The sequence below is a fragment of the Nicotiana attenuata genome, unplaced genomic scaffold, assembly GCF_001879085.1.
Source record: "Nicotiana attenuata strain UT unplaced genomic scaffold, NIATTr2, whole genome shotgun sequence".
In the NCBI taxonomy this organism is placed as follows: Eukaryota; Viridiplantae; Streptophyta; class Magnoliopsida; order Solanales; family Solanaceae; genus Nicotiana; species Nicotiana attenuata.
This window is the reverse complement of record NW_017670277.1, coordinates 275643-347731: the sequence shown is the minus strand read 5'-3', so window position 1 is coordinate 347731 and position 72089 is coordinate 275643. Positions and strand designations below refer to the sequence as shown.

The following is a 72089-nucleotide window of genomic DNA, read 5'->3' as shown; positions in this document are numbered from 1 at the left end:
TGTCCCGAATATGCACTTTTTACAACCAATCATATGTTTATTTACAATTATCATAAATAAAGAAAAAAAAGCACATTTTATCCATATGTGTAGCAGAAAGAAAAAGATTAACATATTTATGCGTACCTCCACAGATTAATGTAGCTGACACAATTACTTTTACACTAGCATTGAGATAGTGCGGAGCTATCTTGAGAAGGTTCAAAACTGAATGAAAAAGAATGTTGATCTGAATTGTTGCTTGTGGAATATCAAGTTGGGAACAAGGTAAGTGAAGATTCCAAAACAATACTTATTTGAGAGGACTCTCCTCGTTTGTTGCAAAAAACATTAGACCTTTGTCTCAGGAGGTAATGTCTCAGGATCCAGGGTGCAGATGAAGAGGATCCAGGGTGCAGATGAAACATGGATTGAATCTCAGGAGGTAATGTCAAATGCTGCAGTGGAATTCTTTCAGAAGCAATTTACTAAAGAGGGTGATCCTACAAGTTTTGAACTACTGAACAATGTTTCTACAATGGTGACAAGGGAGCAAAATTTGGAGCTGTGTAGACTACCTACTAGAGAAGAAGTAAAGGCAGCAGTGTTTGCATTGAGCAGTGAAAGTGCAAGTGGCCCGGATGGTTTTTCAGGTTTGTTTTTTCAATCATGCTGGAATATAGTAGGGGAGGATATACACAAAATGCTGATCTTATTCTTTGAGGGCAGTCCATTGCCAAAATCAGTCACTCATACAAATCTTGTGTTACTGCCCAAAAAACCAAGAGTTCAAACTTTCTCAGATCTGAGACCTATAAGCTTGAGTAACTTTATTAATAAAGTTTTCTCAAGAGTGGTGCATGATAGGCTGGAAAAGGTACTACCTTCTTTAATCTCTCCAAACCAATCAGGTTTTGTCAAGGGCAGGAGTATTTTTGAAAATATTTTGTTAACTCAAGAGATTGTTACTGACATAAGGCTGAGGGGGAAACCTGCTAATGTGGTGATTAAGCTAGACATGGCAAAGGCCTATGATAGGGTCTCATGGAAGTTTTTGTTGCATGTATTAAGGAGGATGAGATTTGCAGAATGTTTTATTAATATGGTTTGGAATTTGATCTCTAATAACTGGTATTCAGTCATGGTTAATGGACAGGCATTAGGGTTTTTTCACTCAACTAGGGGGGTAAAGCAAGGAGATCCTCTTTCGCCAGCCTTATTTATCCTATCAGCTGAAGTTTTGTCAAGATCTTTGAATAAACTGTTTGAAGATAGACAATTCAGGGGTTTTGGAATGCCTAAATGGACTGATCCTTTGAATCATCTAGCCTATGTTGATGATACCATCATATTTGCTTCTACAGATCCTCATTCATTACAGAGAATAGTGGATGTTTTGGTACAGTATGAGCAGGTTTCTGGGCAATTGATTAACAAGGCAAAGAGTTCATACTATATGCATGCCAAGGTGTATGATATATTGACAAATGCTGTAGGTAACATCACAGGTTTCTCAAAAGGGGAGTTTCCTTTTACCTATCTGGGGTGCCCAATATTCTATACAAGAAGGAGAAAGGATTACTACAATGATATAAGTCAGAAAGTGAAGGCCAAACTACACTCTTGGAAAGGAAAATTGTTATCATATGGAGGGAAAGCAACATTAATTTCCAGTGTGCTACAAAGTATGCCAACACATATACTCTCAGTATTGGATCCACCTAAAAATGTGTTAGAACATTTGCATAAAACATTTGCAAGGTTCTTCTGGAGCAATAAGGCAGAGGGAAGGAGCAGACATTGGACAAGGTGGCAAAACTTATGTCTCCCTAAAGAAGAAGGAGGGGTAGGTTTTAGATCTCTGATAGATGTATCAAAGGTCCTATTTGCTAAATTGTGGTGGAGGTTTAGAACTACCAAAACTCTTTGGTCCAACTTTATGTGGAATAAGTACTGCAAGAAAGAAATCCCAACAGTAGTACAATTCAGAAAAGGATCACATGTCTGGAGGAAAATGTTAGAAGCAAGGGAGGAAGTAGAACATGAGATTTTATGGGAGATGAAAAGGGGATCTACAAATGTGTGGCATGAGAACTGGACAGGAGTAGGAGCATTATATCATGTTGTACCACCAGAATTTCCCATTAATGAAGAGTTACAAGAAGTAACTGAGTTGAGAGATGAGGAGCAATGGAATGATCAACTTTTGGACCAGAATTTCCCTCAAGACATAGCAGAGCATATTAGAGGAGAGGTGCACTTTGATGATACAACAAATTGTTGGGACATACCAAGATGGATGCCTACAACTACTGGTAAGTTCACTGTTAGTAGTGCTTGGAGAATCCTAAGGCACAGGGAACAAATCAATCCAAAATTTGCTAAAATATGGACTAAAGGGTTGCCTTTCAAAATTTCTTTCTTCGTGTGGAGGGTTTGGAAAGGAAAAGTACCTACTGATGACTTATGGAGGAGAGGTGGTCATATGGTAGTGTCTAGACGTTGGTGTTGTATAGCACCGCAGGAAGACTCTTTTCAACACTTATTTTTGACAAGTGAAACAGCAACTAAGGTGTGGAGGATATTCATGCAAGCTGCAGGTTTGGGGATAAACTTGGTTCAAGATTATCAGGTAGTTAGGGCATGGTGGGATGGAAAATGTTGTCCTAAATTAAAACCTTTGTTTCAGGCAGCCCCAGCAGTAATTCTATGGGAACTTTGGAAGAGGAGGAATACAATGAAGTATGGGGGAACAGTTTCTTGTAGTAGAGTGATTCATGAGGTGAATAAAACATTATATTATCTTGCAAGAGTTAGATATCCTTGGTTGCATAGAATCCCTCTATTGTGGCCACAAATGATAAGATTTTTTGAGGGATATAGGCCATATATTGTTACAAAGAAAGTTACATGGCAGCTTCCTTATGAGGGATGGTACAAGTGTAATACTGATGGTGCTTCTAGGGGAAATTCGGGTCCCAGTTCCTATGGATTTCGTGTGAGAAACCACGAAGGAGACTTGGTGTTTGCTAAGGCTAAGGAGATAGGGGAGATAAATAATATTGTAGCAGAAGCAAAGGCAATTGTAGAAGGATTGGTTTATTGTGTGGAAAGGCAGCTTCACCCATATTATGGAGACTGATTCTCTTGTGATGAAGAAGATTATTGATGGTGAATGGGGGACTCCATGGTGTATAGGGGCAGAAGTGAGAAGGATCAAGGACATAAAGAGTACATACAATGTACTCTTTCAGCATGTGTTAAGAGAGGGCAACACAGTTGCAAACTATTTAGCTAACCTTGTTTTCTCTTTTGCAGGTACAATTACATTTCAGTCGTTTCAAGAACTACCATCTAAAGGAAAAGCTTTGATCAATATGGATAAAGCTCAAATTCCAAACCTTAGGATTAGAGTGGCAAAGAAGAAAGATCCAGACTGATGAACATTCTTATCATAGCACTGCCTAAAGCTCATGACATATGTTACTGGATATTGTTAAACAATCTACCAGTGGTATTAGCATGGCATCATGTTCATTCTGGGGATTGTTTAGCTTTGATCAGAGTGTGTATCTTACAGGGCAAGGTAGTTAAGAAATTAAACTCACATAGGAGAAGTTTACATTCTGTCTCAAGTAAGAAAATTCTTGGTTTGTGTACAAGTTTGATGTTGTGTAGATGCTGTTGTATAGTTATAGGGTATTACTCAGTAGTATTAGTGTGTTTTCATGCTCATTCTGAGGAGACTCTATGGCTATATGGTAGAAAATCACAAGGAACATTGCAGATGGTAGCAGATAAGTACAAAGAGAAACATCTGATGAACAGTAGGGCTAAATTCACAGCCTTATTTTGTAATCTTTTGTTTGAGTTGTTGTGCATGTTAAATCGTTGGAAAGAGATTTTAAAGCAGTTTTTTGAGTCTAAAGGAGATCATCAAGGTCCAAGACACATACAGGAGGTGTTATACATGACTGGAGCAGTGCAGTCTATGCATTGCAATTACAAATTCATGATCTTGTTTCTGTTAGCATTGTGCAGGTTTTCTTATTTGTTCAAGCTAAGGATTCAAGTCTGGTCCGCATTGATATCAACTGGACAAGGCCTATACACTCATGATGCTGTAGATTCACGATTGAGGCTTCACACAAGTTTACTACATCTCTCCCTTCATCAAAATGTTTCATTATTTAGTGTACTATATGATCATTATCCAGTGGTATTAGAGCGTTTACACTCTCATTCTGGAGGTGATAGTACAGTGCACAGGATATGCTGGATTAGGAGGCAATTGAGAATTTTGATATTCACTGTTGAATCTTGGAACACTATAGCAGTTTGGAGTCCTGAAGTCTTGTGGTGTATTGGTTTGGAATTCAATTTGGTCTTTGGAATGCATACTTTGGCGCCTGGTGAGAGTTTTTTAGGTGCTACTTGGTATTTGCCATTGTCATTTGAATTCACATACACATACAGGAGATGGATTCAAACTGCAAGATATGGTGTAATAGCTAGCTTAGTTGATTGTTATTTTAGATCATTAGTAGTAGCTAGTAGTTTTATGCACTTTATAGATTATTTGGACATCTTGTATGTACTGGACCCTATTTTGGGATTTTATTTATATAGTAGCCACTAGGCAGCATGCCTAGTGGAATATTTGCTTAAAAATAATATGTTGAGAAAGTAGTGTACTGTGTTAATATCACTTCTTGGTGGAAGATTTATCATATTTTTCATTTTAGTTTGCCTAAAACTTTCTATGAAGACAAGTATGACCTCTCAAGAAGCCAACTCACTAAACCAACATCGAGAAAACATGTCAGTCGAAAACGAGTGATAGAAGTTATGCTTGATGGCCAAAGACCATTAGAAATTCTTAATGAAATAGAGAGAATATGTTTATCTTGCTGTACCTTTGACTCAATGCTTATCTCTCTATTTCCATGATGATGAAATAGAGAGAATATGTTCAAAGGAGAAAACATAAGAAGAAAGTGAAGCCTCAATGCTTTGAAGAACCCCATGGATGACTATCTTGCAAGAAAAGTGTCAAGTACGTTGCTAAATTGGCGTGGAAGAATGTCATAGATTGCTTTTGAGATATGTCTATGACCCCTTAGTCACGTCGCTAGGTGCCTTGACAAGCCTCCCAACGCCTAATGTTGTGAACGATCACGTGGTCTTGGTGGCGTATGTGTAACGATCCGATCGGTTGTTTTGAGCGTTTGCACTTCCCTCGATAGTTGCAAGGCATGAGTAGCTTTGTATGATATTTTGTGACTTATGTGAATCGTTGGTTTTTGTTTTTAGGTTATTTGGAATCGATTTGGAAGAATGAAATTCAAGATTTAAGCTTTAAGTTAAAAGAGTTGACCAAGTTTGACTTTTCAGCATTTGACCTCAGATTGGAGTTTCAATGGTTTCGTTAGGTCCGGATGGTTATTTTGGACTCGGTCGTATGCCGGGATTTCCGTTTGGATATTTCTAGAAGGTTTCGGCATAAATTGGCGAAGGTTGGAAATTTGAAGGTATGGAAAGTTTATAAGTTTGACCGGGAGTTGACTTTGAGGATATCGGATTCGATTTTATTTCTAGGAATTGGAATAGCTTTGTTATGTCATTTGGGACTTGTGTGCAAAATTTAGGTTCATTCCGGTTTGATTTGATATGTTTCGACGCGAGTGTTGGAAGTTGAAAGTTCAAAGTTTATTCACGTTCGAATTGAGGTGTGATTCGTCATTTAGATGTTGTTAGGTGTCATTTAAGGCCTCGAGTAGGTACGTGTTATGTTATGGGACTTGTTGGTATACTTGAACGAGGTCCCCAGAGGCTCGGGCATATTTTGGATTGATTTCGGGCCATTTTTCTTCATGTTCTCACTGCTGGTTGCTGCTATTTGCTGGTGTTTCAAACCTTCTTCGCGATCGCGAAGACTGGGTCCCAACCGCGTAGTGTATTAAAGGAGCCGGTCATTTTCCTTCATCGTGTTCGTGACAGTAGAACCGCATTCGCGTACGTTTGTGAGGCCTGGGCATCGCGTTCGCGTCCTTATGCTTGCGTTCGCGTAGTGTAGTGATGAGAAGCTGGGGACTGAGGTGAATGCCTTAGCGTTCGCGAAGTGGATGATGCGATCACGTAAGGTTGGAATTATTATGAATAACGTTCGCGAGGGCTATGCCGCGAATGTGTAGAGTATTTTGGTGGCATATTATTTTGTTCATCGCAAACGCGATGAGTTTTTCGCATTCACGTAAGAGGAATGCCTGGGCAGAATTATAAGTACTCTATTTCGGGGGTTTCAGCCATTTTATCATATTAGAAGCTATGGAGCTCGGATTGAAGAAATTTTTGAGGTAAACTTCACCATGTGGATTGGGGTAAGTGTTCTCTACTCATTTTTTATTTTTTATCATGAATCTATCTTCATTTTTGGCATTTGATAGAGGGTTTCATAAGATAAATTGGGGGTTTTTGTCTAAAGTTTCACAGGGTGAATTTTCGAGTTTTGAACATCGATTCGGAGTTGGATTTGAGTGAAACTGGTATGGTTGGACTTGTAATTGAAAGGATTGTCGGATTTTGTGAATTTCGACGGGTTCCAAGGCGCGGGCCCGGGTTTGACTTTTTGCTCGATTTTGGGCCTTTGATTAAAGATTCACTCTTTATCATTTGGAAATGTTCCTTAGGCATTATTTGATGTCCTTGAGTTGCTTTTGACTAGTTTTTAGCCGTTCAAAGGCCGGTACGCGCGGGATGGCATTTTTGAAGGATCATTTGGCTTGCTTGGTATTGGATTTGGCTCATTCGAGGTAAGTAACACTTCTAAACTTGGTGCTGAGGGTATGAACCCCGAATATACGTAAAATGTATTTGGTGTTGAGGTGATGCACATGCTAGGTGATGGGCGTGTGGGCGTGCACCGTGTGAATTGTGGCTCGGTTATTTCCGTGGTACTATGTGTATCCATGAAATCTCTACGTGATAGAGTAATTGAGCTATGATCCATGTTAGAAACCATGTCTAGGCTATATGCTTATCCTGTTGGGACCCACTGGGGTCATTTCTGCTGTTGAGTTATCTATTTATATTGAAATTACATACTCAGTCATACACATTCATCTGCATTTCATATCTCAGTCTCTGTTACCATTTATCGATACATCACATTATTATTGATGGGCTGATCTTTCATGTCATTGTGAGCTCGAGAGACTGGAGAGATTGATAACTGAGTGAGGCTGAGGCCTGATTGTGAGGATATTGCTGGGATCGGGCTGCACGCCGCAACAATTATTATTGATTCATGTCATGATTCTCTTATTATAGCGCTTGGGTTGAAGGAGCCCCTCCGGAGTCTGCACACCCACAGTTAGCGCATGTACCTACTGAGTACGAGTGCGAGTGCCGAGAGCGAGTGCTTAGTGACTGTGAGGACTGAGTGATTGGGAGGACTGAGTGACTAGGAGGGATGAGTGGATTGATACTCTGAGAGTATGCATATGGTTGTTCACTATGTTGTATCGCATTCGATATGCACACTTAACATACATGCATACAGACGTATTTTCCTCATGTTGTACGGTATCACATCATTCATGACTTCTCATACATATTGACATGTAGGCATAGAGATGTATTTTCCTCATGCCATTTGATAATGAAACATTTACCTGTGGAAAAGTTTTGGAAATAAAAATCACACTTTTTACACTTACTTATATTTTTGGTGATTTCGGCAAAAGATTTGAGTTTTATTGTAATACTTGAAAAGCAAATGACCATCTTTTCGAAAATGTGATCGAGATGAGTATTTTTATTGTAGAGTTATTACTTGTGTTATTTTCATTAGATTGTTATGAACTGTTACTAGTTATTGGCGTCGGACTCCGACCTTTGTCCCAGCTCGTTACTACTTTCAACCTAAGGTTAGGTTTGTTACTTATTGAGTACATGTGGTCGGTGTACTCATACTACACTTTTGCACCTTGCGTGTAGATTTTGGAAGCTGATGGTGCTTTGTATGACAGAAGCTAGCATTGAAGATGTACTTGCGTTCCCGTTACAGCTACCTCTTGTTCATGGTAGCCCTAGTCTTATGAAAATTTGCTTATGTACATTTGGACAGATGATGTATTTATTGCATACTAGCTTTGTAAACTCTAAATCTTAGAAGCTCATGATTTGTACTACCATTCATTGGGAATTCTTTGCATAATAGTTCAGTTGTATTATCATTTCTTCTCTTAATAAATATCGTTTGAACTGGTTTGTTGTTAACTGGTTTACCTAGCGGGTTGGGTTAGGTTCCACCACGACTAGTTGGATTTCGTGTCATGACAAGTTGGTATCAGATCCAAGGTTTGTAGGTTCTACAGTCATTAGCAAGTGTCTAGTAGAGTCTTGTGGATCGGTATGTTGACGTCCATACCTATCTTCGAGAGGTTACAGGGCATTTAGGATAATTTCCCATCTTTCTTTCCTTATCGTACGGAATTGATTCAGCTCAAAACATAACTCTTTGAATTGCTTCCACGCATTCGTATGTGCATGTGAGCGCTCAACATCAGTTGTGCATCGACAGCTTGTGATTTCATGGATGAGGTGCGAGATGTGATTTTCGTGCGCTGATGATGGGCTAGTCTAGAGGACTTGAGGCCGGGTTTTGACTGCCGCTTGAGCACAGAGATTTCATCTGTGTGAGCACGTACTTTTGGACTTATAAGTCCGATAGTGTCCCTATTAGTGAAATTTGTGGCTCGATGAGTGGTTGGATGACGATATGATGAGTATGATGGACTGTGGGATGTGTTCAGATGGTTTGAAGGTGACGGGAAGAGTTTGCTTGAGATGTGAGAAGGACTATTGGGTGCTTGATTTTTGTCTTGATGTGACGTACAATCTTGAGTTATAAGTGTGTTGAAAGATCTTTCATGATGTATAATTGTGGAACGAAGTGGATTTTCATATCTTGTTGTGAGTTCAGATTTAGGAAGATTAAGTGATGGCGTAGTAGTTGTGGTTGTGAAAGGTTTTAGAGAGATGTCGGTTTGAAAATAAGTAGGTGGATTATCACCTGCGGGGTAATCTATGGATGTGTGATCCTTATGATATTGTGTGGAGGTTTCCTTTTCTACCAATGGGTTATAGTTGTGCGATTTGAGTTTGGATCAGTTGTAATAGTTGACATGACTGTCACGAGGGTGAATGCGAGAATTGCATGTGATTTGAGGTATTATATGGATTGTGTTACATGGGTTTATGAAGGATTTAGTTGAACCTTACAGTGGTATTATGGCAGTAATGGGGTATGGTTATTGTAAGTTATCATATGTTTTATTCTATGGCCTTGAGCCAAGTAGGGGAGTCTGTTATCGCCGATTTGATTGTACGGTTATGTGTTGTGTTGGTTTTAGTTTGAGGCATACTTGTGAATTAGTTGTGATTTGCGGAGGTTGAGATCGAGGATGACTCGAGTAAAAGAATTTCTGGTATACGAGTTATGTTAGACTTTATGGGTATATGGAAATTATGGAATGATTTGAGTTATTATTCTGGACGGATGTAGTGCGCACGATGTAGGAATTTGCTCGATTGCGTTAAGGTGGGGTTACTTCCTTGGGTGTTGTTGTGCTAATGGGGACCAGATTGTTCGGCATGTTTGGGTGGTGCAATTGAGATTTGAGAAGGGTGGATGACTCTCGAGAAAGTTCTAATGGATTCAAGATATACATATGGCAATTGAGAATTTTTCGAACTTGTATATGGCTAGAATCTGAGATTTGCATCGGATGGTGTCGGGACTTGCGGTATTTCTATATCATTATGGATTCTAAATTTCAGTATCAAACGACTTTATATTCACATAAGGTATCTTCAGAGTGGATATCTTGGTTGTGGTTCGTTTGGGGTGCTTAAGAGGGGATAAATCGGCTTATAGGCCTTAGGGCGGTGTGGTTTTATGCTAGGATCTCTTGGGGTGAGTTTTGGCTAAGGATCATGGTGTTCTGGCAAGGGAACTGTTCATTTGAGGGTAATTCGGAAGGGACTCAGAGAAATATGACAACTTGGTAATAGCTTGGATCAGCACGGTAATGGATATGATCGGTTCTTTGGGTACTTATGATGTGGTGAGTCTCTACAGGTGTTTCGTGAAAATGCTCTTGGGTTTTGGCGACCTGTGTGGCTTGGTTTAGTTAGAGGACTCAGTTTTGATAGTTGGGTTATGTGCAAATGGATTTCAAAGTGTTACTCACTGGTTTCTACCACGGTTCGAGGTGTATATTTTCTGTTGGCGTGAGGAGCATGTTGCATGTTGTGATTTTACCCTGATGAGATCAAATGGAAGGTTCCTGGCTAATTGAGTATGTAGTTTGCTTGTGCCTCAGAGTTGATTATGAGATTCTCGTACTTTTTATATTCACAATAGATGCGGTATGTTGTGTGGGATTAAGATTTGCGTGTGCAAGGTCACAGTTTAGTTTTGAAGGGAAGGGCATGGATTCTTAGACAACATGAGGAGTTTTAGATGACTAGATGAATGATCTTACTACTTGGTATTGCCTGAGGAGAGCGTACATTTCAGAAGGTGCACTGAGTGTTGACTTACATATGCTTTATTGGTATTGCGGTACTCACCTGGTTGATCGACTGTTGATATTTAGATTTTGCTATGTGGCACAAAAGAATTATAGAAGTTTTCCATGGGGATGATTGTGTATGAGATATGTGTTAGACATTCGGGCGGTAGAGTTGGGATCGGATATCGTGACTCATGTGTTATATGGATTTGGAGACCGGGATTGTATCGTGGTTGTGGACTGTGAAGATGTGGCCAAAGCTAGCCAGATAATAGTATGCGTTATGGTTCAATCATTATGGACTTTCAGAGGGTTATGTATCTAGTTGTGGATGACCTGAATTAACCCGGGGGCCATTGGTAGGCCTAATGAGGATGTGTATTCTACACCGGGTCGGATTGGTTGACTCCGTACTGCTATTGTTGAGGGATGTGTCATTCGATTAGAGTTGAGCTTATTCGTGTTCTGATATGATCTATGTGTTACTCTTCTTTGCTACGAGAGATTGTGATTTGTTGGTTATATGCACGCATGTTGCGGTTCTATTTGGGCCTTATAGCGGAATTTGAGCGAGATGTGTATTAGGGTGTTGAGTGATTGATTGCGCACTTAGCTATGTTCTTTCCGGACTGTGGTATTGTGTTATTTGTCCCTCCGTGGCTATGGTCATACACCTTGGGTACTTGATGTCGAATTGCACGCGGTTGTGGATTTTGGGCATAATGGCTTGAGGTATTTCATATGGACCAGTGTTGGATGGGGTCACGCATTGCAACAGAGTTATGTTGAGATATGATCCTTTGTGTTGGATTCGTGTGTCTTGGTTCTACTATGTAGGTTTGTAGAATTGCAGTCGTGGTGGTAGTGCTTGTTGAGCTTGCGGGACGGTATTCTCGGTTGTGTTATTTTCCATTTTTGCGTGCATTGAGTTATTGTGTATTAGTGCACGGATTGCATGGTTTGTGACTCTAGGTTATATTGGTATTGCATGTCAATAAAATGGTTGTGTTTGACGAGGTGAGGTCGTTAGACCTAGAATGAGTGCTATCGGATATGATTGTAGTATATTTGGAAGGATAATATCGGAAGTCGGCTTAGAAATTGACTATAGTTCTTGTCGAAGGGGGGAGAGTTCCATGAATTGTTGATTTGATAAGTGGTTACGAGTTTCTGCGTGTTTCTTTCATCATCTGCATTGTATAAAGTCTTTAGAACAAGGTTTTGTTTGATATGAGGTTTATTACCGGTATTGGGTTGTTTTAAGCAGCTACTATGATCGAAAATTTTGCTACGAGTATGCGAGTCATGTGGTATGTCATATGATTATGGTTGTGGTTTGATATAGCTTGTTCAGACTTATACAGTGTGTAGATGCAAGGTTCGGGTCTTGTAAGAAATTTCAGACATTGGAAATGAGATGCGGTGGTTTATGGGCTAAGGTTGAAGTAATGATCTTCAGTTATGTTGTGTTGTCGGGCCTATATGGAATAGGGTGACGTGGGATCACCCCCGGATCTGAGCATGATAAGGTTACACGACGATTTGAGGCTTTGGAACGACTTTTGGCACGTTCGAGGACGAACGTATGTTTAAGTGGGGGAGAATGTAAAGATCTGACCGGTCGTTTTGAGCGTTTGCACTTTGCTCAGTAGTTGGAGGCTATGAGTAGCTCCGTATGATGTATTGTGACTTATGTGAATCGTCGATTTTGGTTTTCGGGTTATTCGGAATCGATTTGGAAGAATGAATTTCATGATTTAAGCTTTAAAGTCGAAAGAGTTGACCAAGTTTGACTTTTTAGCATTTGACCTTGGATTGGAGTTTCGATGGTTCCGTTAGGCCCCGAATGGTGATTATCGACTCGGGCATATGCCCAGATTTGCGTTTGGATGTTTATAGAAGGTTTCGGCAAAATTGGCGAAAGTTGAAAATCGAAGGTTTGGAAAGTTTATAAGTTTGACCGCGAGTTGACTTTGAGGATATCGGATTCGGATTTTATTTCCGAGAATTGGAATAACTTCTTTATGTCATTTGAGACTTGTGTGCAAAATTTAGGTTTATTCCGAGTTGATTTGTTATGTTTCGGCGCGAGTTTTGGAAGTTGAAAGTTCAAAGTTCATTCAAGTTCAAATTGAGGTGTGATTCATTGTTTCGATGTTGTTAGGTGTTATTTAAGGCCACGAGTAGGTCCGTGTTATGTTATGGGACTTGTTGGTATACTTGGACGGGGTTCCGAGAGGCTCGGGCGTGTTTCGAATTTATTTCGAGCCATTTTTCTTCATGTTCTCACTGTTGTTTGCTGGTGTTTCAAACCTTCTTTGCGATCGCGTAGTGTATTAGAGGAGCCAGTCATTTTCCTTTATCGCATTCGCGACAGTGCAACCGCGTTCGCGTACCTTTGTGAGGCCTGGGCATTGCGTTTGTGTCCTTATGCTTGTGTTCGCGTAGTGTAGAGATGAGAAGCTGGGGACTGGGGTGAATGCCTTCGCGTTCGCGAAGTGGATGATGTGGTCGCGTATGGTTGGAGCTGTTGTGAATCGCGTTTGTGAGGGCTATGCTGCGAATGCATAAAGTATTTTGGTGGCAGATTATTTGTTCATTGCGAACGCGGTGAGTTTTCCGCGTTCGCGTAAGATTAATGCCTGGGTTGAATTATAAGTACTCTACTTCAGGGGTTTCGGCCATTTTATCACATTTGGAGCTATGAAGCTCGGATTGAAGCGATTTTTGAGGCAATTTTCACCATGTGGATTGGAGTAAGTGTTCTTTACTCATTTTTTATTTTATATCATGAATCTATCTTCATTTTTGGCATTTGATTGAGGGTTTCAAGAGAGAAATTGGGGGGGTGGGGGTTGGTTTGTCTAAAGTTTTATAGAGTGAATTTTCGAGTTTTGAACATTGGTTTGGAGCCGGATTTGAGTGAAACTAGAATAGTTGGACTCGTAATTGAATGGGTTGTCGGATTTTATGAGTTTCTTCGGGTTCTTAGGTGCGGGCCTGGGGTTTGACTTTTTGGTCGATTTTGGGCCTTTGATTAATGATTCGCTCTTTATCATTTGGAATTATTCCTCAGGCATTATTACATGTTCTTGAGTTGCTTTTGGCTAGTTTCGAACCGTTTGGAGGCTGGTATGCGAGGGATGGCATTTTTGAAGGATAGTTGGCTTACTCGGTATTGGATTTGGCTCCGTTCGAGGTAAGTAACACTTCTAAACTTGGTGCTGAGTGTATGAACCCTAAATATATGTGATATGTGTTTGGTGTTGAGGTGACGCACATGCTAGGTGACGGGTGTGTGAGCGTGCACCATGTGAATTGTGACTCGACTATTTCTGTGGTACTGTGTCACATAATCTTAATTGTATCCATAAAATCTGTACGTGCTAGAGTAGTTGGGTTGTGATCCATGTTAGAAACCATTCTAGGCTATATGCTTATCCTATTGGGACCCACTGGGGTCATTTCTGCTATTGAGTTATCTGTGTATATTGAAATTACATATTCAGTCATACGCATTCATCTACATTTCATATCTCAATCTCTGTTACCATTTATCGATACATCACATTATTATTGTTGGGCTGATATTTCATGGCATTGTGAGCCAGAAAGACTGGAGAGATTGATGACTGAGTGAGGCCGAGGGCCTGACTGTGAGGATATTACTGGGGTCGGGCTGCACACTTCGACAATTATTATTGATTCATGACATGATTGGCTTATTATAGCGCTTAGGCTGAAGGAGTCTCTCCGGAGTTTGCACACCCACAATAAGCGCAGGTACCTACTGAGTGCGAGTGCGAGTGCCGAGAGCGAGTGCTGAGTGACTGTGAGGACTAAGTGACCGTGATGACTGAGTGATTGGGAGGACTGAGTGACTGGGAGGAATGAGTGGATTGATACTCTAAGAGTATGCATATGGTTGTTCACTATGTTGTATCGCATTCGACATGCGCACTTGACATACATGCATAGAGACGCATTTTCCTCATGTTGTACGGTATCACGTCTTTCATGACTTCTCATACACATTGATATGTAGGCATAGAGATGTATTGACCTCATTCCATTTGATAATGAAACATTTACCTATGGAAAAGTTTTGGAAAGAAAAATTACAGTTTTCAGACTTACTCATATTTTTGGTGATTTCGGCAAAAGATTTGAGTTTTATTGTAATACTTGAAAAGCAAATGAGTATTTTTCCGGAATTGTGAACGAGATGAGCATTTTTATCGTAGAGTTATTACTTGTGTTATTTTCATTAGATTGTTATGAACTATTACTGGTTATTGATTTCGACCTCCGACCTTTGTCTCAGCTCGTCACTACTTTCAACCTAAGGTTAAGTTTGTTACTTATTGAGTACATGTGATCGGTTGTACTCATACTACACTTCTGCACCTTGCATGTAGATTTTGGATGCTGATGTTGCTATGTATGACGGAAGCTAGCATTGAAGACGTACCTGTGTTCCCGTTACAACTACCTCTTGTTCATGGTAGCCCTAGACTTATGAAAATCTGTTTATGTACATTCAGATAGATGATGTATTTATTCCAAACTAGCTTTATAAACTCTAAATCTTAGAAGCTCATGATTTGTACTACCAGTCCTTGGGAATTCTTTGTATAATAGTTCAGTTATATTAACATTTTTTCTCTTAATAAAAATGACTTGAACTAGTTTGTTGTTAACTGGCTTACTTAGCGGGTTGGGTTAGGTGTCATCACGGCTAGTTAGACTTCGGGTCGTGATAGTACGTGGCCATGTCGTCCTATCGATAGCCCGCACCCATCAGAAGGTAATTTAAACATCTCCCTTCTGCAGTGTAACACCCCGTAAATTCAGCTTAGGTATGTATGTGTTAAATGAGTAATAATGTTATATTTTGGACATGTGATGTTCTATTGGTATGAGTATGGGTAGAAATAGTTATTTTAGAATCAAGACTAAGAGTGAGGTGTATAAGATTTGATAAAATCAACTAAATTTACAAAAGATCTGTCTTGCAGAAGGATTTAGTGAAAATGCGTAAGGAATTTGGGAAAACTCAAAACGCTAAAGTTGTAGTCCTTTGAAATATCTTTCCAACTATATATTGTGGAGCCCGAATAGATCTCTTCGCAAAAAGTTGTGTGCATTTTATAGATCAGTGCGCAATATGCGCACCCAGGTGCGCGCCCGAAGTGTCACGTGTGCGGCCGCGCACTTGTCGAAGTGCTACTGCCATTTTGCGCGGTTAGGTGCGCGGTCAGGCCTTCAGGTGGGCGAGGGGGGGGGGGGCACCTGGGGGGTCATTTTAAAGCCCTACTTCGTCCCCCACACCCCCAAAACACAAAAACTTGCTCTAGAAAAGGAAGCTCTCAAGAACCTAACTCCTTAAAGGTCCATCCACCATCCAAGGTAAGTTCTAATGGTGATTCTAAGTTAATTTCAATTTCTCAACCTCTTATTGACATGGGTAAACCCTCCATTTCATCAGATATTAGATTGGGACATCATTGTTGAGAGAAGGAACCCTAGAACTCGAATTCAAGGGGATTGAACTTCAAAAAGGTAATGTCTTCACCCTCTAATTGATTCTAGCATTGGATTAATGGTTATAGACTCTAGTTCATGAAATATGAGTTGATGGGTTTGATAAAAAATCATGAATGGTTATAGGTTTGGGTTGTTGATTGTTGATTATTGGTTAAGGGTGTTGTTTACCTTTATGGGTGATGAAGTATGATGTTGATTATAACCATTTGAGACAATAGAATTTATCTAGGGGCAAGAGAATGGGTTATTGGGTGTAGAAACAACATTAATAAGGACTATGAAGCTTTATTCTCACCAAGTGTTTGAGAAAATGCCGAAGTGACCAAAATATGAGTATTATTGCTAATATGAAATCTCTTTGACTTGTATTGAAATAGATTATGTTGTATTACGCTCAAGAGCAGAAATTTAAGGTATGTGAGACTAACTCTTTACGTTTTGGGAATGCCTATGATTCTCCCTATGTCCTATTCATTATGACTATTACTAGTTTCCTCATAAAGTGATTATGCCTTAGTTCCACGAATAGTCATAGAACTTCTATCTCTAGATGGTATAGTTTCATAATCATTCAATATTCTATGAGATTCAGTTATGACAAGTCAACTTATTATGAATACACACCTCAGTCTAGTCCTATTCAGTATTCCAGTATCATGTAACTCAGTATGGTTTAGTATTTCAGTATCAAGTATTGCAGTATGATTCTCAGTACCTGATTCTAAATTCCTGAGTGTTGAACACCTGTATTTGGGCCTGAGGCTACAGTTTATGCTTTATGCATTTTTGGCCCTGAGGCCGCAGTTATGTATACGTATACTTGGGTCCGAGGCCGCAGTTTGTGCACATTTATATATATTGGGCCTGAGGCTGCAGTCTATTTATTCAGATAAACAGTTGGTTCATCATTAAGAAGAGGGAGTATTCATAACCTTACTTCCTATGTTTAGTTCAATTATCAGTTTCACTTTCAGTATTTACAGTTCTTTCCTTCAGTTGTTTTACGTACCAGTGCAATTCAAATGTACTGACGTCCCTTTTTTCCCGAGGCCTGCATCTTGCGATGCAGGTAACGATTTGCAGGTTGACGATTCTGCTTGCTAGGACATCTCGTATCAGCTATTGATGAGCTCCAATCTTTCGGGGCATTATCCCTCCCTTTTTCAGTCATTATAGTATTTCAGTTAATAAGGTATACCGGGGACCTTGTCTCGGTAAACAATTAGCATTTCATTTTCCTTTAGAGGCTTGGTAGACTACTCCCTAGTCAGTCAGATATTAGCAGGCTTTTATGTGTTAGCCTTGTCGGCTACTCGTTTATACTTGCAGACTTTTCAGTACTTTCCATATTTATGATATGTCAGTTAGACTCTTTAGTAGATCAACATGTTGAATGGGCTACTCGTTTATACTTGCAGACTTTTCAGTACTTTCCATATTTATGATATGTCAGTCAGACTCTTTAGTAGATCAACATGTTGAATGTTTATATTCAACTTACAGTGATACCACATGTTGATCCAGCCACCCAGTTGGTTCGCTCGATCATATATAGTTAGGCTTAGGCACAAAGTATCATGTTATGCCCAGGCATTGTTCGGGGCATGACAAGCAGGAATCGCTCCTTTGCAGCCAACGACTACAAGCAGATACCCAGTAACTAGCACCCTCGCGGAGCGTGCACCATCTAAAGCTGAAAACACGGACGCGTCCCCTCCCAGTGCAGTCCACTCGACAAACTTTTCTTTTGTAGAATTTTTGGTCATTTTTCATGTATAATAAATTAGCTTTACTTCGTTATTTGCATCATAATTTTCTAGCTTATTTAAGTCATCTCTTGTAACTTTGGTGTATAGTAGTCGAAGTTTTAAATAAGCATTCAAATTTCTATATCGGTGTCTCCTCTCGCGGTACCACATTGACTTCTTGTAATCTTTGTTCTCTTTAATACAAATAAAACTTTCATTCAATTCTCTCTTTGCATATTATGATCATGATGTTGGCCTTTTCATATAACACTAACAGTCTAGTCTACCATATATAAGGGGGCTGTCGATTAGCGAAAAGTGATCACAAGAAAGTTAGTTACTTTGCCTTACATTGTCCTTCCAAAATATCCCAGGAAAGCGCAGCGTGCCCGTACAAATGTGACCCAGTATAAATATTTAAGTATGGTAACTTTTTCCATTTTTCTCAAATGTTTTTAGACAGAATAGCCAATAGAAAATGTATGGAAAGTGTATATATCTGATGGAATAAATAGAGTTTGTACGAACTTGTTTGAATACCATTGTCATCGGAAAAAAGAAAAAATTCAATATGTCCTAATTTATGTGGTGATGTTTGACTAAGTTGTCATGCCCCGAACCTGGGGGCGAGGCCGGTACCCGGTGCCTCACCTATTATTGCGTACCAACTTGCGACTAAGGGACTCTGAACATATAATGTCATACTTTGGCCATGGGCCACATTGCAAGACAATTTGCGAAGCAAAATATAAAACTAAACGGAAGCTAATGCTGACTAAACATCAATATAAAGCTGGGCCGACAAGGCCATCATAACTACTACAATTGACAAATCAACAAAATATACATACAAGGCCTATAAGCCCAATATACTGCACTAACTGACAAGGGTCTACAAGCCTCTACTGTGATCGGAACACTGCCCCGACCTACCCATAACCTATATACATATATACACAAGATGTACACAAAACTCTAGACCCGACTACTCCAAAGGTTGTGGAGCTTACCGATAAAGCTGAACACGGGCAACACCTACTGAGGAGGTCTACCCGTCTGTCTGTCTGAACCTGCACGCATGAAATGCAGCGTCCCCAGAAAGAGGGATGTCAGTACGAAATAATGTACCGAGTATGCAAGGAAATAAAATAACCGAAAGCTGAAACTGAACTGATAATATAATAATTGAAAGTAACTAGGAGTCAAAGATGATCTGGAGATATACTTACCTGCTGATACTGACTCAACTCTCTCAATATAGTAAATAAAATAGATGTCCGGCCCTATACGGCTCGGAACGTGTAACTGGTCCGCCGTAGTAGGCCCGCTCATAGGCGCTCGGCCATACTAGGCTCTGTATCTCGGCCATGCTGGGCTCGCTCATAGGCGCTCGGCCACAGTAGGCTCGGTATATAACTTACCATCTGATCTGAGGTTGCCCAATAAGGGTCTGCCCACCGATTATAGCTTGATGGTGGTGAAAATACTGTAATACTGTATGTATATATAACCTCTTCTCTCTTACTGGAAGAAGACAATACTCAATTGAATATAAAGTCCCGATAAGGGAGAATACTATAACTTAAGAGACTAGGATAATGTATATAAATTCGGGAGTATGAACTTCTCTTTATGCCTCGTTATCAAACACATGTAGTTACGAGATCATGCCAAAATAGGGCTTAACCTTAACGTACCTGGAGTAAGAAAAAATCCGTATGATATTCTTGGCAAAGATTGCACCGTACTCCCTTAGAATCGCAATCCCCACGTTGCTATAATATTAGTAGTCTTCATATGAAATGGTCGAAGCAATAACGTTGCTTATTGCAAAATCATCTTTGATGAAACTCTTTCTTAAGAGATGTAACGTTGCTATGCAAAGAAATATTTACTGAAACTCTTTCCTTAGCAATTGATTTTGAACTTAGGAATGTTACCTTTATCCTTTAGGTGGGCACCGTATTTCAAGCTTGGTGTCACATAACCTTTTCAAGTGTGCCACCTTTAAATCTCTTTTAAGAGTCATAAAATAGGAAAGGGGGGCGCTGCCACATTGAGGAGGGGTTAAGTCTTATCCCAATTCTTTAATTAATTACCCAACAATTCCTTAATTAACTAGGTAATCTCCAATTATCCAATAATTAATCAATTACCCACATAATTAAGAATTACCTCAACTTACTTAAAATACTATTCACTTTTAACATACCTTATACACCTTACTATCATGGTCATGTAATACCTTGTATGACACTAGTCCATAAATACCAGGTACTATAGCTCGGATAGTATTTTATACCAAATCGACAATCTTCAACGAAACTCATTTTATTTGATTCGTTTACCCTTTAACCTTCACGGCATTTTACTTATCGCCTATTATAAATAGCATAAATGCGTATAACCTCAAGATAATCCCATCCCCGAGTCTACGTCGATTAACTGAAGACGAAACTTTAACATACGAAAATGCGAGATGTAACATAAGCACGAGGTTATATAATTTTTAAACAAAGAAGATGATATTATTTTTTTTGGAACAAATCTCCAAAATATTAAAAATCAGTGGAGTAATCGAGCTAAGAATGAGCTCCGATGGAGGAAATTGTAAACATCCACACTGAGAAACTTCGAGAAGTTGAATGAAGCATAAATGAAACTTTCTTAATTGTAAAATTTTTGGTATCCCCCTTTATACATGTATACATCTGGCACCAGCTTTAACTTCCACTAACTAATTGTATCCAAACAACCTAACAGCCTTATTACACGTATAGCCTAACTCATTGCAAAACTAACCTATACAGAAAAATACAATACATGTAAGATGACTAGATATTTAAATTAAGTATGAGCAGATTATATTCTCAACACCCCCCTCAAGTTGGAGGTGAGGAATTCATAGCTAACTTACTGAGTACAAGAGAGTGTTTGTTCCCTGGTAAGGACTTAGCAAAGATGTCTGCGAGCTGTTCATGAGTGGGAATGTAATTTAGTGAAATCAGACCATCTTGAAGTTTGTCTCTCATAAAGTGACATTCCACTTCTATATGCTTGGCCCGCTCATGAAAAACTGGATTCTTTGCAATGTGAAGTGCTGTCTGGCTGTCGCAAAAGACCAGTATGGGCATGGAAAGAGGTACTGTGAGCTCCTCGAGAAGTCTTGCAAGCCATACCAATTCTCCAACTATTTTTCTGATTGCTCTATACTTTGCTTCTGCTGAAGATAAGAATATAGTAGACTATTTCTTTGATTTTCAACTGATAGAACTATCACTGAGTAGCACTATATAATCGCTAACAGACTTTCTAGTTTCAGGGGCAAGCAACCCAATCAGAATCACCAAAAGCTCTTGTTATGTAGTCTTTACTGTTGGATAAAAAGATGCCCAGACATGAGTATCCTTTAAGTATCTCAGCACATGGACACCGGCTTTTAAATGACTATCCCTGGGATTTTGCATATATTAGCTCAAGTGTTGAACAGTATAAGCTATGTCAGGCCCGATTCCTACAAGAAAGTTCAACTTCCCAATCAATTTCCTATAATAGCTAGGATCTGGGAGCAATGTGCTTTCATTTGCTTTTAGTTTTGCTGATGAATCAAGAGGTGAGGCCACAACAGAGTATCCCAAACAATCAAACTCTTTCAGAAGATCTGTAGTGAACTTTTTCTGTGTGATCAAAACTGTATCCCCTTTGTAGAGGATCTCCAATCCATGAAAATAGCATAGTTTCCCCAGATCCTTTATTCTAAAGGTTTCGTGTAGGAACTTCTTCAAACTATTGATTTCTTCCAAATGAGTTCCTTTGATGATAACATCATCTATGTACACAACCACGAATGTCATCAAATCTCCCAAACCTTCAATTTTAATTTTCGCCAATTCAAGCCAAAACGACCTAGTGACCTCCCAGACAATATCCGGACATACCCCTGAGTCCAAAATCACCTTACGAAGCTATCGGTACCATCAAAACTCCATCCTGGAGTTATCTACACAAAAGTCAAACTCCGATCAACTCTTTCGACTTAAGCTTCCAACCTTGGGACTGAGTGTCCCAATTCACTTCGAAACCCATCTGAAACCACACCAACCACTGTCACATAACCACAATTGAATAGAGGAGGCAATAAATAGGGGAACAGGGCTATAATAATCAAAACAATCGGCACAGAAGCTGATTATATTCTCAACAAAATCAAAAAAATAAAGCATGACAGATGTACATATTGGAACATTAGAGTAATTGTTATTTAATAGATAAACCTTGCGAATTAGTAAGGAATTGCACAATTTGTAAGCAATGCAGGAAATAGAAATGGATAAGTACGATCAAGCTTTTTCTTTTTCTTGTATTTTTATCTTTCTTCTAAGTAACATACTCTTCATTAAAATAGAAACTACTATTTTATTATAGTAGTTTCATTTAAGTCATCTCTTGTAACTTTGATGTATAGTAATCGAAGTTTTCAATAAGCATTCAAATTTCTATATCGGTGTCTCCTCTCGTGGTACCACATTGAGTTCTTATAATATTTGTTCTCTTTAATAAAAATAAAACTTTCATTCAATGCTCTTTTCAATCCTCTTTTTGCATATTGCAATCATGATATTGGCTTTTGAAAGTACAAAAGGGGGTCAATTGTAGCATTTTTAAATTTCTAGCCGACTACTCTTCAGATCTAGTCGTCTTATGCGGAGACAACCTGCACAAAACTGTTAGTCCTTTCGATTTAAACATGTGTTAATCACAATAAACAGTAAAGGAACAGAATATAATATGAGAGCGATAAAGTAAATGATGCCATAAGTTTTTATACTGGTTCTGAACCAATGTGGTATCCTAATCCAGTCCTCTTGGGTTGCAAGAGTGTTGTCTTTTAGAGCTCTTTGTAAATTGAATTGAGTACAACCTTTGTGGTTTTCAGCTATCACCACCAACGTTGACAGGGTTGGTTTTCACTTGCTACCCAACAACGAACAATGACACAACCTCTCGGACACACTGCCTCTCCAATATTTTTCTGTCTCTCTTCTCTCTTTTGTGTACACGGTAAATCTAAAAGTGAATTACTGTGAGCACGTGATTTTTGTCCGACCAAAATACTCCTACAAAATCACAAAATATATTTTTGTAGTTTATTTTAATTTTTATAGAATTTTTAGGAATATTTGCTTAATTGTTTGCATTTTAGTTGCATTTTGCATATATTAAAAGCATAGAAAATACCCGAAAAATATATATTCAAGTTTCATGCATTGCATTCTTAGGTTGATATTGACATTTTTAAGTTAAATTATTAATTAATTGCATCAATAAACAAAAATCAAAAAATATAAATTACTCCACATGTTAGCTTTAGTTTTATAAATTAGTACCCTTCTTTCATTAGTTCTAAATCAACTAATTATTTTAGTCAATTTTACGTTGCTAGATTTTGTTTAGGATTTAATTTAGGTTTAATTAAGTTTATTAGTAATTAGTATTTTAAATTAAAGGAAATTGAGTCCATATAATAAAGAAGGGGTTATTTGGTTTTTAAACTCGATTTGGGCCTCTGAATCTATCGAGCCCAAACCCCTTTTCTCAACAAAAAAAAAAATCGCCTAGCCCAATTCCACACCCGGTCCAGCCCTTCCTACTTAACGAAACGACATTGTTTGGCGTCCATCAATCCCAACCGTTGATCACCCTTGATCTAACGGCTGAGAACTCAACACCCCACCCCATATATATGTCCTAACACCTCCCCAAACCCTAGAGATCCCCCCAGTCCCCCCTCCCCCGTCTCTCTTCAGCTAACCCTAGCCGCCCTTAATTCCTCTCCACCTCAAACAACATAAACCCTAGCCGCCGCCCATCGGAAATTGTCTCACGGCGGCGATCGGTCTCCAAACCCACCCAAATTTCCACCATACAATCACCTTGCCCTCCTCTTTTCAAATTCATAAAAGGTTTTCCCTAAATCCCCATTGAACCCTTCCAATTTCAAGTTTGAGAATCAAAAAAGCAAAACTGGTATTGCATGTTCAGGGTCTTCCGAATTTCATCGTTCGTGTGGTTCAAAGCTCACCCTAAATAGATTCTTCTTGACAAGAACAATCGTTTGGGGTCATTTTCGAGCTATCTCGAAGTCCAATCAGAGATCCACATCGGATTCATTCTTTGTTTTCTCAGTGGGTATAGTTCTCGTCCTCTTTGCTTTATTGTTTCGTTCATTCTAAGAAGATTAAAGGAAAAGCAGTGTTTATTTTTGTTTGTTTGATTACTGTTAGTTAGATTTTTTTTCATTTCTGTGGGTTGATTAACCAGTTAGTTTATAGGTCATAGCCTTAGTAATCATGTCTTTGAATTTTGTTTTTCATGTAATTACCATGTTTGGGTTGCCTATTGGGTTTCTGTGTGTGCCAGGCTAGGGCAGTAGAAACCCACTCGTTTGGGCTTAAGTCTGGGGGTCAGATGGCCCATGTTGGTTTAGTTTAGGAGGTAAATACAAGGGTATCAGGGGTTATTTTGGATATTTTTAGGCCTAAAGGAATATTTTCTGTTAGGGGAGAAGCTTTTAGAGGATAAGATAAGGCTTGTATACCACGAATTAAAGACAACTCAGCTGTTTTTCAGGGTCCAGGAGGCGAAATAACTAAGTTTAAAGGGGTAGAAAGGTGAATTAGGAAATCAGGTTAGGGCTGCCCTAGAAGTGCCTATATAAGGATCCTTTTCTTTCATTTTGAGTTAGAGATTCAGATCCTAAAAAACACCTCTAAAGTTCACCTCTACTGTTCCATTAGTAGCTGATCTATTTTTCTGATTTTGATCAAAGTTAGAACAAATTCTCTTTGGGATTTCTGGTTTTCAAGGTCGAAAGATGGTTTAAGCTTGGAGGTGTGATACTGCTGTGTCTCTGCTCCTGATTTTATTTCTGCTTGCTGTTTTCTGTCGATTTCAGCTCCCTTACTTTGTTTTTTGCTCTATAATCAGATACCTCCTTTAACCTTGAGTGACAAAATGGAATGTAAGCATGCGTTTTTGGAAGAATAGACCTTGATGATATAAAGTTCATGTTCAAATTTTGAGTTTCAATTTCTCTTACATGTTCCTTTCAAGTCGTTCCACTGTTTTTTTGTAATTCTTTTTTTAGCTTTCGTTTAAGTCTTGGATATACTATGCTAGTCTATGATTTGGTTAGGGCTGTCATGTTTGAATGCTCAAAATAGTTTAGCTTTTCAGGTGTTGTTCAAGAGTTCAGGGTGATTGATGTTGTTATTAGCTTGTTTCTTGTTTATTTGTTAAAGAGTATGGGGTGTTATACTGGTCATGGTATATCACTTGGATTTTGATGTCCAAGTTCATCCATGTTTAAAAGAAAATTCAGTTATTTAATTGCCAAGTAATATTCAGATTGTATCTTAGAATTTCAGTTGTGGTTGAAGAGGTTACACAACTGATTTTTAATGTGATTAATTAGTAGTTTAAGGTGGTTCAAGATAATGTTGTATTATTAATGGCCTGTCAATAAATCAAAGCCCATAACATGATTATTCAGCATTTTAATCTCCAGAATTTATGCAATATGTGTATTCGAAAGGGTTGAGCTTCAAATAGGGCCTTAGCATTGAAGGCCCTCTTGCTGAGAGCAATTGGGCCTGATGACGGCCCAAATGAGGTAGCCTTGTCGAAACTGGACTTGGCATGATTCTGTTTCCTGTTCTTTACACTTCTGGGCTCAGTTTCGAGCCCAACCAGTACTAGTGATACTCACTTCCAAGGTTGCGATGGAATAATATAATGGGCCTGTTGCTGGCCCAATTTTTCAGAATAATTAAAGGCTGACATATTCCCCAATGCATATCTATAATTAGAAGCTTTATATTGAATTTCGGCTAGTTTAAACACGAACCTTCGTAGCTTGCTTTAGGCGCGTTTATAATAAAAATCATCATAGCTACGGGTACGGTTCCCGTGACGTAGTTGTGATACATAATTTTCCAATCCGAGTGTACATTTCATGTGACCCGACTTCAACTTCCAATAATGTTAAATAAAATAAACATGTCGTGAACTGCGGGTGCATTTCGTGTAGCGTGGTTTACGATGCGTTTTCCAAAACAAACAAGTGCATGACAATCATGAATCAGTCTATAAAAAGCAGTTAAAAAGTTTAAAAATGCACGTAGGTTCCAAATATGTAATAAATTAGATAATTAGACCAATTGATAATAGTTGAGCGACCGTGCTAAAACCACAGAACCCGAAAATACCTAATACCTTCTCTCGGGTTAATAGAATTTCTTACCCGGATTTCTGTATTTAGCGGACTGTAAAACAGAGTCAAACTTCCTCGATTCGGGATTTTAAACCAGTGACTTGGGACACCATAAATTATCCCAAGTGACGACTCTGAATTTGAATAAATAATCCCGTTTCGATTATTGTCACTTTAATTGAAAAAACTCCCCTATACCCTTTCGGGTAGAAAAAGGAGGTGTGACAATTACAATGCTTGTTAAGAGTAGAATAAAGAACTTGTAGTTGGGTAGACAATTGTATAGAAGGTTGCGCAAATTTTCCCGTCTTTGATCGCTCCTTCTTATACTATCTTCGAATCCTTCTAGCCGTTATACTTCATAAATGAAGTAGCATTTTTGTGATTTTGTGTCCTGCTTGATTTGTGCAACTTGATACCTTCTCCACATTCTTTGCTTCTGATAACTTGCACTTCCTTGTCCATGTTCATGTTCCTTTTATATCTAAAGATGATTAGATTTGACCAAAAAGATATTTTCATAAAGAAGCTCTTCACATGCTTTTAAATAATACAAGGAATTACTTTTGGATCTTGCACTTAAATGATCCCGTATAGATTTGAGATCATTTCCATTATAATTCCTTAATCTTGGACCTTGATTATATCATTCCATTCATAGCAATATTTTCTTCGTAAGCTCTTCCTAGATCTTTCTCCATGTGCTATTTAAAAACCCATGATTGACTTTTCATAATTTTTGTCCAGAGATATAATAATCTTTACATAATCAAAGACCACTCTTCAACCTTCCTTTCTTGTAGCTTTTCAACGTGCTTTTCTTTCCTTCTTCACTAGACCAATTTATTTGCTTCGTACTGCACATCTGCTCTTTTTATAGTGAGAAATATTTCTTTCCTTGTTGCACAATTTCCTTTTGATAGATCTCAATATATCTTTGACTCCTTCCTTGATCTTGAGAAATAATCTCTTTCCATAATACAGAATATACTATACCCATAATATAATTTCTTTCCATAAAAAATATATTCTTCCTTGGCCTTGTAGTATCTCTTCCATATAGTATCTTCCTTCCACAAAATAATAGATCTTCTCCATGATTTTAGCAACTTTCCTTTCAAGATATTGAAAAACTTTCCTTCCATTATTTTCGTAGATTCTTCTTTTGATATTGTAGTAAGTCATTCGATATTTAAAATTTCACTTTCAAATATTATTCCTTCTACGATGCTTGGAGATTAAATCTCTGAAAATAATATTCCTTGATAAATTCTTCACATGATATTCTCTTTCCCATATTTGTCTGGATCTTTACCAGCATGTTCTTTCTTGAATAAACTTATGCAAAAATAAGATTACCACAAGTAAATATTCTTTAATTAATAATTAAGTTGATTTGTTATCATCAAAATTAATACGTGAAACCTTGAAGCTAACAGCTTTTTCGTATAATAGTCTAGTCTACCCCATATATGGGGGTCTTCGATTAGCGAAAAGCAAACACAAGAAAGTTAGTTGCTTTGCCTTACACTGTCCTTCCAAAATATCTCAGGAATGCACAACGTGCCAATACTAATGTTATCCGATATAAATATTGAAGTTTGTAACTTTTTTTACTTTACTTAAATATTGGTGGACAGAATACCTAATAGAAAATGTATGAAAAGTGTACATATCTGATGGAATAACTAGAGTTTGTACGAACTAGTGTGAATACTATTGTCATCGGAAAAAAGAAAATATTCAATATGTCCAATTTATATGGTAATGTTTGACTAAACACGACGTTATATAATTTTTAAACAAAGTAGTATGATTTTTTTTTTGAACAAATCAAAAAAGAAAGCATGACAGATGTGCATATTGGAACATCAGAGTAATTGTTATCTAATAGAGAAGAGAAATTACCAGCTATGTCCATTTATAGGTAGCTCATTACAAAAATTGGCCAATTGATAAAATATTACTAATATTAGCCAAATTAGCCAATTAGCTATTTGTAGCAAAACAATATCAAATTTTTGCTTTGTTTTGAGTGGGTGTTATTAGAATAGATTGGGCACAACTTAAGTAGCTTGAATCTCAGTTTTGGGATGATTTGGTGAAGTTTTGAGGTGGTTTGAATTGAAAATTCGAAGTAAAAACTGAACATAAAAAAAATGATATGTGTATCATTTGTGTATCACATATGTATCATATTTGTATCAATTGTGTATCACATGTATATCCATGTATACCTGTGTGTGTGATACATGCGTGATAAATGTTTGATACATGTGTCGCAGAAGGCTTTTTTGAACTCGATTTAATTACGAATTTTGATACAAAACCAGTCCAAAACACCTCCAATCTTCTTCAAATTTTGTATATTGACTTATCTATATATTTTCAATGAATTTCAACTACCCATTGAAAAAGTTCCTTTTTTGTTTAGATTTTTGAAATATTGTATAGATTTTTGTATTTCATCACCTTATTTGCTATCCCGTCCATGAAATTTTCTTTCCGTCTTGTATCTAATGTTGCTAATCACGCTTAAAAATATGAAAGGTGATTTTTGCATGTGATTCTTTGAGAGAAAGAACCATATTATTTGGTTTTTCAATTTTCATTGGCTAGTTTTGGTAAGTCTATGACTAATGGCTAGAGGTTGATAAGTTAAGATTTAATTGAGACATTTGTGTAAGTTTCCCATAGATAAACCTTGCGAATTATTAAGGAATTGCACAATTTGTAAGCAATTGGAGGAAATGGAAATGGATAAGTACGATCAAGCTTTTTCTTTTTCTTGTATTTTAATCTTCTTTTAAGTAACATACTCTTCATTAAAATAGAAACTATTTTATTACGTGGAGTATCGTTTCTCGCAGATGTTACACAATTCATAAGGCAGGCTTTTTTGCACACGTGTCGACAAAGAAACCAGGCGAACTCTCTCTTTACGTTTCTCGAAAATTTTCAACTCAACAAAACTCTCCCAACTCCTCTGTTTCTCTCTGTCCTACACTGTCTTGTGCTTTTTGTTCACAATCGTTCTTGCAAAAGTTTACCTTTTTAAGGATTCTGCTGAAAAAAATTAATACCGGGACTCACTCTTTGCTTCTGGGTATTCTTATTTTTAAACAGTAAGCTCTTATGCTTCAACTCTAGTAATGATTTCCTTTAATAACCAAGCTCCTTTTTTAATTTTTATATTATGTGCTTATCTTTTTGAAAGAAATGGATTGAGATATCTTCTCTATGTGAAATTTATGGGGTTTTAGGTAAAGTAGCTTGCTTTTTGGTTCATGTTTTTGATGAATTATTTCATGGGTTTGGAATGCTTTTGTTGGAAATTTGGTATGAGGTGTAGTTTGGGTAATAAGGAAGCTTCTTAAACCCTTTTGTTGACTTTAGCTGACTAAAAAGGCTTTGGAATCTTGATTACTGCAGATATTTCCATTTTGTCCATTTGTAGGCCAAAAAGTTACTCTACATACATGAAACATATGGTCCAAGAATTATAGCTGCACAAGTCTTTTAAGGAGTTCTGAGTTTTGTTATTTGTACGCCAAAGCATTAAAACGTCATGTGTTAAGGAACCCCTTGGCTGCACTCAGAGGGAGATCTAGAAATTAAGCTCTGCGGGTTCAACATTTAAGGTTCTTAGGATTGAACCTATTATATTTTTAAAGTTATGGGTTCATACCTACTCTTTGTTGCAATTTTAGTGGAGTTTTATACATAATGCGCTGTTAAAAGTACTGAAACATGAACCGGGTAACATAAAGCTGCATCTGCCCCGGCGTTGCACTTGGCTGCTATCATCATCTTATTAAAAAAATCCATTCTTGCCTTCTTTATATTTATCTAAGATATCTGTTTTCCTAATTGATTTGTGAAACTTATGAACTGCTGAAGTTTTGATTGTTGAAACACGGGGTGAACTTATCCGGTGAGCCTATCAAATGACTTCTCTTAGTTTAATGGTTGAGTTTTTGGACTATTTTGTATTCTTTTGGTTGATCGGTTCAATGACTGTAAATGTAGTAGTAGGTCGGATCATCCTATTATAAGAATACTTACCGTGTCTCCTTAATCCAGAGAAATAGAATAATGTTACAAATAGACGAGCTTGTGCTATTTATATGCTAATTCAAAGCATTCTGATTTAGTTTCAAGTTCTGTTTAAAGAGTTTCCAGACCCCACTAGTGGGATTTCACTGGGTCGTCGTTGTTTTCTGTTTAAAGAGTTTCAACCGTACTGTTATAATTCAGGTAAACAATGAACAGAATTTTGCTAATACTAATAAATGGTTCTATGAGTGCACCGTTTGAACTTTGTTGTGGAGATTGGATTTTATTTGTGTCTTGTTTATCTTGGGGCATCAATTTTACATCAGTGCGGTGATTTAGAGGGGGTGACTCATGCATTTGATTGAAGTTGGTGAATAATCTGGCTCAAGAGAATTTTGTAATTTATGATCTTATACAAGTTCTAATAGTGCAGCAACTTGTCGAATTCTGCAGCTGAAAGCTATATCATATTGCAGTACTTTGTTGAATCCCGGAAAAGGTATCAAAGTGTTACGCAATGGATATGAAAGGTATATCATGGGTTGGAAATATATACCACAAATTTGAAGCTATGTGTTTGGAGATGGAAGAGGTTATGTACCAGGTAAACTTCATTCCTCTCTAAATTAACTTTTTTTTATTCCTGTTTAACTAGTGACAACACATGTTCGATATATCCTTTGTACCCAACTAATAGGTGCTTGTATCTTTTGTTACAAGGAATAGACATTGGGTTTAGTAAGAGGAAAGTCGAGAGAAAGACTATACAAACTTGCCCCTCATTCGTTGCCCATAGTACTACCCTTATTTTATTTGAAATTTGTTGTAGATTGGACATATTTGATACTTCAATTTGTCTCAACGATTAAATGATAGAATTGGCAAAAACTATATCCTGACTTTTGCAGTTAGGTGATAGCATTGTACTTCAAGTTTTGCATGGCAATCAACTTCCTATATTTATATGGTTTAAGGATTCCAATATTTATATGGTTAGGAAGGGGTGCCTTGGAGCAACGGTAAAGTTGTCTCCGTGTGACTTGTAGGTCACAGGTTCGAGCCGTGGCAGCAACTACTAATGCTTACATTAGGGTAGGCTGTCTACATCACACCCCTCTGGGTGCGGTCCTTCCCCGGATCCTGCATTCATGCAGATGCCTTGTGCACTGGGCTGCCCTTTTTTTTTTAGTAAGGATTCGTACTGCTGATCCCGACAAGCTTAGGAATTGAGGCATAGTTGTTGTAGTACTGCTGATCTTGAACTTGTTCATAACTTCAATGTGTAGTACCTTTTATTCACCTTGCACTGCTTTGATCAATTAAGCATTCACCGTCGTAACTGGGCACACGGTATATCACAGGACACTGTTAGATATGTTGAAAATCAGGTACAGACGGTTGGTGCAAGTGTCAAGAGGTTCTACTCAGATGTGATGCTAGATATGCATCCTCATTGTAACATAGATCCCGTGAAAGTCGCAGCTGCTGACTTGTCTCTGAACCCTTATGCTCACACTGAAATCAAGAAGAAGCTGAAAGCAAACCTTAAAGGACACAACCCTAGGGGAATTACTAAGAAATTAATTGATGATACTCAAGTTATCAAGGGTAAGGATACCGATTATCAATCATTTTAGTGTCCCAGGAAAAAACTGCTAGTAGACTAATTTATGACGTGTCAGGGAAAACCAAAAATGGAGGAGTCTATAGACGTCAAACTGTTGGGATCAAAGAGATTGTTAGAGATAGTCATTCTCCATCTAAGAAGTCTGATGCTATCTGTCTCGTCTCAAGGGATGCAATCAAATTTTCCTCAGTTTCTAAGGTTAGGGGAGATTTTGAAGTGGCATCTGACTGCATGACCATGACTTTGCCCTCGACCTCAGTTAAAGGACATGATTCTGTAGAAGCAACAAAGGAGGTTTACAATCATATTATGGATACAAATGTGTCTGCTGCTGGAATCTCGAGTAATGCTGCAGCTTCTGACACGAGTTTATCAGTTGAATCTGTTGGGAAGAGTCAACCAGATCTCAGAAACACAGCCGTTATTTGTGACTTGCAATCAGACTCTCATGGTATATGTGTTTAGCAGTATTCTGTTTTATTTTTCTCACTCCTTTTCTATGTTAATAACTTCTTATATGGCAGCAGATAGGCATACGGACAAGGAGTTGGCAGGTGAGACTGGATCAGAAATTAGCAGTAATACTCCCAACGCTGACGTTGCTCGTGAGGAGATCAATAAATCCCGCGAAGGTACTTACAATATTTATCAGTAAAAAAGGATTTCCTCCTTTCTCTTTTTTGCTTCCAATTTTTCTGTATACCTGTAATGCTAGACTCATTGTTACTCTGATATAATCTTGGAGAGTAGGTTTCATATCCTTTTTTATGCAACCGACCAGCATACTCCTGCTTTTAAGATATTTCCATCCCGATTCCTCAAAATTGCACCTTTATTAAAATCCTCTCTCATTCTTTTTGTGTCTGCTGATGTTATCTTTTACAGAAAGATCAGATAGATATTGTTCTACTACACCCGAGAAGTATGATTTAAACGAGTCCGATGTGGAAATCGTAGAGCAGTTTGATGAATCAAATTTGGAGGAAACATGTGTCCTGGTTGAAGGGGGCAGGCTTCATATTCCTCAGGGCTCAGTCAAACAGAAGTCGTACAAGGTCCCATTTCCCTCTCCTCCTTCCTCTCGTGTTATATTTGGTATTTCTTGCTTTCTATTTATATGGTTTTTGTTGGTTTGTTTGTGGTGGGAGGGTTGTTTCATCGCGAATCTGCGCCTCTAGATTTTGTTGACAGTTCAGTTATTTTCTCAGAAGAAGCTGCGGGAAGTATTTTCTAAGAAAAAGAAGTCGACGAGGAAAGAGTACGAGCAGCTTGGAGCATTACATGCAGATCAACAGACTAACGTAGAGGCTGAAGACAAGGTGATGCAGGTTCTTGCCGCGAACGCGAACACAAAGAACTTGTCAGCTAATGATCATTCTGAATCTGAGTGGGAAATTCTCTAGATATAATGCTACTATTAATAGATGGCTGTAGTGTTTCTCTTGCCAATCAATAGATGGCTTTGTACAGAAAACCAAGATAAAGAGGAAGCAGCAGATCTTGTTATTAAGAGTACTTTACCTCGACACAATTCTACCTGCAGAAAGTACTGCGTTTGGCGTTCGTAGTGAACTAAGCAATTTAACTTCAGGAATTACAATTTGAAGTGCGATTACATATCACATAACCGTTAAACAATCAAGTTTATTTGCAAGACACGTCATGAATCATTTATTAGTTAGGAGTGATAAAGTTTTTATTGATTTGTTGTAAATAATTAAATAGCCTGTTACTGATAAAATTTTATTTGGAAGACATGACTCGACTGAAGGTGGCTGGTATCAAGTGAGTATAATAAAGGTGGTAGGTATCCCGTGAAATAGTCGAGGTGCGCGCAAGTTCTCTCGAAAATTGCTGACTCCTCTTGCCTTAGATTCTGTGTTTTCATTTGAGTATTCCTATACTATCAATTTTCTTGACATTATCAGAATACAAAATGTTTTCTTTGCAGAGCTGTTCAATTTAAGTTTGGTGTCTTCAACTTTGCGGATTATGAAACTAGTTATGCCATTTATAGCTCTCAACCGATGTTTAGAAAGCTTTTCAACAAATTAATTTTTCTAATGTTATGTACTCCTTCTGAATTTGGGCTGATCGAGGGTTACGAATGGGTCTTAAAATTAAAATGTGTGAAAACAAAACATAATGTTAGTATTAATCTTTGAGACATTGGCTTCCTTTGCCTTTAAAGTCCATTGTCAAACATCAAGCGAAAATATTCAGAACAAATCATTTCACAGTAAATAATAGGCCAACTGCTCAAGTTGAAGTCCTCTAGTTTAAAGTTTTATTTAGGACATTTTACCTCATATAGTAAAGGTATAAACCCTATTATTATAAACCAAAATTATTTTAAAATATTATTTTTTATAGCTACCTTTTATATTTTATAGCAAAATAAGTATTTATGGTATATACTACCATTGAGGCATGAAATAAGGCATGGAATACGCTATTTATATTTTTCCTCTCTCTTAGACGCTTTTTACTACTGTATTTATGAATCAGCAGCGCGAATACATGTGCGTACAGCTAGACTGCCCTGATTTTAGGCGCTTTTTACTGCTGTATTCATGAATACATGGTGCGAATACATGTGACTCCATGCGCGTACAGCTGGACTGCCCTGATTTTAGGCGCTTTTTGCTGCTGTATTCAGGAATACAACAGCGCGAATACAGCTGGACTGCCCTGATTTTAGGCGCTTTTTTGCTGCTGTATTCATGAATACATGGCACGAATACATGTGAATACATGCACGTACAGCTGGACTGCCCGAATTTTTAGGCGCTTTTTGCTGCTGTATTCATGAATACATCAAATACACTACCATAACAACTGAATAGTAGGTATAGAAAGTAATTATGTATATGGTAGCTATAGAAAATTAATAAGCACTAAACAATAGTGGTTTCTAAAAATTCCTCTTTTATTTACTACTTAGCCTAAGTTGTTTCAAGACACATAAACAGTGGTTTAATTCTGCGCGTTAATGATGTATAGTTTCTTACATCATCGACTACGGAAACTTTACATAACTGTCACAGTAGAAAAAGTATAACAAATTCTTAGCATGAAACACAGTATTACAGTTGTGGCAGGAAAATATTTATATTTATAGCACACAGTTCCAGAGTATTAATTATTAATCCCTAAACATAAGCAAATTAAATGAAAAATCAATAATTCTTTGTACGAAAATCATGCCTTTTTTTTTTTCTCTTTATCTATTATCTTTCCTTCTTTACCTTTTGGGTTTTCTTCTTAATTTTATTTTCTGCCGACGCCAATATATCTTCTAAATTTGTTCCATTCGTTTTCTTTTTAATTGTCTTTTTTAAGTTTCTCTCTTCCTTCTTTCTTCTTTTCTTAACATAAAGATCTTACTCCAATAATAATATACGTTAATATATACAAAACGTATATAAAAAAATATACATTAAATTAACACATATAAAATATACAAAATATATACATAAAGAATACATCTTCAATTAAAATGACACTTAGACATGTGAAATATACATAAAAAATATATCTTAAATTTAATTAATATGGCACTAGATATAAATATACAAAAAAAATATACATAAAAATACATCCTGAATTAAAATGGCAGTTGACATATAAAATATATTTGAAATATACATTAAAAATATATCTTAAAATAAGATGGCACCTCACAAATATATATATATATATATATATATATATATATATATATATTGAATTAAAGTGATACTTGAGATACTAAGTATAAAAGACGTATAAATCAATACATCTTGAATGTAGGTGCCATTCACATGTGCATCAGATTATTGAAAATGTAGTGAAGAAGATGAATGTTGGAAAGGGAGAATGGATATGGAAAAAAAGTACTTCCCGTGATTAATGCAATAAGTTAACTTATTAAATGTTGAGCTTAATTTTTATAATATGCTAATAATGAAAAAAAATGCTCTTTATGGAATAAACAAGAAATGATGCTATTTTTTTTAAATAATAGTTAAAAAAGGATAAAGCGTGTAAAAAATTTTCAAAAATTTTGTATGTGCTAATGTCCACGCCATCTTCATGCATTCGTACAACGAGCTTCGAATCGCCTAAAATTTTGTGGGACCATCAGAAACGATCTAATAAACAATAGTCATTGCTTCGCCATGATTGTTCCTTATTTTTTGACATTTTAGGACCATGAAACAGGATTTCAAGTTGATTTTTATTTTTTCGTGTTTTAATATCCATGCCATCTTCATGAATTCTAGTGACGGGCTCTGAATCGCATAAAATTTTCTGGGCCCATCAGTAACGATATAATGAACAATAACCGTTCCTTATTTTTTGGCATGTTATGATCATAAAATAGAAATTCAGGATGATTTCTAATTTATCGTGTGCTAATATCCACGCCAATTTTAAGAATTTGGACGACGGTCTCTGAATCGTAGAAAATTCTATGGGCCCATAAAAATGACCTAATAAACAATAATCATTACTTTTCCATGATCGTTTCTCATTTTTTTCATTTTTAGGGCCATAAGGAATACTGGATCATACCTAATTTTCGCCCGAATTCATGCAGATGGTGTGGACTATAGCACATAAAAAATTAAAATTGTCCTAAGTTTCTGTTTTATGGTCTGAAAATACCAAAAATGAGGCACGGTCATGGAGAAGTGATAACTATTGTTCATTAGGTCGTTTCTGATGGGCACGTAAAATTTTAGGCGAGTTGGAGCCGGTTCCCCGAGTTCATGTAGATGGCGTGGACTATAGCACACGAAAAGTCGGAAATCGTGTTGAATTCCTATTCTATAACGCCCTAAAATATCAAAAAACGAGGAACGGTCATGGAGAAGCGATGTCTATTGTTCATTAGGTCATTTCTAATTGGCCCTCAAAATTTGAGGCGATTCGAACCCGTTCGTCTAATTTCATACATATGGCGTGGACTATATGTGATGACCCAACGGGTCATCTTTCGTTTTAGAACCCGAATCTGGATTCCGAGACCTTGAAAACCTCATTTTCTTTCTCCTCGATTTGCATGCGTAGTCCGTGCGCATTTCTGGAAAGCTTTTATGTGAAATTTAAGAAAAATATTGAATTTGGCCTTTAAAATTGATTAAAGTTGACTTCGGTCAATATTTTTGGTAAACGGACCCGGATCGTGCTTTGACGGTCCCGTAGGGTCCGTAGTAAAATATGGGACTTGGGCGTATGCCTGGAATCGAATTAAGAGGTCCCTAGCCCGAGAAAAGAATTTTTAAAGAAAATTATTTGCTGGAAAATATAAAGGTTTTTAGAAATTGAATAGTGTTGGAACATGATGGTATCAGGCCCGTATTTTTGTTCCGGAGCCCGGTACAGGTCTTATATAATAAATAAGTTGATTCTGTGAAGTTTGGTAGGAATCGGAACTCGTTTAGTATAAATCGGACCTCTATTTGAGAAATTGGGAATTTTGGTGTTCTTGAGTGATTTCATGAACTTGAGGTTTAATTCATAGTTATTGATGTTATTTTGGTGATTTGATCGCACGAGCAAGTCCGTATGATATTTTTGGACTTGCGTGCATGTTTGGTTTGGAGCCTCGAGGGCTCGGGTGAGTTTTGGATAGGCCACGGAGTGAAATTGGACTTAGGAAAAACTGCTGTGTGTTGCAGGTCTGCAGGCTTCGCAATTGCGAAGCCTGGCTCGCAAATGCGAGCTCACATTTGCGAAGAAGCATCGCAATTACGATGATGGGCTGGGGCAGGGAACCTTCGCATTTGCGAGGCTTATGTCGCAAATGCGACCTTAGCAGGCACCGCAATTGCGAACAGTGTTCGCATTTGCGAAGCAAGCAGAGATAGGCCATCCTTCGTAATTGCGAAGCTTTGGCCCCAATTACGAGTTCGCATTTGCGAACATATCATCGCAAATACGATATCTGCGCCTATGTAAATCATAACTTAGCCGACAATTCATTATTTTTCAAACTCCCTCAAGCCCTAAGCTCTCTTGGGCGATTTTTCTAAAGAAAAGTTATTCTCCAAATCAATTGTAAGTCATTTCTAACTCGTTTTCTTCAATCCATAACATCTTTTCACATGATTTCAATTCAAAATCAAGGGTTTTCAAGGGAAAATTGGGTGATTTTGGATAGAACTTAGGAATTTTGATTTTGGGAGGATTTTGAAGAGGAAATCAGTGGGTAACGATTCCTAATCCCTTTCTAGTTGTATTCCTATAATCTAATCTTAGTTTTGTCATTCAATTTCGAATTTGGGATGAAAAATTGAGGAAAAGTAAAAATAAAAATAAAAATAAAAATAAATCTCCTTAAGCAACTCCTGAATGCAGCGGTCCTGGGGTATCTGTCCTGCTCAAACTCCGGTTAGTAAATTCACACCTGTATGAGAAAACTTAAACCAACACTATGTGAGACAATAACATTCTCTATTAGACACATGCAAGACATGATTGCGATTATTTTTGCAAAATGACTTATTTAGACAAAAGGTGGCTAGAAGTGTAAAATTTGGCTAAGACCCCGCAAAGCCAAGAATCTAAGATTTACTAGGAAGACCGGACCCTATGTGGGTTGCCTACGTATCACGCCCCGAAAGACGAGAATCAGGTATGCGTAGTTCGGGCAGATTGGATACGGGCGAGAATTAAAAAAACAACTAATGTAGAGAAACATATTTTTGTTTTTTCTTAAAAAAGGATGAAACATGCAAAACCTTTTTGGATTTTCTTTTCCTTTTTTTTTGATTTTTTGATTTTCTGAAAATGATGAAAAAGTGTAAAATCTTTTTTGAATTTTTCATGTATATATTTATTGTCTTTTTCCTTAATAAAAATGTAACAAAACAAAACTGGGCCCTACTTACTGTATTTTCACACCTCACCCTCTTTTTTCTTTTTTCCTCTTTTTTTTTCCATTAGTCCTCAACTATCATTGGTCCGCCAAATGACCCTTTTACCCTTGGATAAATGCAACTTGTAGCACATAATGGTCTGTTATTTTGGGTACACCTGTCCTAGACGGACCCAACCCCTGTGTTGAGTCCCCTAAGTCAAATGCACATGATGCAAACAAACGTTCCTACTAGGGATCCGGCATGAGGCTGAGTTATTCTAGGTTCAAAACTTGGGTATTTGTTCTAGACTGTGTACCCAAGCGGACAACTTGAGTCGAGGAGGGGGCTACGTACCGGGAACCAAAAGGCCATCCGGCTTAGTAACTTGTCCGGCCTCTTTCTTACTTTAAGGTATGACACTAACAGAATAGGGAGTCTCGACCAGCGAGCACATCCCCGGAGGTGAGAAGAGAGAGGTTTCGTAACAGTTATATATATACAATTCAAATAATATCAAAGCGGTAAAAAGCAACATTTTGCACATTAGTCCCAAACATGTAATAAAATCAGATAATAAACAAAACCAAATACAACAATTATTCCAAGCTCAAATTCTCGAACTGAACCGAAGTTCTGGGTTCTTGTCCCCAGCAGAGTCGCCAGAGCTATCACACCTCCTTTTTCAACTACACCCCGTAGAGGGAATAATAAAGGGAGTTATTTCCAACTTGAAGTGACAATCGAAACGGGATTATATTATTAAGAGATTCAGAGTCGCCACTTGGGAGATTTATGGTGTCCCAAGTCACCGGTTTAATCCCGAATCGAAGAAAAGAATGACTCTGTTAACAGTCCGCGAACCAGAAATTCGAGTAAGGAATTCTGTTAACCCGGGAGAATGTGTTAGGCATTCCCGGGTTCCGTGGTTCTAGCACGGTCGCCCAACTGTCCTATCTGGCTTAATTATCTGATTTTATACAATTGTGAACCTATGTGCAAATTTTAACTTTTTAACCGCTTTTATTCATATTTTTTAAAGAAGATTGTAACGTCGTTAAAACACGTCTCGAACCACGTCACATAAATGCACCCACGATTTTTGACATATTTTAACTTCGTTGGGATTTGGATTTGGGTCACATAAATGTGCACCCGAGTTTAAGAAGGTAAATTTATTAAACACACACCTAAAGCAACTACGCGTTTGGACTTTGCGAGGGACATGAAAATTCTCTAATGGCACACCTCGAATTCTAAAGGGTTAAAATTGATTACTCGAAGGCCATGAATTAATTGATTTCCTATGTTTGGGATTTTCCACATAATTTCCCCTTCCAAACACACGGAACATCAACAACAAGCATTAAGTCACCATCTTTAACTTCGTAAGCAGTGCATTAAGACCCTTTATACCCTTCCCTTTCAAAATATTCACCTATATTGAGTTTGAACATATTTATTTAAAGATGTCAAAATTAAAAGCAATACTACTTTACTGGCAGTAGAGGTGAACATAAAGCTTGGCCAAATTTCATCGAACAAAGGACTGCAACTATTTATCGAGCAAAAATATTCTACAGAAGGCAACTTTTACAAGAAATCCTAAACACCTTTCCGTTCTTTTGCTAACATAAGGCCAAAGTCAATTGGAGTCTAAGGCAAATATGCTTAGCCTCAAATTTCACCAGAGGAATTATCAAACAACATAATCAATTCAACCCAAACGACGAGATTCAAATATCGATATACTCAACTGCCAATAATGCGTTCAGAATGTGCAACTTCAGATTCACGTCATCTAATCAGAAAATGAACTAGGAAGAACGAGAGATGATTCTTAAATAAACTAGACAAAATTGATTTATTCGACTAAAGCTATGTGTAAGCAAATAAGAACCGTAAAATCAGGAGAAGTATGAGTCAAAACGGACCTGAAAATTATAGCAGTTACAACTTTGAATTTCAGCAGTTACAACTTTGGAATTAAGCGAATCTTCAAGATGTGATACCCTTCCAGTTACAGTGACAGTGAGACGAACGAGACTAGGACCGGAGAACTCTAGCATCGGAACGAACTCGAACACCTCAACCTCCGGCAAACAGCAGAGTTTTTGAAGCAGAGAAGGAATATGGCTTAACAACGACTCCAACCTCCTCACCCTCGGAGAAATCATTGAAGTCCTTTGCATAGATGGATCTAACTCGAATTAGAACGATTGGTCAATTTTCAACCGGATTATTTGCCGGTAACTTCAAAGAGGACCAACAATCAGAGCTCGACTGACTCAAAACTTTGACAAACTCGTTTTCGACTGGTAAAACTCGAACCTGACTCAGAAAACATCACTCAAGCTTTGGTGGTTGGTGAGGAGCTTTATATGGCTGTTGATGGTGGTTCACATGGTTGTTTCAAGGGGTGTTTGGGCGTTCTCGTCGTCGAAGACGATTGCCAAGGGGGAGGGCTTGTTGATGAAGAGCTGCGCTCAGGTCCTCGTGAAGAAGACGAAAACCAGAGGGTGGGTGCTGGGTCTATTGCGGTTGCGCCTCTTTTCTCTATATATCAGGCGTTATTTTTTGTTCTCTTCCTCCCCAAAACTACGCTGATCTCCTTAGGTCTTATAGGTGTAGTGTTAGGTTTACATTTTGTGTATTTTGCCAATTAGTCCCTAGGTCTTTTATGTTAAGTTCTTAGGGTCTTTTATTTATTTTTTTTCCCAAAGAATAGTCTAGAAGAATCCCTAGGCTTAATGGACTAATCCGAATTGGGCCAAGGGTTGGGCTCTAAAACTCTTAAAATTGTAATACATCACCTTAATTGACTCCTTTTAAAATAGGGTAAAAATACTACACAATGCCAAAGCTAATCCTAATTAATTAAACTAAACATGAAACTATTTTTTGTGTTTTCGATATTATATAAAGATAAAAATAAGGTACTATTTTTGTGTTTTTTTTTAAAATTTATGAAAAATACATAAACTAAAATATTTTTTTTTGTAATTTTCATTTTTCTTATAATAAAATAAAGCAAAAGAGTCAAAATTAATTGAAATAGCGCTATTAGGCCTAAATTAAATATTTACATGCTAAAATATGAAAAATCTTGGGGAGGGTCAAAAATCACATGTCTACAGTAAGTGGCTTACCTAACCTTGTGTGGGGGAACTCCCCTTAGGATTTGGTATTGTTGATATTTGAAATGCCTTGTACGCGAGGTGACGAGTGCGTACTTGTGCTAATTGTTGAAAATCCGTTTTCATTAAGTAACTATAATCGTGATTCCTTTTCCTGTTTATACTGCTTGTAATTTAAACCTGTTGTTAGCTAGGGAAGTATGTTTAATTGACTTAATTGCTTTACTTGCTCAAACTGCCTTATCTGAACTCTGTGCAACATGATAGGTTAGGATTACCTGTCTATTTTGATATTAAATTGAATTGAGTTGATTGTTCTTGTGTTGTTGCCACGTGTTTACATTGGGACTACGGGCGGTCCCCGGTAGATCCCCCTTGTCTGTTTATTTGGGACTACGGATGTGGTATTCCGGTAGATCCCCTTGCACAGTTATATGGAACTACGGGACTGCACTTGGTAGATTCCCCCAGTACTGGGTATTTACATTTGGGGACTACGGATCGGGTTTCCGGTAGATCCCCGGCGCACTATGAGTTGGACTACGGGACGACACCCGGGAGATCCACTGGACATTTACATTTGGGGACTACAGGACGGTATCCTGGTAGATCCCGGTTGCTGGATATTTACATTTGGGGGCTACAGGACGATATCCTGGTAGATCCCCGGTTGCTATCTCTGTGTTGAGCTGTATTCTTTCTGCGATGTTTTCTCTGTTGTAATTGTTGTTATTCTTATCATTATACTGTGTTACTTCATACTGTTTCGTTTTCCTTATATATATGTATATGACCGGTAGGGCCCTGACCTTCCTCGTCACTTCTCCAGGTGGGCGCCTGATTGCTGAAATTTGAAATGTATTCCCTTGTTCTCCAGGTGGGCGCCTGATTGTTGAACTTGAAATGTATTCCCTTGTTCTCCAGGTAGGCGCCTGATTTCAACAAAATAGACAAACAAAGAAGATTTTCTGCCCCAGTTTGGTGGCTGGGCACATATGTGAGTGTTAAACTGAATCGTATTGCCAAATGTTACAAAAAATTTGAAAGCTAGGTCCTATTATCCAGGTAGGTCCTGACAACACTTAGCAAAACAACAATTTTACATCTAAGCTATGTCTTTTAAAGGTATGACTTCCACTATATCTTGTTATCTAAGCAGACTTTAAACTACGTCCCATTATCCAGGAGGGTCCTGAAAACTTCTAATTTAATCCTATCTTAAACATGCAAACTTTGAAACCAACTTATATTCCTTTAGGGTACATTTATGCTAAATTATGCTACTCATGATTGTTTTGAAATTTAAACTAAATTCCATTTTTCAGGAGGGTCCTGAAAGTTTATAGTCGAACCTGTCTGGTGCCTGCCTTTCCTTGAGGTGGGTTTCTCCGAAGCGAACGAAAATTCTGCCCCTGTTTCAATCAAAGAAAAATCTTGTCAGTTTAAAATGTGGTGGTTGGTTTGTGGCCTTGACTTTGAGAGCGATTGCTCCTTCGGTTCCCATTATGACTTACTTCCACTCGAAGACCTTGCTTGTTTATGGACTAACCCTTTTCTCTGTCGTCCCCATCACATAAAATTCCTTTTCTCCGTTCGGACCCAATATCTTCTATTTGTTACGTTGCATGAACTGGTGCCTCCCCAACCTTTGTGTCTCATATGAACCCCAAAGCACATCTATTGCCCCCCACTCCGTGTATATGATGTTCTTTCTTGACTTAACCATTGACCTTGGCCCTAGGGTCTATTGCTCCTTCACTTGTCATGATAACTAATTTCCATTCGAAGACCCTGCTTGTTCCTGGACTAACCACTTCCTTTGTAGACCTTAACTCAGAAAATACCTCTTCTCGTTCAGACCCAGCACCCTCTACTTGTTGCATTGCTCCTGAATTGATATTTGCCAACCTTTGTGTCTCACATGAACCCCAAAGCACGACACTTGTCACCCCCTCATTGCTTATGTTGTTCTTTCTAAGCCACTGGTCCTGTCCTTGAGGTCTACGGCTCCCTCATTTGCCATGATAACTTTGATTTCCGCTTGGAAGATTTTGTTCGTCACTGGTTTACCACCTTTTGTCAATCCTATCACAGGAAATACCTTTGATCTGTTCACCCCAATCCTTTATCTGTTGCTTTGTTCATGAATTGATATATACCAAGCCTTTGCATTTCACAAGGATCCCAAAGCTTGTTGATTGTTGCCAACTCAGTGTGCTTGCTGTTCTTTCCTAACGTATGACGCTTTAATGTGCTAACCAGATCCCGTTTTGTGCAACTGGAAAGCTGGTGGCAAATTTTGAAGTCATTTCTCACTTGTGTTGACCCAATAGACTCAGGAAGAGGAAATAAACAAGACAAAAGGGACAGAGTAGATAACAACGGAAAGAGATGATTCCTAATAAGAAAACTACAAAGTAGAAACCTATCAGATGTGGGTACCGACTCTAATGACCTTGACATGCACCTGTGGCCTATCCTGTTAGGCAAATCTGATGTTCAACCCCTATTATACCCCCAAACTGTGAAACTGGGCTTCGCTACTCTATCGTCTTTCACGATTTTCATCTGGTGATTTCCCATCTGATTCTCAATCCTCATTCGACTTGTGGTGCCCGTAGGTTTTCACCATCAAGCCTCTCTCATTTTGGTCTTTTCTCTCACCTCACCATCGCCTTATGGCGCCCGTGAAGGTTTTCACCAATAAGACTCTCTCATTTTTTATTTCTCTCAGCTTTCGTCGCCTTGGGATACCCGTGAGGGTTCTCATCAATCAAGACACTCTCATTCTTCATTTCCTTCGTTTGGACCGGAGTGTTGCCCGTATATGATTCACCTCTACTCTTGACTTGGCATCTCTCGAAGACTGATCAGAAGGTCTTCCTTTGGACCGTAATGTGGGCTTTTGGATAGGGTTAGAAAGAAAGGGTATCAAAGGCTCAAAACAATTCAACATGGGTTCAAAATTACAACTTTCGGAATCAGATTTCCCACAACAACCACAACTTCTGCCCCAGTTTCTTCCTTGGGGACTTTGGACTTTTATTTCGGTGTGACTGAACCTTAGAGAGAGGCTGCCTACGTACCCTTTCGGGATCAAGTCAAACGTAGTTCAGGTCATAGAAATTACTTTGTCGTTGCGATCTTTCCTTTCTTCCACTTTTCCTTTTCTTTCTTTTCATTTCTTTTCTTTTCCTTCTTTTTTTTTTCTTTTCTTTTTCTTTTCTCTTCTTTTCCTTTTTTTTTGTATTTCACAGTTTTTCTCTTGTTTCTCCACTTACTTTCCCCGCTCGGGCTTACGAGTTTTATTATTGATTCCGAAAGAGGGGTGTACAAGAAAATAACCGAGGCTCAAAGGGGTAACAAAGGATAAAGTGTTTGGATAGCAGAACAAAATGCCTTCGTCATTCCAATCTCTGAAACATGCCAAGTACAAACTACACAATTAAACAAACATGGAAAACATACGTAACATCTTTTAATTGCGCCAGAATTAATAACCATATCCACACATTTGCCTTCTACATTTGTCAATTACCCAGCACCATTGGACAACAATCTCGGTACCACGAACGGCCCCTGTAGAGTTGGGGGCAAACTTGCCTTTGGCTTCAAACCGATGCGGCATGATGCATTTCAACAGTATTTCTTTATGTCCTATCTGCCCCAGTTTCACATGGTTCGGGCTTCAAATGATCTCAAAATGTCCAAATTTGTTCTTATTTCCCTCAAGTGTCCCTATCATCTTCAAAATTGTTTCAATGCTTCATGACTAAACTAACTTTCGAGCTCAGGCTGAGAATTATGCATGCATGTCATGTCACTAGAACCAGCAGGAAAAGAACTGTGGAAAGAAAAGAGAACTAAGCAAAAGAAAATGACTAGAAATAACAGAAAACAGGAAATTGTATTAGACAGACGGTGAAACGGTTCGAACAACAAGACAAGCAAACTAGACTGGGGTTACAACCCTGGAACAAACCTAGACAGCACTAAACGAGCTACTACGACTAAACAAACCACACAAAATGAAAGGATAGAAGGGTTTGAGTCACAAGACAATATCCAGATTACAACCCTGAAATAACCCGGACAACAGAAATGACAACAAAATAAACCACCAAAATTCCACTCCGGCTGACCAAGAAATGGAGCGTCTTCCCAATTACCAAGCACGACATCTTAGCCACTGAGTTTTGCATCAATACTGCCAAGACCATTATCCACTTTAATTAACAAGTTCCCAAGAGAACGCATGCTCCCTGTCACTGTCATTGACCACAACTACCCCTTCTTGAATCATTCTTTCTATTTCCCTTTTCAAAGAGCGACAATCTTCAATGCTATGCCCCCGGACTTTAGAAAGTGGTACATGCATCGAACAGCAGGATCAAAGCCTTTCGCATATGGGTCTGAAAAATTGCTTTTGGGCACCCGTATCAACCCACTTAGTTCTGTTGTTCTCTGCCATTGCCTTTTGCCTTTCTGTTGTATGGAAGAGTTACTTTAAAAACCACAAAACCAACCACCTTTCTTAAATGATATGACAAAATGAAACCATCACGTTAGCGTTAGGGCATTTAACATAAGATAATTTCACTTTACGTGCAATGCACCTAGCCACAGTTATCAGTTCTAAAAATGACTTCGAGGGTACAAAGGTCAGTTGGCATCATCCCAATTGTTTATGTCAACCTTACTTTTTCTTCCCTCACACTTCTTAGCTTGCTCATTTTCTTTCTTTTTCTTTCTAATTATCACTCTTTTTCTTCCTTCTCATTTCTCACATCCCACAATTCTGCCTCTTTTTCCTTTCCTTTTCTCTTTTTCTGATTTTTCCTCTTTTTTTTCCTTTTAATAAATAAAAAAAAAATGATTGAATCGAACCCTATGTAGGTTGCCTATGTATCATGACCCCGCATGAATCAGATCTTTGCGTAGTTCTGGAAGATCAAGAAACAAATTGACGTTCTCTTTTTTCCTTTTTTTTTTTTACCTTAATGACTACTCTAATGAGCAAATAGGGATAAAAGAAGCAAATCCCTTTTTTTTGAATTTTCAAGACTTAATGTTCTATGACCTATTCTAAACTCAAGCTTAACGGGCATTTTTTCTCTCTTTGTTTTTTTCTTTTGAAACAAACACCCTACGGGAAATTATTAAGGAAAGCCCTAGAAAAAAAATATTTTTGATTCTCTTTTTTTTCTTGTTTTTAGGAAGAAAATCTAGAGAATAAACCACAGGAAAATATTTTGAATTTTCATTTAATATCTTGATGCAAGATTTTTGAAACAAGCAATGAAAAAGATAAAACTAAATATTTTTTCTTCTATGTACAGTATCCTAAAGTTCTAATGAAAATAAAAAGAGTTTTCTTCTTCATTTTTCACTAATTTCCCCAAGAAACCCCTCAAAAGAAAATCTTTTTGAATTTTGAAATTAACACCTTAAAGAAAGCTTTTAAAGAAGTACTAAAAGAAAATTCTTTTTTTTTTTGAATTTTGGTCCTGATATACTAAAGGAAACATAAAAACAATTCATTTTAAGTCCTAGATATTGATTGCCTAAAGGAAAAACAACCTCAATTTTTCATTTTTAGAATTAGTATTCTAAAGAAAACTTATACCGTAAAAATATAAAATGCAACATCTTTTTTTTGGATTTTTGAGTTATACCACGCCTTTTCAAATACAAAATAAAAAGTACAATAACAAAAAAAACTTGACATTACTGTACAAAACTAGAAAGTAAAAGACGACATAAAAAAAAAACTCAAAAATAATAAAAAGTAAAAATAAAAATAAATCTCCTTAAGCAACTCCTGAATGCAGCGGTCCTGGGGTATCTGTCCTGCTCAAACTCCGGTTAGTAAATTCACACCTGTATGAGAAAACTTAAACCAACACTATGTGAGACAATAACATTCTCTATTAGTTACATGCAAGACATGATTGCGATTATTTTTGCAAAATGACTTATTTAGCCAAAAGGTGGCTAGAAGTGTAAAAATTTGGCTAAGACCCCGCAAAGCCAAGAATCTAAGATTTACTAGGAAGACCGGACCCTATGTAGGTTGCCTACGTATCACGCCCCGAAAGACGAGAATCAGGTATGCGTAGTTCGGGCAGATTGGATACGAGCGAGAATTAAAAAAACAACTAATGTAGAGAAACATATTTTTGCTTTTTCTTGAAAAATGATGAAACATGCAAAACCTTTTTGGATTTTCTTTTCCTTTTTTTTTGTATTTTTGTATTTCTTGAAAATGATGAAAAAGTAGTAAATACTTTTTTGTAATTTTCTATGTATATATTTTTGTTCTTTTCCTTTAAGAAAAATAGTACAAAACAAAACTAGGNACGTATCACGCCCCGAAAGACGAGAATCAGGTATGCGTAGTTCGGGCAGATTGGATAAGGGCGAGAAATTAAAAAAATAACTATCTTATAGAAACACTATTTTTCTTTCTTTTTTACAAAAAAATGATAAACATGTAAATCTCCTTGGTATTTTCTTTTTCCCTTTTTTTGTATTTTTGTATTTTCTAGAAAATGATAGAAAAGTGTAAATTCGTTTTTTTTTTGTATTTTTCGTTTTTTTTTTTTGCTTTTTCTTAATAAAAACGTAATAAAAAACATAATTGGGCCCTACTTGCTTTATTTTCACACTTCACCCTCTCTTTTTTTCTTCTCTTTTTTTTTCCTTTTTTTTCATTTTTTCATTTGCCCTCAACTTTCATTGGTCCGCCAAATAACCCTTTTACCCTTGGATAAATACAACTTGTAGCACATAATGGTCTGTTATTTTGGGTACACCTGTCCTAGACGGACCCAACCCCTGTGTTGAGTCCCCTAAGTCAAATGCACATGATGCAAACAAACGTTCCTACTAGGGATCCGGCATGAGGCTGAGTTATTCTAGGTTCAAAACTTGGGTATTTGTTCTAGACTGTGTACCCAAGCGGACAACTTGAGCCGAGGAGGGGGCTACGTACCGGGAACCAAAAGGCCATCCGGCTTAGTAACTTGTCCGGCCTCTTTCTTACTTTAAGGTATGACACTAACAGAATAGGGAGTCTCGACCAGCGAGCACATCCCCGGAGGTGAGAAGAGAGAGGTTTCGTAACAGTTATATATATACAATTCAAATAATATCAAAGCGGTAAAAAGCAACATTTTGCACATTAGTCCCAAACATGTAATAAAATCAGATAATAAACAAAGCCAAATACAACAATATTTCCAAGCTCAAATTCTCGAACCCTGAACCGAAGTTCTGGGTTCTTGTCCCCAGTAGAGTCGCCAGAGCTGTCACACCTCCTTTTTTCACTACACCCCGTAGAGGGTATAATAAAGGGAGTTATTTCCAACTTGAAGTGACAATCGAAACGGGATTATATTATTAAGAGATTCAGAGTCGCCACTTGGGAGATTTATGGTGTCCCAAGTCACCGGTTTAAATCCCGAATCGAAGAAAAGAATGACTCTGTTAACAGTCCGCGAACCAGAAATCCGAGTAAAAAATTCTGTTAACCCGGGAGAAGGTGTTAGGCATTCCCAGGTTCCGTGGTTCTAGCACGGTCGCTCAACTGTCCTATCTGGCTTAATTATCTGATTTTATACAATTGTGAACCTATGTGCAAATTTTAACTTTTTAACCGCTTTTATTCATATTTTTTAAAGAAGATTGCAACGTCGTTAAAACATGTCTCGAACCACGTCACATAAATGCACCCACGATTTTTGACATATTTTAACTTCGTTGGGATTTGGATTTGGGTCACATAAATGTGCACCCGAGTTTATGAAGGTAAATTTATTAAACACACACCTAAAGCAACTACGCGTTTGGACTTTGCGAGGGCCATGAAAATTCGCTAATGGCACACCTCGAATTCTAAAGGGTTAAAATTGATTACTCGAAGGCCATGAATTAATTGATTTCCTATGTTTGGGATTTTCCACATAATTTCCCCTTCCAAACACACGGAACATCAACAACAAGCATTAAGTCACCATCTTTAACTTCGTAAGCAGTGCATTAAGACCCTTTATACCCTTCCCTTTCAAAATATTCACCTATATTGAGTTTGAACATATTTATTTAAAGATGTCAAAATTAAAAGCAATACTACTTTACTGGCAGTAGAGGTGAACACAAAGCTTGGCCAAATTTCATCGAACAAAGGACTGCAACTATTTATCCAGCAAAAATATTCTACAGAAGGCAACTTTTACAAGAAATCCTAAACACCTTTCCGTTCTTTTGCTAACATAAGGCCAAAGTCAATTGGAGTCTAAGGCAAATATGCTCAGCCTCAAATTTCACCAGAGGAATTATCAAACAACATAATCAATTCAACCCAAACGACGAGATTCAAATATCGATATACTCAACTGCCAATAATGCGTTCAGAATGTGCGACTTCAGATTCGCGTCATCTAATCAGAAAATGAACTAGGAAGAACGAGAGATGATTCTTAAATAAACTAGACAAAATTGATTTATTCGACTAAAGATATGTGTAAGCAAATAAGAACCGTAAAATCAGGAGAAGTATGAGTCAAAACGGACCTGAAAATTATAGCAGTTACAACTTTGAATTTCAGCAGTTACAACTTTGGAATTAAGCGAATCTTCAAGATGTGATACCCTTCCAGTTACAGTGACAGTGAGACGAACGAGACTAGGACCGGAGAAACTCTAGCATCGGAACGAACTCGAACACCTCAACCTCCGGCAAACAGTAGAGTTTTTGAAGCAGAGAAGGAATATGGCTTAACAACGACTCCAACCTCCTCACCCTCGGAGAAATCATTGATGTCCTTTGCATAGATGGATCTAAACTCGAATTAGAACGATTGGTCAATTTTCAACCGGATTATTTGCCGGTAACTTCAAAGAGGACCAACAATCAGAGCTCGACTGACTCAAAACTTTGACAAACTCGTTTTCGACTGGTAAAACTCGAACCTAACTCAAAAAGCATCACTCAAGCTTTGGTGGTTGGTGAGGAGCTTTATATGGCTGTTGATGGTGGTTCACATGGTTGTTTCAAGGGGTGTTTGGGCGTTCTCGTCGTCGAAGACGATTGCCAGGGGGGAGGGCTTGTTGATGAAGAGCTGCGCTTAGGTCCTCGTGAAGAAGACGAAAACCAGAGGGTGGGTGTTGGGTCTATCGCGGTTGTGCCTCTTTTCTCTATATATCAGGCGTTATTTTTTGTTCTCTTCCTCCCCAAAACTACACTGATCTCCTTAGGTCTTATAGGTGTAGAGTTAGGTTTACATTTTGTGTATTTTGCCAATTAGTCCCTATGTCTTTTATGTTATGTTCTTAGGGTCTTTTATTTATTTTTTTGTCCCAAAGAATAGTCTAGAAGAATCCCTAGGCTTAATGGACTAATCCGAATTGGGCCAAGGGTTGGGCTCTAAAACTCTTAAAATTGTAATACATCACCTTAATTGACTCCTTTTAAAATAGGGTAAAAATACTACACNTAATAAAATAAAGCAAAAGGGTCAAAATTAATTGAAATAGCGCTATTAGGCCTAAATTAAATATTTACATGCTAAAATATGAAAAATCTTGGGGAGGGTCAAAAATCACATGTCTACAGTAAGTGGCTTACCTAACCTTGTGTGGGGGAACTCCCCTTAGGATTTGGTATTGTTGATATTTGAAATGCCTTGTATGCGAGGTGACGAGTGCGTACTTGTGCTAATTATTGAAAATCCGTTTTCATTAAGTAACTATAGTCGTGATTCCTTTTCCTGTTTATACTGCTTGTAATTAAGCCTGTTGTTAGCTAGGGAAGTGTGTTTAATTGACTTAATTGCTTTACTTGCTCAAACTGCCTTATCTGAACTCTGTGCAGCATGATAGGTTAGGATTACCTGTCTATTTTGATATTAAATTGAATTGAGTTGATTGTTCTTGTGTTGTTGCCACGTGTTTACATTGGGACTACGGGCGGTCCCCGGTAGATCCCCCTTGTCTGTTTATTTGGGACTACGGATGTGGTATTCCGGTAGATCCCCTTGCACAGTTATATGGAACTACGGGACTGCACTTGGTAGATTCCCCCAGTACTGGGTATTTACATTTGGGGACTACGGATCGGGTTTCCGGTAGATCCCCGGCGCACTATGAGTTGGAATACGGGACGACACCCGGGAGATCCACTGGACATTTACATTTGGGGACTACAGGACGGTATCCTGGTAGATCCCGGTTGCTGGATATTTACATTTGGGGGCTACAGGACGATATCCTGGTAGATCCCCGGTTGCTATCTCCGTGTTGAGCTGTATTCTTTCTGCGATATTTTCTCTGTTGTAATTGTTGTTATTCTTATCATTATACTGTGTTACTTCATACTGTTTCGTTTTTCTTATATATATGTATATGACCAGTAGGGCCCTGACCTTCGTCGTCACTACTCGACCGAGGTTAGGCTTGGCACTTATTGGGTACCGCTGTGGTGTACTCATGCCCTTTCCTGCACATGTTTTTGCGTGTGCAGATCCAGGTACTTCCACTCAGTCTTATCACCCTTGAGGCGAGGCGCTTCTATAGAGACTTCGAGGTATATTTGCCGTGTCCGCAGACCGAGGAGTCCCTTTCTATTCTCTGTACTAGTATAGCCCTTCTGTATCTTCCTTGTTGATAGACATTTCTGGAGTTAGAGCCTTTTATGTACTCTTAGCTTGTGATTCATGGGATTCCGGGTTTTGGGAGTGTTCAGTTGGAAATCTTGTATTGTTATATGCCGGGCGGCATCTTAAACACTGTTATATTTTGTTATCTTGGTTTTTATTAGTTTCTTTCTGCAATTGTTTCCTTTTCCGCATTTGTTAGGCTTATCTAGTCGTAGAGACTAGGTGCCGTCATGACTGTTCACGGAGGGCGAACTTGGGTCGTGACAAATAAGGGTGGACAGGTGGGATCGGGTTGCACGCCGCAACAAGGAGGAATAGGGGTGAATATTGATACTGTTGTTGTTTATATGATGGAATCGGGATGCGCGCCGCATCAGTTGTTGTTTTAAGTATTCATTTCCGCTGAAATTCATTATTCTGAAGTTGAAACACCCTTAAGGATTGGTTATAGCTGAATACTAGTAGAACAACTGGGTTCCAAATTTACTTTTTGCTAGTTATTGCTTTATTACATTCTGTATTTCCTTTCTATTTAGTATAGACTGTTGTAGGTTGTATATGTTGTTTGCCCTGCCGTAGCCTCATCACTACTTCGTCGAGGTTAGGCTCGGCATTTACCAGTACATGGGGTCGGTTGTACTGATACTGCACTCTGCACTTCTTGTGGAGATTTTGGAGCTAGTGGCTGATCGCGAGGTTGGTTACTATTGCTGTTTCCCGGAGACCCAAGGTAGTCCTGCAGGCGTCCGCAGGCCCTGGCGTCCCCTTCTATCTTATTTCATTTTTCTGTTTTATCTATTTCCGAGACAGATGTAAACTTTTTGTTCAGACCCTTATTTGTAGTATTCGTAGACTGTTCGTGAGTTGTGACTCCAGTTCTGGATGAAATTTATTACGGTTTTTTATTAGTACAAAGATAATATTTTAAGCTGTTTTATTCTGCATTTAATTTCGCTTATTTACTTTTGTTAAGTTTTAATTATCATAAGATAAAAGAAGAAGGTGAATCATTCAGTAACGTTGGCTTGCCTAGCGAGTACAATGTTAGGCGCCATCACGGTCCCGACGGTGGAAAATTCGGGTCGTGACACTATAGCACAAGAAAAAATAAAAATCGTCTTGAATTCCTATTCTATGGTCGTAAAAAATCAAAAAATAAGGAACAATCATGGCAAAGCAATAAGTATTGTTCATTAGATAGCTTCTGATGGACCTATGAAATTTCAGGCGGATAAGAGTCTGTGAATAAAAATTCTACAAAATTAGCATGTACATTAACTCACGAAAAAGTGGATATAATCATTAATTCGTATTGCATGGCTTTGAAACACTCGAAAATATAATGAATTCGAACGTCAATGAGTATTGGTCATTAGTAGCGTACTCGCTTTTAAGCCTATCCTTTTTTTTCTTAAATAAATTTTATGTCTTTTTTCCAAGCCACCATCACATTCTGACTACTAGAGGTACTCATAAAAATCGGAAAATCGTATCAAATCGAAAATCGAACTAAACCGAGCAAAAAACAAATAATTTTGTGGTTTGATTTGGTTTTCATTTTGAATTTTAAAAACCGAAAAAGTTTGGTTTGATTTTGGTTTTAATAAAAAAAATAGCCGAAAAATCCGAACCAAACCGACTATACTCGACCATGTTTTCTTTTTCTTGTAGCCACAAAGATGTCCTTACTTGATAGAGTATCCGAAGTATCAGCCATTTCCTTCTTTTTTTTCCTAGTAACATGAAAACTGGTATAATAATCTTTTCATGCAAAGTTAGCAAGTTTATACTTTAAGAAAAATAAGAGAAAAAAATCAAACCTCGATGATTCGAGCAAAACTTGTTTTGCCAGCAGTGTGTGGATGCTTCAACTTTTTTCAATTCTCGATATTGGTTTCAGACGTTTTCTGCAAATAAACAAGCAAAGATTGACAATGGGCCACCTAAAATACAAGTTTTCTGTATTAAAATACAACTGGACTTTGAGTTTGCTTCAACTGCCCCTGAAGCCATGAAAATACAGTACAGTACACTAGATTTCCATTCACCTTACAACAATAACAATTACAATCAATCTAGGCAAACTATTAGCTTCACAACTATTATATATCCTACAAAGTTGGCAAAATTTGGATGTAATTACCTTGGCGGCATCGGAGTTCCAATATTCAAGAAGATCTTTAAAGTGAGACGCCGGAACATCTTTTGGCCTATTCTCCATTCGAAGCTCGTCATTCTCATATGCTTCAAAGTGCTTTTTCTTCAACTGACTTTTATACTTTCTCCAAGCGGTACAAACTGAATCAAAAACCCAATTCTTCGCCTCTTCAGGAATGTCATATTTTTCCTACAAATTTAGTGCAATTAGGTTAATATAAGAAAATGTGAAATATCATCAACGCTTATTGAACATTAGGAGCTTCAAACCTTGACATATTTTCAAATATCATTTTTTTATCTACTTTCCTCCAATCAAATACATTAAGAGGACAAAAGGTCTCATTCCTTCCCAATGTGCCAAGGAAGCTACCAACTCTTTCACAACTACATCAATAGGACCAATGGGTTGATCGAACACATTTAGCACGATTATTTTACGGTCCTTCCTACCGTGCACACTTTGAATTTAAGTAGGGCCTCTTTTTCTTTTTGGCGCGGAAGGTCCTGCACTAATACAAAACAAGGATAATCACCAATCACCACTGTTAGTTAATTTTATGATTAAAATTTATATATACTTGCCTGGTTCCTCAGATTGTTCAATTGCTTCATGATTGGTAGAATCTTCAGATGGTTCATGCACAGCTTGTGATGTAGGAGTGATGGAATCCATTGGCACTTGCCTCACTTGTTCTTGTACTCCTTGTGCTGTAGAAGAGGTAGAAATCAATGGCACTCGCCGTACTTTTCTTGCAATTGAGATCTTTGCGAAACCTTCTCAGCTTCTGATTATCTTTCTTCATTTCATGAAAGGTTCATTTTGTTGTCAATGATTGATTTCACAAAAAATGCAAGTGATCGAGTGCCACGACCCCGGTTCGCCCTCCGTGAACCATCGTGACGGCACCTAGTCCCTACGACTAGGCAAGCTTAACGATGCAGAAAATAAACAACATTTGTGGAAGAAATACCTAAAAAAAATAAAATAGTGAAATAAAATAATGTTTGAAATGCCGTCCGGCATACAGAATATCAACACTCGAAACTAATAACATTTCCCAAAACCCGGAATCTCATGATCAAAAGCTTTTGAATGTCTAATAGTATCTAACTCCAGAATGTCTAACAAAGAAGGAAAAACAGAAGGGCTAATACTTAAAGCAAGAGTAGAAAGGGACTCTTCGGTCTGCGGACGCGACAGATATACCTCAGAGTCTCTATAACGCCCCGCCTCGAGTGTGATGAGTCTGAGTCGCCGTACCTGGATCTGCACATGAAAAACATGCGCAGGAAGGGCATGAGTACACCACAGCGGTACTCAGTAGTGCCAAGCCTAACCTCGGTCGGGTAGTGACAAGGAAGGTCAGGGCCCTACTGAGGTTAAATGAAATATAAGGTATAACAGAATAAGATAAAACAGTACAATTGAAAGCTAACGGTAAGAATTAATACATGATAATAAGGATAACGACAACTGAAACAGAGACAAAAACAATCACAAGGAATACCACCCTTAACAGAGATAATAACCGGGGATCTCTCAGTGTCCCGAGGATCTCTTAGTATCCTCAATATACACTAGGGATCTCTTGGTACCCCGAGGATCTCTTGGTATCCTCAATTTTATACCTGGGATCTCTTGGTATCCCAAGGATTTCTTGGTATCCTCTCTTCAGTTCAAATCAACAATACGTACAGGGGGATCTCCCGGGATGTCGTCCCGTAGTCCCAAAGTAAAGCACACAGCAATAACACAAGGAATTCTCAATTAAACTCAACTTAAAACCAAGGTAAAACAGGAAATTCTAACCTAACATGCTTCACATAACACAATTAAGGCAGTTTAAGCAAATAAAACAAGTAAGTCAATTAGAAATCCTTCTCTAAGCTAACAGCAGGCTTAAATTGCAAGTAGTAATAACAGGAGAAGAAAACACAGACTTAGTTACTTAGCAAAAACCGGATTTTCCAACAATTAGCACAAGTACGCACTCGTCACCTCACGTACAAGGCATTTCAATTAACAAATATACCAAATCCTAAGGGGAAGGTCCCCCACACAAGGTTAGGCAAGCCACTTACCTCGAACCAGCTCAAAATCAACCCGAAACCACGTTCTTGCCACGAGTACTCGACTCCAAATGGCCCAAATCTATTCAATTCAATTGCATAATGTAAATAACACTTCAAGTAACTGATTCTACAAATAAAGTCTAAGCTAAAACGCGGAATTTGGTAAAATGACCAAAATGCCCCTCGGCCCCACGTCTCGGAATCGGGTAAATTTATATTTTCAGAATCCTCGTACTCTCACGAGTTCATGCATACAAAAAGTACCAAAATCGGACCTCAAATCATCACTCAAAGGTCTCTAATTAATCAAGCCCTAACCCCTAGTTTACCACTGATTTTTCCTCAAATTTCATGTTTAAAATGATAAAAATCACCTCAATAACGAGTTTAAGGATCAAATACCTTACCCCAATGAATTCCTCTGGAAATCCCCCTTGAAAACTGCTCCCCAAAGCTTCTTCCCGTTTGAAAAGAGGTGAAAAATAACTCAAATTCGCGAAGGCAACTATTTATATGTTCTGCCCAGCTAATCCGCTTCTGCAGCCATGAAACCGCACCTGCGGTCTTGCTTTTGTGGACCAAAAGTCGCATCTGCGACAATTCACTAAAGCCTGGCTTCCGCACCTGCGATTGCCCTTACGCAGATGCGAATCCGCTTCTGCGGTGAAGCTCCCGCTTCTGCGGCTCTTGCTGACCCTCTCCCTTTTTGCTTCTGCGATCCTAGCGCCGCTTCTGTGGCCCCGCACCTGCGGGACCTGACCGCAGGTGCGGTTATGACAGAGATCAGCAGCTTCAGCTGCTTCAAACCACTTCCAATCCTTCCGACAACCCTCCGAAATCACCCCGAGGCCCCCGGGACCTCAACCAAAAGCATGAACAAGTCACATACCACTATCCAAACTTATACCAATTCTTAAAACACCTAAAACAACATCGAAACACCAATTTAACATCGGATTCAAGCCTAAGAACTTCAAAAAACTCAAAATTTACGCTTTCGATCAAAAAGGCTATCAAACCTCGTCCGAATGACCTGAAATTTTGCACACACGTCACATTCAACCCTACGGAGCTACTCCAACTTCCATAATTTTATTCCGACCCTCGGATCAAAATCTCACTATCGAAGCGGAAACTTCAAAAATTCAACTTTCGGCATTTCAAGCCTAAATGAGCTACGGGCCTCCAAAACACAATCCCAACACGCTCCTAAACCCGAAATCACCCAACGGAGCTAACAGAATCATCGAAATTAAATTCCGAGGCCGTCTTCACACTACTCCGACTACGATCCAATTTCTAAAACTTAAGCTCTCATTCAGGGACTAAGTGTCCCAAAACACTCTGAAACTCAAAACCAAACATCCCGGCGAATCAAATTAGCAGAAACAAACACGGGGAAAACAGTTAATAGGGGATTGGGGCGTAAATTCTAAAAACGACCAGCCGGGTCGTTACATCCTCCCACACTTAAACATTCGTTCGTCCTCGAACGAGCATAGAGACATACCTGAAGTAGTGAAAATGTGAGGGTAACGGCTGCGCATATCCTGCTCGGTCTCCCAAGTCGCCTCCTCGACCGGCTGACCCCGCCACTGAACCTTCACGGATGCAATGTTATTTGACCTCAGCTTTCGAATCTACCTGTCCAATATCGCCACTGGCTCCTCAACATAAGATAGATCTTTGTCCAACTGGGCTGAATTGAAATCCAACACATGTGACGTATCATCGTGATACCTCAGGAGCATCGAGACATGAAATACCGGATGAACTCCTGCCAAGCTGGGAGGTAAGTCAAGCTCATAAGCAACCTCCCCAACACGCCTCAATATCTCAAAAGGGCCAATAAACCTCGGACTCAGCTTCCCTTTCTTTCCAAATCTCATAACGCCCTTCATAGGCGATACCCGAAGCAGAACCCGCTCTCTAACCATATAGGAAAAATCCCGAACCTTCCGGTACGCGTAGCTCTTCTGTCTGGACTGGGCTGTACGGAGTCTATCCTGAATCACCTTAACCTTCTCCAAGGCATCCTGTACCAAGTCCGTGCCCAATAATCTAGCCTCACCCGACTCGAACCAACCCACCGGGGATCTACACCGCCTACCATATAAAGCCTCATACGGTGCCATCTGACTGCTGAACTGATAGCTGTTGTCGTAGGCAAACTACGCCAATGGAAAGAACTGATCCGAAGACCCTCCAAACTCAATCACACACGCACGGAGCATATCCTCAAGAATTTGAATAGTACGCTCGGACCGTCCGTCCGTCTGAGGGTGAAATGTTGTGCTCAACTCCACCCGAGTACCTAACTCATGCTGTACGGCTCTCTAGAATCGCGATGTGAATTGAGTACCTCTGTCTGAAATGATAGAAACTGGAATACCATGCAGATGAACAATCTCCCGGATATAAATCTCCGCCAACCGCTTCGAAGAATAGGTAGTACACACAGGAGTGAAATGCGCGGACTTGGTCAGCCGATCCACAATAACCCAAATGGCATCGAACTTCCTCAAAGTCCGTGGGAGCCCAGATACGAAGTCCATGGTGATCCGCTCCCACTTCCACTCCAGAATCTCCATCTGCTGAAGCAATCCACCCGGACTCTGGTGCTCATACTTCACCTGCTGACAATTAAGGCACCGAGCTACAAACCCAACTATATCTTTCTTCATCCGCCTCCACCAGTAGTGCTGACTCAAATCCTGATACATCTTCGCGGCACCCAGATGAATGGAATACCGCGAACTATGGGCCTCCTCTAGAATCAACTCCCGAAGCCCATCAACATTGGGTACACAAACTCGACCCTGCATCCTCAATACCCCGTCATCACCAATAGTCACATCTCGAGCATCGCCATGCAACACCTTGTCCTTGAGGAAAAGCAAATGAGGGTCATCAAACTGACGCTCCCGGATATGATCAAACAAGGAAGACTGAGAGACCACACAAGCTAGAACTCGACTAGGCTCCGAAAGATCCAACCTCACAAACTGGCTGGCTAAGGCCTGAACATCCATTGCCATGGGCCTCTCTGCTACTGGTAAATAAGCCAAACTCCCCAAACTCTCTTCCCGGCAGCTCAAAGCATCGGCCACCACATTGGCCTTGCCCGGGTGATACAAAATAGTGATATCATAGTCCTTCAGCAACTCTAATCACCTCCTCTGGCGCAAATTAAGGTCCTTCTGCTTGAACAGATGCTGCAAACTCCGGTGATCAGTATAAATATCACAAAGCACACCGTACAAATAATGACGCCAGATCTTCAAGGCGTGCAATAGCAGCTAACTCAAGATCATGGACAGGATAATTCTTCTCATGTATCTTCAACTGTCTGGACGCGTAGGCAATCACCCTACCGTCCTGCATCAATACCGCTCCAAGGCCAACCCTCGAGGCATCACAATAGACAGTATAAGACCCCGAACCGGTAGGCAATATCAAAACTAGGGTTGTAGTCAAAGTTGTCTTGAGCTTCTGAAAGCTCTCCTCGCACTCTTCCGTCCACTAGAACGGAGCACCCTTCTGGGTCAGCCTGGTCATAGGTGCTGCAATAGATGAAAGCCCCTGAACAAATCGACGGTAATAACCCGCCAAGCCAAGAAAACTGCGGATCTCTGTAGCTGAGGATGGTCTGGGCCAACTCTGCACTTGTCACGACCCGGATTTCCCACCATCGGGATCGTGATGGCGCCTACTCGTGGTAGCTAGGCAAGCCAACTTATTTACCTTTCATTAATAAATAAATCTGTTAACAATCTATAGCATCAATAAGAAATATGGAATTTAATAATAATAATAGCGGAAGTCTAATTTATAAGTCTGAATCAAAACGCGGAATAGTCAACAATAGCCTCTACCCAAGATTTGGTGTCACATTACTCACGAACTGCTACGAATTTACTAAATACAAAGGTTTGAAAGAAACATATAAGCTGTCTGTCTCGAAAATAATGAGGCAACAGTCTAAAGAGAACATAAGGAAGAGACGCCGGGCCTGCGGACGCCTGCAAGGCTACCTCGGTCTCGTAAAGTGAAAGCCTGCTCCCGTACTAATGCTGCTGCTGATCCTCAAAATCTGGACCTGTACAGAAATTGCATAGAAGTGTAGCATCAGCACAACCGACCCCATGTGCTGGTAAGTGTCTAGCCTAACCCCGGCGAAGTAGTGACGAGGCTAGACCGGACATCACATAAACCTGTGCAGCTATAAATATACAATGGAATCGAAATACCAGGCAAGTAACAATGTGGGAGGGGAAACATGCTATGGGGAGATAACAATATTAACAGTAATCCAAAGTAACCAACTAAAGCAGCTTAGAATTACAGTGAACAAGAACGAATACTCAAAATAAACACATGGTATCAATAACTGTTGCGGCGTGCAACCCGTTCCACAATTACCATTGTTGCGGCGTGCAACGCGATCAACAAATACCACTGTTGCGGCGTGCAACCCGACCCATATCATTTATCACATATCATTGTTGCGGCGTGCAACCCGATCCTCATATATTATTGTTGCGGCGCGCAACCCGATCCACGAATACCACTGTTGCGGCGTGCAACCCGATCCTTATCATTCAACAGTCCGGCTCCCCAAACAACAATCACAAATAAGGGGCATACAATAACCAAATAGTTGAAGATATCCCGGCAAGGGAAAGAACCAACAAGTTCAACCAAACGTCCCGTCAAGGGAATAATCAACAACGCTTTCTCTTTCTTACTTTTCTTATGTTATAATCCACTTTACCATTTTTGAGCCAACGCTCCAAAGAATCAAGTCATTTTATATACCTTCAATATTCGTATCACAATTCGAGCCAATGCTTCTAGGAATCCACGATCATATCATCGTTCACATATTCTTCACAACATATAGAAATCTTCCAATAAACACGAAATTCACAACCAATTCATGATAATCACATTATAAGGACTCACGGTCATGCTAGACACCAATGTATAGATACTCGTCACCATGCCTATACACCGTACTCGATCACATAACAATTAGCAACAGGACTCAACTCCTATTCCCTCAAGCTGGGGTTAAACCAAACACTTACCTCAAAGCCTTGAAATCCACTTAATCCTCAACTATTGCTTTACCTCGCGGTTCCACCTCCAATTCGCTCAAATCTAATCACAAATTGCTCAATTACTTTAATAAACACTATATGAATCAATTTGAATGCATAAAAATGAATTTCCCAAGTTTTTTCCAAAAGAAATTCCAAAAATGCCCCCGGGCCCACGTGGTCAATACCCGAGGTTCGAACCAAAACCCGGTTATCCATATCGCATCAAACTTCTTCCGAGTCAACGGAAGTCCAGTAACAAAATCCATGGTAATCCGCTCCCACTTCCACTCTGGAAGCTCAATACACTGGTGTAGACCACCGGGCCTCTGATGCTCGTACTTAACCTGCTGACAATTCAAACAACGAGCTACATATGCCACGATATCCTTCTTCATCCCACGCCACCAGTAATGCTGCTGCAAGTCCTGATACATCTTCGCGGCGCCCGGATGAATAGAGTACCGGGAACTATGGGCCTCCTCTAAGATCAACTCTCGAAGCCCATCCACATTAGGCACACAAACTCGCCCCTGCAATCTCAAAACTCCATCCGCATCTAAGGTAACCTGCTAACCCCAAGAAACTCCGAATCTCGGTCGCTGAAGCTGGTCGAGGCCAATTCTTGACTGCCTCAATCTTCTTCGGGTCTACCTGAATACCCTCTGCTGATACAATATGACCCAGAAATGCAACCGAACTCAACTAGAACTCACACTTCGAAAACTTAACATATAACTGACTATCCTTCAGAGTCTGGAGAACCACTCTGAGGTGCTGCTCGTGCTCTTCCTGGCTGCGGGAGTACACCAGAATATCATCAATAAAGACTATCACGAATAAGTCTAGATATGGCCTGAACACTCGGTTCATCAACTCCACAACTTGTCATGACCCGGACTGCGCACGCAAATCGAGGCAAGTAAAAAATGAGGTTTTCAAGACCTCGGAAGCACGGAGTGGATGAGGAAATAGGTGATGACCCTTTGGGTCGTCACAAAACTGCCTCCACTTTCTACGGATCCACCTGGGTACCCTCACTCGAGACCACGTGACCCAAGAGCGCCACGGAATCCAACCAAAACTCACATTTCGAGAACTTAGCATATAGTTTCTTTTCTCTCAAGGTCTGGAGCACTGTCCTCAGGTGTTGCTCATGATCTTCCCGACTCTAGGAATATACCAGAATGTCATCAATAAAGACAATAACGAATGAGTCAAGATATGGCCGGAAAACACTGTGCATCAGATGCATGAAGGCTGCTGGGGCATTAGTCAGCCCAAATGACATAACAAGGAACTCGTAATGACCATACCGAGTCCTGAAGGCATTCTTCGGGATATCTGGCTCCAGAATCTTCAACTGATCATAGCCTGAGCGCAAGTCAATCTTAGAAAACACACAAGCACCCTGTAACTGGTCAAACAGGTCATCAATACGAGACAAAGGATAACGGTTCTTCACTGTCACCTTGTTCAACTGGCGATAATCAATACACATATGCATGGAACCATCCTTCTTCTTCACAAATAAGACAGGAGCACCCCAAGATGATACACTGGGCCGAATGAAACCCTTGTCAAGTAATTCCTGCAACTGCTCCTTCAACTCCTCCAACTTCGGAGGAGCCATACGGTACGGAGGAATAGAAATGGGTTGAGTGCCCGGCAACAGATCAATGCCAAAATCAATATCTCTGTCGGGCGGCATGCCCGAAAGGTCAGCTGGAAACACATCAGGAAAATCCCGTACTACTGGGACTGAATCAACAGAAGGAGTATCAATACTGACATCTCTCACATAAGCTAGATACGCGTCACACCCCTTCTCAACCATACGCTGAGCCTTAAGGAAAGAAATAACTCTGCTGGGAGTGTGATCTAAAGCACCCCTCCACTCAACACGCGGTATACCTGGCATAGCCAGCATTACAGTTTTGGCGTGACAATCAAGAATAGCATAATGGGGCAACAACCGGTCCATGCCCAAGATAATATCAAAATCAACCATGCTGAGTAACAATAAATCGGCTCTGGTCTCAAAACCACTAAGAGCAACCAAACACGACCGATAAACGCGGTCCACAACAAGAGAATCTCCCACAAGAGTAGAAACATAAACAGGGGAACTCAAAGAATCCCGAGATACACCCAAATACGGAGCAAAATAAGAAGACACATAAGAATAAGTGGAGCCTGGATCGAATAGAACCGATGCATCTCTGTGACAGACCAAGATAGTACATGTGATGACAGAATCGGAGGCGACAGCCTCAGTACGGGCAGAAAGAGCATAGTATCTGGCCTGGACTCCCCCTTGAGGGCGACCTCTACCTCCCCGACCTCCACCTCTAGCTGGCTGAGCAGGTGGGGTAGCAACTGGTGCAATGATCATAGCCAGAGAACTCTGCGGGGCGCACTGTGTTTGAGAAGTCTGTGGAGGTGCAACCCTCCCAAGTCTAGGACAATCCCTCACCACAAGGCGTGTGTCACCACACTCAAAACAAGCTCTAGGAGGACGTGGCGGCTGTGACTGGCTCGGGCCAGGTCTGCTGGACTGGCCACTGGAAGCACCCCGTGCAGGAGGCACACTAGATACTGGAGGTGCATAATAAGGCTCCTGAGGTCTGGGAGGAGCTGGAATACCACTGGCTGTTGGAAGAGCTGAATGAACCGGGCGACTCGTATAACCCCTACCATGACGACCTGTAGCCGGGGCACAAGCACCAGAATAATGGCCCGACTCTCGAGACCTCTTGGCCTCCCTCTCCTCTCTATCCCTAGCATGCATACCCTCAATCCTCCTAGCAATGCTCACCACCTGCTGATAAGAAATATCCATCTCCAACTCACGAGCCATGCTAGACCGGATGCTGGGAATAAGCCCCTCAATAAATCGGCGAACCTTCTCGCAAACCGTAGAAACCAAGGCTAGTGCATGCCTAGCCAAGTAGGTGAAACGGACAGCATACTCCAAAACACTCATAGTACCCTGGCGCAAAGACTCAAACTCTGCGCGCCAAGCGTCCCTGAGACTCTGGGGGACATACTCTCTCGTGAACATATATGAAAACTGAGCCCAAGTTAGGGAAGCTGTCTCATCCGGACTGTCTAACTCATAAGCACGCCGCCATTGATAGGCGGCTCCTCGAAGCTGGAAGGTAGTGAAGGAAACCCCGCTCGATCTTGATATGCCCATAGTACGGAGAATACGGTAGCACTCCTCAAGAAATACAAGGGCATCATCTGAGGCTAGCCCGCTATATGTAGGAGGCTGATACTTCTTGAACCTCTCAAGCCTCTTCAGCTCCTCCTCTGAAACTACTGCCCTCTCCTCGGGCTGAGCTGGGGCTACCGGCAGTACAGGAATAACCTCTAGGACCTGATCAACATGCACTCGCTGCTCAGGAGAGCGGGCAGCGGGAGTCTGTACTCCTCCCCGGCCTGGGATGTAGCTACAGCAAGGGGAAGCAACCCTGCGTGAGCTAGAGTGGTGTACATAGTCATAAGCCACGCCAGAGTCTCCTGGAGTGCTGGAGTAGTAGTAGCAAACATATCAGGTGTCTGGACTCCGGCTGGCACTGCTGGTGGCACCTTGGTGGCAGCTCGTGCGGGTGCTTTGGCTGCACCACGAGCGCGTCCTCGGCCTCTACCCCGGCCCCGGCCTTTGACGGCTGCAGTAGGGGGCGCGGGTGCCTGATCATCTCGGGTAGCACGTGTCCTCACCATCTGTGAGAGAATAAAAGACAGAAGTTTAGAATTGTGATATCAAAATCTCGCACGATAAGGAAATCAAACGAAGTGAAACCTTCTTAACAGTTACATAGCCTCTCGTAGATAAGTACAGACGTCTCCGTACCGATCCACGAGACTCTAATAAACCGGCTTGTGATTCATGACTCCTATGAACCTATTGCTCTGATACCAACTTGTCACGACCCCGGTTCTCCCTCCGTGAACCATCGTGATGGCACCTAGTCTCTACGACTAGGTAAGCCTAACAATGCGGAAAATAAACAACATTTGTGGAAGAAATACTTAAAAAAACTGAAATAGTGAAATAAAATAATGTTTGAAATGCCGCCCGGCATACAGAATATCAACACTCGAAACTAATAATATTTTCCAAAACCCAGAATCTCATGATCATAAGCTTTTGAATGTCTAATAGTATCTAACTCCAGAATATCTAACAAAGAAGGAAAAATAGAAGGGCTAATACTTAAAGCAAGAGTAGAAAGGGACTCTTCGATCTGCGGACGCGGTAGATATACCTCGGAGTCTCTACAACGCCTCGCCTCGAGTGTGATGAGTCTGAGTCGCAGTACCTGGATCTGCACATGAAAAACATGCGCAGGAAGGGCATAAGCACACCACAACGGTACTCAGTAAGTGCCAAGCCTAACCTCGGTCAGGTAGTGACGAGGAAGGTCAGGGCCCTACTGAGGTTAAATGAAATATAAGGTATAACAGAATAAGATAAAACAGTACAATTGAAAGCTAACAGTAAGAATTAATACAGGATAATAATGATAACGACAACTGAAACAGAGACAAAAACAATCACAAGGAATACCACCCTTAATAGAGATAATAACCGAGGATCTCTCAGTATCCCGAGGATCTCTTAGTATCCTCAATATACACTAGGGATCTCTTGGTACCCCTAGGATCTCTTGGTATCCTCAATTTTATGCCAGGGATCTCTTGGTATCCCGAGGATCTCTTGGTATCGTTACTTCAGTTCAAATCAACAATACATATAGGGGGATCTCCCGGGATGCCGTCCCGTAGTCCCAAAGTAAAGCACACAATAATAACACAAGGAATTCTCAATTAAACTCAACTTAATACCAAGGTAAAACAGGAAATTCTAACCTAACATGCTTCACATAACACAATTAAGGCAGTTTAAGCAAATAAAACAAGTAAGTCAATTAGACATGCTTCTCTAAGCTAACAGCATGCTTAAATTGCAAGTAGTAATAACAGGAGAAGAAAACACAGTCTTATTTACTTAGCGAAAACCGGATATTCCAACAATTAGCACAAGTACGCACTCGTCACCTCACGCACAAGGCATTTCAATTAACAAATATACCAAATCCTAAGGGGAAGGTCCCCCACACAAGGTTAGGCAAGCCACTTACCTCGAACCATCTCAAAATCAACCCGAAACCACGTTCTTGCCACGAGTACTCGACTCCAAATGGCCCAAATCTATTCAATTCAATTGCATAATGTAAATAACACTTCAAGTAACTGATTCTACAAATAAATTCTAAGCTAAAACACGGAATTAGGTAAAATGACCAAAATGCCCCTCGGCCCACGTCTCAGAATCGGGTAAAATTTATATTTTCAGAATCCTCGTACTCTCACGAGTTCACATACAAAAAGTACCAAAATCGGACCTCAAATGGTCTCTCAAATCATCATTCAAAGGTCTCTAATTAATCAAGCCCTAACCCCTAATTTACCACTGATTTTCCCTCAAATTTCATGTTTAAAATGACAAAAATCACCTCAATAACGTGTTTAAGGATCAAAGACCTTACCCCAATGAATTCCTCTGGAAATTCCCCTTGAAAAATGCTCCCCAAAGCTTCTTCCCGTTTGAAAAGAGGTGTAAAATAACTCAAATTCGCGAAGGCAACTATTTATATGTTCTGCCCAGCTAATCCGCTTTTGCGGCCATGAAACCGCACCTGTGGTCCTGCTTTTGCAGACCAAAAGTCGCATCTGCGACAATTCACTAAAGCCTAGCTTCCGCACTTGCGATTGCCCTTACGCAGGTGCGAATCCGCTTTTGCAGTGAAGCTCCCGCTTCTGCGGCTCCTGCTGACCCTCTCCCTTTCCGCTTCTGCGATCCTAGCGCCGCTTCTGTGGCCCCGCACTTGCGGGACCTGACCGCAGGTGCGGTTATGACAGAGATCAGCAGCTTCAGCTGCTTCAAACCACTTCCAATCCTTCCGACAACCCTCTGAAATCACCCCGAGGCCCCCGGGACCTCAACCAAAAGCATGAACAAGTCACATACCACTATCCAAACTTATACCAATCCTTAAAACACCTAAAACAACATCGAAACACCAATTTAACATCGGATTCAAGCCTAAGAACTTCAAAAAACTTAAAATTTACGCTTTCGATCAAAAAGTCTATCAAACCTCGTCCGAATGACCTGAAATTTTGCACACACGTCACATTCAACCCTATGGAGCTACTCCAACTTCCGGAATTCCATTCTGACCCTCAGATCAAAATCTCACTATCAAACCGGAAACTTCAAAATTCAACTTTCGGCATTTCAAGCCTAAATGAGCTACGGGCCTCCAAAACACAATCCGAACACGCTCCTAAACCCGAAATCACCCAACGGAGCTAACAGAACCATCGGAATTAAATTCCGAGGCCGTCTTCACATTGCTCCGACTACGGTCCAATTTCTAAAACTTAAGCTCTCATTTAGGGACTAAGTGTCCCAAAACACTCCGAAACTCAAAACCAAACATCCCGGCGAATCAAATTAGCAGAAACAAATACGGGGAAAGCTGTTAATAGGGGATCGGGGCATAAATTTTAAAAACGACCGGCCGGGTCATTACATCGAGATTCTGATTGTCTTTCTTCATTTTCATTAGACCTTATAGCTTGAGAGGTTCTTTTTGTTGTCAACGACGAAACCTTTTGGTTTCGCAAAGATGCAAGTGATCCAGCTAGAATGCGGTTGGATATTTTTTTGTGTTTGCTTGAGCACCCTTCTTGATTCATGACTATTAAAATCTCTGCCAGATTTAAAAAATCAAACGCGAAATAGTATAGGCAAAATACATAAAGCGCCCCTTTAAGTTGTCCTCAACGATCAACTGAACACCTCAACCGAACCATTTTTCATTTTAACACTTCAAGTGGAAATTAAGTAGGTCAAGTAAACACCCGAGTACAGCAGACCATATGCATGAATTGCACTTGCCAATGACATGTCAAATGGACCAATCAAACAACGACACGTGTAATTTTGCCATAAAAATTTGACACATGTAATTAACAAAAAAAATATATTTAAAGAAACTTCTTTATCATCTCCTCTCTCATTTACATAGCAGCCGCCGGCTCCTCTATTTCTGCTGCATTGCCACCAATCGCCGCCTACGGAGCAACAAATTCTTTTCGGAAAATGACATGCCATTGGCTCGAGCATTTGACACCTTGAACATATTGCAAGTGGTGAGGTTGTTGAGCACTAGAGGCTATTACACTATTGATTTGGCAGTTGGAATTGGAGCTGGGATTTTGTTTGATTCTATGGCCGGAAAGTATGTGGAGACTAGGACAAAAGATATTGCTGCAAATGGTACTAATGGCACTACTTATGGTGCTTTTCACGCCACCTCCCCTAAGCACGAGAATGGTGGTGTCAAATATCAAAGTGTATCTTCAATTAAAATGTGTCCACTCAAATGCGAGGTGGATTTTATATTTTGAGATGTAGAGATAACTTTATCTTAGTCAATTTGTAGGGTCTTCATTTCCGGCAACCTTCATTTTTTCCGGCAACCGTCATTTTTTAACCCGTTGCTAGATGGGTTAAAAATTTCTGGCAACCTTCATTTTTTCCGTCGATATGGTTGTTGTGTCTGATAATTGGATGGATGAAAGAGAAGAATGGGTTTGGTATAAAAAACTTGTTGAATGATGTGATGATATATTTGGTAATTTTATTCTTTTGTAATGGAGTCAAAGGTGATTTAGGGTAGAGGAGGATGTTGAATGGTGGAGGAGAGAATTGTAGGAGAAGGAGGTGTGAAAATTAGGTGGGGTCCATATTATTTTAGTAAAAAAAAAAGAAAAAACCTAATTTTAGGTTGGCAACTCGCGTCTCAGAGAGTGGATTTCACGCAATGAGGGCTGACATGGTCGGGTGTTTAGTTGATCTTCTTTTGTGAATAAATAAAGTGTCTAGCTGGAAATGGCCTCAATTGAGGTGTTCATTTGATCGTTGAGGACAACTTAAAGGGGCGCTTTATGTATTTCGTCAATAGTATAAGATGAATACATATTAGTGAAAAAAGGAGATACATATCCTCTGACAACTAATGCTGTCGAGAATCTGCTGAGTGATATAAGACTTCTTTATAGTATAAGATAATGATCATCAGACTATGCACATACTACAACAATGTCTAAACTATTCACAGTAGGTCCTGATAAAACAAATTCTGTTTTACAAGAAGCAAAGAGAAAAGGAGTTCCTATTATAGTAATTCTTGGAAACAGACACTTTTCCTTCTTTGTCTTACTATGATTTCTTCATTAGATTTCTTGGTAGTTTCAATCACTGGATTTGTAGCAGAATCAGTTAAAGAAATTTGTATACATCAATTACACCACTTTAAAACTAATTAAAGGTTGAACCTCAGAAACATGGTAAATAAGTCCACATAACAAGCTAAACTTTACTATATACCTCGTCCAAAGTCTTCTTCTCCATGGAAAACCAATCGACTTGTACAAGGAAAAAAGGAGCAAAACCACATAATTAATGCTACTTCTTTAGAAACAATTGGCACACTAACATAATCTTGTTAACGTCCAGTAAGCAGACAGTAGAAATAAAGCTTAGAAAAAGTTTGAGATATTGGATAGAAGCTTTACATATAAATGTCAGCCTTCAACAAAACTGACCATATTGAAGGACTTGATATCAACCTTTACCAGCTTGATAGAGGGGAAGGAAAGCAAAGCAAGGTAAGGATATTTTTTCGACATACTTCTAAATGACAGCCACTGCCACCCTAGAATGATCCCATTTTACAGGTTCAAGAAACTACTGAATGCACAATTTGAATTCAACGGCAAAATAATCCAAATGTCCAGCAAGCACACAAGTAATGCGCACTTTGAATATAAAACTGTCAGGAATGCAACAACAATGACAAAAATAAGAAGGTCAAACATACAGATGATCAATGTAAATTCAACAAGACTACTTCACTTCAAAAAGACCCTACACCTTAAGGTGACTCCAAAAATCACAAGAATTTAGCAAGTCACATGACAATCTATATATCTATCACCAAAATTCACTTCCTTATTACCTTGAGGTAGAGCATTATACATAGTTTGTGGCAAAATTTTTATCAATACTTATCTGCTGCACTACAAGCCCATAATGTGGTGGGGATGCATTTTTTGGTTCAATCCCAAAGTGAATTAAGAGAAAGTGAAAGCAACAGACCAGTTAACAAATATAGGTTGCTCATTTACTTAGATTAATCACAAGCAGTCAAGATGAAGAGCAGCAAAATTATTAAAAAAGAAAAGATATTCATGCAAAGTTTGATGTCCAATTGTTCACTCTTCTTTATTCATGGTAATCTGATAGAAGATGGCAAAGTGCTCAACGAGACAAGGACCTTTATATCATCGAATTTAATCTACCTAACTTTTATCCAGCTTATCTATTTACATAACGAGTATTCTACACCAGCACACGCATCATATTACAATGAGCACAATTATAAGAGAACCATAATAGTTCCCCCGTGCTTTCAGAATATCGGTCCTATATCAACATCTAATGCTAAGAAAAATCTGAGTCTAACAAAGTCAAGCCACATGGAGAAAGAGGACGCAACATACACATTCATAGAAAATAGAATGTTCTTACGAGGTATTATGTCGTTAGTGAACTAAAATAGCAGCTCACTACAATTGAAAATTTAAGGAAGAACTAACTATGCTTAATCAGTACAATGATAGAAAGATTTTTTATGATGGCAGCATATACTTAAAATGAACAAGCGAGAGTTATTGGCTAATGTAAAGAGCAATCACCTGGACAAGAAATGCAGAAACGTTCTTTCTTTGATCACCCTGGAGTTGAATAACCTTCAAAAACAATAATAACACATGACATATTAGTCACATCACTCAAAAATGACCATGATGTTGTAAGACATTTAACAGACAGATAACAATCTCCCTAAAAAGAAAATGAAATAGAATTAGAAGTGATCGAGAACACCAAAAATAATCTTAATATATATAAATGCATTATCACTTACTCAAAAAGGAATATATTTAAAAAAATTTCAGAACTTTCTTATTTAATCATTTGCTTCCATCCAGTCCCAATCAGTATCATCAAACTCATCCTCCTCTTCCGATTCTATAATCATATCATGTGAAATGTTGTGCGTTAGTTGGAATATCAAGAATATCAACGGGTACATCTTCTCTTGACCATCTAACGTCAACATCAAGTAATCTAGAGGAGGAACCAATGTAATTATTAGGTTC

The 72089-nt window shown here is 39.2% G+C and overlaps 2 protein-coding genes and 1 long non-coding RNA gene across 7 annotated transcripts; 1 reads left to right on the top strand and 2 right to left on the bottom strand.

The window, feature by feature from the left end:
* Window positions 1-21324: 21324 nt before the first annotated feature.
* LOC109237127 (uncharacterized mitochondrial protein AtMg00810-like) lies at window positions 21325-21708 on the bottom strand. The gene has a single exon (XM_019403390.1). The coding sequence runs from the start codon at window positions 21706-21708 to the stop codon at window positions 21325-21327; it is 384 nt and encodes a 127-aa protein (XP_019258935.1).
* A 7318-nt stretch (window positions 21709-29026) lies between these two features.
* Window positions 29027-33381, top strand: LOC109237133. 5 transcript variants are annotated; one of them, XM_019403397.1, is made up of 7 exons: window positions 29027-29251; window positions 30659-30786; window positions 31544-31790; window positions 31865-32260; window positions 32334-32441; window positions 32695-32864; window positions 33018-33381. In XM_019403397.1, the coding sequence occupies exons 2-7, from the start codon at window positions 30700-30702 to the stop codon at window positions 33210-33212; spliced, it is 1203 nt and encodes a 400-aa protein (XP_019258942.1). In that variant the 5' UTR covers window positions 29027-29251; window positions 30659-30699; the 3' UTR covers window positions 33213-33381. The 5 variants fall into 5 exon arrangements, with proteins under 5 accessions (XP_019258942.1, XP_019258939.1, XP_019258940.1 ...); XM_019403394.1 differs by having other exon boundaries at window positions 30636-30786; XM_019403395.1 differs by having other exon boundaries at window positions 30616-30786.
* Window positions 33382-54093: 20712 nt separating this feature from the next.
* Window positions 54094-54701, bottom strand: LOC109237131. The gene is made up of 3 exons (XR_002069601.1): window positions 54593-54701; window positions 54270-54356; window positions 54094-54182 (listed from the first exon to the last, which is right to left on the bottom strand). It is a non-coding gene; the product is annotated as an uncharacterized LOC109237131 (long non-coding RNA).
* Between the last annotated feature and the right edge of the window lie 17388 nt (window positions 54702-72089).

What these genes read in the sequence shown, in the direction of transcription:
- LOC109237127 (XM_019403390.1), bottom strand. Translation starts at nt 21,708, where the DNA reads ATGACATTCGTGGTTGTGTACATAGATGATGTTATCATCAAAGGAACT.
- LOC109237133 (XM_019403397.1), top strand. Translation starts at nt 30,700, where the DNA reads ATGGATATGAAAGGTATATCATGGGTTGGAAATATATACCACAAATTT. An exon ending in CTTGCAATCAGACTCTCATG is followed by an intron (nt 32,261 to 32,333) that starts GTATATGTGTTT and finishes CTTATATGGCAG; the next exon opens with CAGATAGGCATACGGACAAG. An exon ending in GATCAATAAATCCCGCGAAG is followed by an intron (nt 32,442 to 32,694) that starts GTACTTACAATA and finishes TATCTTTTACAG; the next exon opens with AAAGATCAGATAGATATTGT.